We start from the raw sequence: 72,089 nt of genomic DNA on the forward strand, positions 1-72,089 counted from the left end.
AACATATTCGAACACAGCCCCTGACCATGCCGTTCGGTGTGTTCATGGGCCTCGGCCGTCGGCTCAAGGTGACCTAGCTAGCTACGGCCCGGAAGCTTCCAGGACCAGCGCTCATCTGATCACCATCTGTTCATCTCTTTCATCGTGACGGCAAACCCTGCATCTTCTTCTCTTCTGTGTTCATCCGTCCTGTCACGCTCATCGTCATGCCCTGCGTTTCGTCTTCACTGCCGGTCTTTCAGTTCGCGCGATCGGGACGATCGCTCGGCAGCCCCGGGTAGTGTCACGGACTCGAAGACGACAAAGTGGGCAGTGGCGCGGCACGGAGCTCTCGCGCTAGGCCCAACGCCATTAAATCGTTCCATCGCCATCTGTTATGTAGTACTCTTCACCAGCTTGCCGTCACGTAGCAATATGCGTGTCTTTTATAAGACTCGTATGAAATTAAATGGATAACATTTCATCTTGTCTTTCACGCGGTGCCCTTGAGCTCATAATTAAAGAACACAGGTGATCAAATTAGATCCCTCTAACGTGGTGGGATGTTAAATCCCAAGTATAGTACCATTTTACGCTGTATCAGCTTAGCACATGAATGGACAAGCATATGGCATTCCAATACTGTCCTGTTTCAAAGCTACATCTCATCTGAAGCACACATATTTGTAAAAAAAGTTTTAGAACACCCTCAGGAAAAGTAAAATTAAGCCAAGGACACCATCTAAAACATAATAGATAATGAGGCCACAAAACATTGGTCCATGGGATAAATGACTCAAGCAGCTTCCAATAATAAGGAAGTGACTATACAGATGCAAAAATTTCCCATACATATATCCCAAGCTTGAGAGGTGTGTTGAATAATTTGCCTCCTTTTCTATAACTTGCTAATTACTGAAAGTGAAAGATATTATTATAAACAAATCTTCAGACCTCTTTTTTCAGAGGTGTAATTAATTTTTTGATATCGTCCCCCACTTACACTGATGCCCTTGCGTCATCGATGCACTATTGTTGTTTACATGCCCTCAGAGAAGAATGAGGCTGATGGCCCCAACTGGACACTAAAGGTATTCAAATGTTCCTTCAGCTACGGAATAGCCAGTAGCTACAAGGCACTAGGTCCGAACTATTGGTGGGTGATGCAGAACATCCCGAAACTGCAGCTTTTTCAACACGGCGGTATTGCCACCTAACTTGTTGTCATGCCAAGCATTGTAACGTTAAATGATGAATTTTTTTAGGACGAACTTTAAGAAAAAGTGCGCGGTCCTTCAGCATACTCAAGTTCAAGAATGCCCGCAATAACCGTCTGCTTAATGTGACAATCATCCCAAATAAATTCATCCACATGTGCCACGTGCTCAGATGCGAGATGCAGACAATGGGCATCCAGTGCACTCCTTGTCTTTCACACTCAACACAGCTGGATCTTGCATGTATGTACAGTTTGTACCCACCTTCTGACTGGAAACATAACATACCCATTACCATAAATTGGACTCATTCGATGGTGGATAATGATAGGGAGAACACCTTCTGCCATCCAAAATTTGGTTTGGAAAAACTGTTATAAGAGTACACTGATGTATACTATGTATACTAACATTTTCCTTGTGACTACTTCAATATCAGTGGTGCCATGTGCAAAATGAAAATATCATGAAAAGTGGGAACATCAAACTTTCTTTTCATTGTAACGACTTTCCCTTTCATGAGGTAATAAATGTGTTACAACCAGGAGGTAAAAAATATACTGATCACCCCTCGTATAAACAGAATCCACCAATACCATCTGTTTAATGAAACAACCCTACATAATACACAAAAACACTACATATATACTATATCATGAAACAAGAGTAAGAGTTTTGTACACAGCAGCAAGTGACATACAATATTAGTTACATTTCTCCATATTTACTATACTCAAATACAACTGAAGAATGAAGTGGCAGATGCCTCTCAAAGGACCAGGCATTGTAATGAGCATGGAGGAGGAGGACACAACCAGCAGTGCATGCGAGTTTTAATGATGACGATGAGATGTGAGCCCGTTAACAGGCCAATGTGATCCATTAAACGTCTGCGTATACAAGCCGAGCACATCGAGCACTGCCACAATGAGATTAGCAAAAATGAGAATGACAATGTCTCTAATGAGCTATTGTAGACGTCATGGTGGAGGGCTCCAGATTAACTTCAACTGCATATGCGCTGACAAGGCACAGCAAAGAGGCGTGTTTTCCACTTCACCTATATCAACATGTGGCTGCTCTCGCCTGGATTTGACTCAGCTTCCTTGGGCATAGACCACAATGGAGTGAATAAATGTCCATCCAAACAACTGTGAAGTGACAACTAAAGAACTGAATATGGACAGGTAATGACAAAAATAAAAACGGGCCATATATGCCCTCTTCACTGTGTGAACATGTCCACCCATCTGAAAACGAACATAAACATAAAAAGACATCAAGTGTCACCCGCTGAAGAAATAAACAGCCTAAACACCAGTACACCTTCATTCACAGAAATGGAGCTACCTCTCACAAGGCAATGGGTGTGGCAGGCATGCAGCAACCCAATTATATAGCGTGCGCCATCCTGATTGGCTCAAGTTGTCGTACCTTCCATGCAAACAACTTGCGAAGTGAATTATAGAGAAGCATTTGCCACTTCATTCTTGAGTTGTATTTAACTATAGTTTACACAACACACAAAAGAAAATACTGATTCTCAAAGGGACACTAAGGACATGTCCACATAATTTCTGTCCTTAGTAAAAATATGTTGCACTGGCCCTTTCTAACCATTCTGTTATTCTGTTAGCCATTCTATTACTAGGGCCGAATACCCGTGTGCGTTTTTTTTCTTGCAGAAATGAAGGGTTTATTTGAGATATGTCAATAAAAGAATTCCAAAAAGTTCGTATTGTTCGACGAAAGCTATATATTCGAAAAAAAATCAATCCGGTATACACTGCGAACTGCCTTCAAAGATCTTTCCTGACCGAATGCTTCGTCGGATCAAATATCTCTCTGAACACCTCGGATGTTTCAAACTTGTTTACCAATAGACATCGGCTTTGCGACCAATATCAGATATACAATATGCGAGATATACCCACTCCAGCGGGCCGATCAGGTATCTATAGGGCCGCCTACCCATGTGTGTTTTTTTTCTTGCAGAAATAAAGGGTTTATTTGAGATATGTCAATAAAAGAATTCCAAAAAGTTCCTATAGATCGACAAAAGCTATATATTCGGAAAAAAACAATCCGGCATACACTGCGAACTGCCTTCAAAAATCTTGCCTGACCGAATGCTTCGTCGAATCGAACATCTCTCAGCGCACCTCGGACGTTTTAAACTTGTCTACCAATAGACATCGGCTTTGCGACCAATATCAGATATACAATATGCAAGATATACCCACTCCAGCAGGCCGATCACGTATATATAGGGTCGACTACCCGTGTGTGTTTTTTTTCTTGCAGAAATGAAGGTTTTATTTGAGATATGTCAATAAAAGAATTCCAAAAAGTTCCTATAGTTCGACGAAAGGTATATATTCGAAAAAAAAACAATCCGGTATACACTGCGCACGGCCTTCAAAGATCTTTCCTGACCGAATGCTTCGTCGGATCGAACATCTCTCAGGACTCCTCGGACGTTTTAAACTTGTTTACCAATAGACATCGGCTTTGCGACCAATATCAGATATACAATATGCGAGATATACCCACTCCAGTGGGCCGATCACGCATCTGTAGGGCCGTCTACTCGTGTGTGTTTTTTTTCCTTGCAGAAATGAAGGGTTTATTTCAATTATGTCAATAAAAGAATTCCAAAAAGTTCCTATAGTTCGACGAAAGCTGTATATTCGGAAAAAAACAATCTGATATACACTGCGAACTGCCTTCAAAAATCATTCCTGACCGAATGCTTCGTCGGATCAAACATCTCTCAGAACACCTCGGATGTTTCTAACTTGTTTACCAATAGACATCGGCTTTTCGACCAATATCAGATATACAATATGCGAGATATACCCACCCAGCTGGCCGATCAGGTATCTATAGGGCCGCCTACCCATGTGTGTTTTTTTCTTGCAGAAATGAAGGGTTTATTTGAGATATGTCAATAAAAGAATTCCAAAATTTCCTATAGTTCGACAACAGCTATATAATCGGAAGAAACAATCCGGTATACACTGCAAACTGCCTTCAAAGATCTTTCCTGACCGAATGCTTCGTCGGATCAAACATCTCTCAGAACACCTCGGATGTTTCGAACTTGTGTATCAATAGACATCGGCTTTGCGACCAATATCAGATATAAAATATGCGAGATATACCCACTCCAGCGGGCCGATCAGGTATATATAGGGCCGCCTACCCGAGTTCAGGTGGGCTATACTCAAGAACCACGGAACAGGGGGTGGCAATGGGGAAGGGCGCCTCCCCCCCACATCTTTCACGGGAGAAGTTCCCCCCCAATCTCCATTTGCTTCTACTTGGATCAGATTTCTGAAAACTGAAACACATTAGTTCTAGGACTCTTTTAATTCAAAGCACAGTGGGGCTGCATGAGCTGCTTGGCTTAGTAGCCAGTTGTAAAACATTTCGTATATGAGTAACCTAAACCAGTCATGCCCCGACAGAATTCGATCGACTATATATCGACCTGATCGTGTACATGATCATGATTAGCAGAATTTAAACAAGCTATGCACAGGCTTTATTAATGGAATAGATCACTCCTCGAGCGTACAGCTTCCCAGTCCTATGAGCTCCTCATTTCAATTAATTTTATATTACGATAAATCTGTGCACCGTTTGTTCGTTCGCACTCAAAACCTCCGGCACGCGGCTTTAGCATTTTGTTTTGGAATGCGAGGTGCGACCAGACTTATGCCGTTGATCATGGCCACGTGCAAATGATTCCACATTTTTTCCAGATTCTTGCTGCTTTTGGTTCTTTATCTCGAAGGTTCCTTGCCAGCTTTAAATTCAGCACGACCAAGAACTGCATGAAATTGAGGTCGATGGCCGCCGAGCACGCATAATTAAGCCTATTGCAGCCGCCGAGTAATTCAGTTCTTAGTGGGCGTGAGTCAGCCCCGTAAGCAGTTAATTTTGGAAACCTTTTCATTGCCTTCCTGACAGCTGGAATGTCGTCACAGCAACGTGATACTTTGCATCAAGCTTTGAACATTGAATATATATACATTTATAAATTTTTTAATGTAAATGAGCATTAAATAAATAAATAAAATAAGCTCGAAGTCTGCTCTCCCACTAAAAAAAAGAGTTTCGGAGTCCCTGGCTATGCTAATTGTCTCGAGCATAGCCCAAACCTTCACCCGCTGCCATTACGACCCGGACGCGAACGCGGTGTGCCAGAGAACACTGCGAAGCTATAATCATAGAGCTCCTCGATCACCTCGATCGAGGGCGCAGTTGTGCTACCCTGTTCCCTGTTCTAGCGCACACTAGCAATTTATTTCTGAGAGCCTCTTCCTCCTCGTACCTTGCACACTTCTGATTTCTTAACATAAATCCTTTCAGTGCAATAATTTACCTATTCAGCAATCTATATTTCCCCCTCTGCTGGTTCTAAGTCGCTGATTTCAGGTCAGTGGCAATATAGTACTTATGATGTCTACCACGCACCGTGCCAGAAAATACTTTTTTTGCAGCAATTACAGACTTTTCAAGCACTTGTTGCATTTAGGGGAGTTCTAAAAGAAGTGTTTATTTTATCGTAGATAACACAGAAGTTGCTGTTTACAGCGCAGAGAACAGGGAAGGGCCCAACGTTATTTATGATCAAGAGCCACGCAACAGGAGCTTTTATATTTCGAAACCGAAACTGAAAATCTTCTAGCGTCGTCTGACGGCTGGGCCCAGACTTTAAAGGTGCTTCCTGTTTGTAGTAAGCCACAAAACTTTCTGCTTAAAGCACTAAGTAAAAAGCGCAAAGCACAATCAGGCACCGCGCGCCACATTAGCTTCCAGCTTTGAAACCGAAACCGAAGGCGATTTGTTACATAGCGACTAATTTTTGTAATGAAGTGGCGATCAAAAATCGCAGAACACTTCAGACATTTAGGTTACAGCGGTACCATGAAGCTCATAGATGATAGAGCCCATAGAGTTACACTAAGCCACCCTATTCACACTCCATGGGCAGTCACAGGTGCGAGACCGATTTGACGGGCTTGTTGGTTCTGCAGTTGGTTCTGCTTATGTTGGATCAACGCTCTGTGGCTCGGCTTGACACGGACCTTATAACTATTTCCCCTTCAAAGTAGTATTTGTAACTTGTCAACTATACGTATTTCATGGCGTGTAGAGCCCCGCGTCGTCTGCTACTACATGCGGTCAATCAGCAGGCAACTGGATGGCCGGATGCGCTGCACGAGGAGGCTGCGTCATGGAGCGGTATAGAGATCATGGTCGGAGACGCAAGTTCTGCCGCAGGAAATAAAGAGACGAAATTGAACGAATAAAACGTGTATATTATTCTGGTTTGTAACGAAGAGGTCATCATCATCATCGTATGCAGCGCCCTGTGCGGTGCGCGTCGCCAAGCCAGTCCAAGCCTGCGGTCGTTTGCGTCCAACGTTTGCGTCATCACTCGTGTCGGTGTGTGTGGTTGTTGCTGTTATTATATTGTGTGTTTTGCAGCCACATGTGACACTTCCACTATTGGTTCGTCAGCTGCGGCGAGCTATGCGTACGTGAAATACTTCGACCGACGGCGCAAAAGCTATCGTACACGTCTCTATGTCGTCCTTGTTTCCTTTGCGCTACACCTATCCATGATGCCTCACCGACTGGCGTTAGTGACTTGGCGAAAAAAAGGACGTCTACTGGCACGGCGGAAAAGATGAGAAGGCATTCTATTCCGCCCAAGTAATGGAGCTTTGAGGTGAGTTTTGCAGGTACTTCGCTACGTGGTCAGATTTCAGAAGTGCCAGATGTGTGATGCGCGTACAGTCAAGCCTAACACTTCTAGCAAAGCTTGGTGGCGTTTTACATAAAGTCGATGCACATGCTTTTTTACTGTTGCGAGCACTTGCAGAAAGCTTACGATACCACTTCCTCTGTGCTTGCGATCCGAGTACACAGCAGCCCAGCGCACGCTTCCCAAAGACAGGGAAAAACTGCGTGGTCGCGTTGTAGCAGGTCTCGACGTAAGCGTCACTCTGAGCGAAATAATCTTTCGTGATTTTTTCATGAATTCAAGTAATTGCATGAGGCAGAACGAAATCGGCTCTGTTCAGATCTGCTAATTTTTCGCATCATATGATTCTTGGAAAGCAATGAACGCGACACACTAACTGATTCGTTTCCGTAGCTTGCCCTGTGTTTGCTGTCGCTTTCATTATTTTATCTCTCGTTTCTTGTGTTCCAGTAACAAAAGCGGAGCTTATCCAGAGGATGTCGAAGAGAAAAATCACTGCAATGGGCCTTGAAAAGTCTGAGCCAGCAACAACAATTGCACAGATACATGTATGTACTGAGCGAAGTTTTACTGCGGATGCCTCTGCTACTGCCACTCGCACGCTTACCAGTCGCAATATGTACATTACATAGCAGCATACTTCAGAGCCAGACAGGCGTCTCTGTCTGTGTGTGTCTAAAATATTTATATGTTGCGGGACGCAGCCAGGCTCTCTTCAGCAACAGAGAGCTTTGTAGCGGATCTTATGAATTGTAGTATACAGATATTGCTTAAATGCTACCATTGTAAAAGATTGCGTAGGACACTAGAGAACCGCATGTGGAATGGAAGCATCGCTCTGTTTTTTGTTCTCTCATATATTGTGTGCTTCATGTCAAGTCAAAGTTTCATTTTTCGTATTGCCTCCTCGCATTGTTGTCTAAAACATTTATTGTTTCGGGGAGCAGCCAGGCTGTCTTCAGCAACAGAGATCTTTGCAGCGAGCCCACCGATACGGCGTTGCGGGACAGCGCACTTCTCTCATTTCGGCACGTTGTCTTAGCTTCGGCTTGCAACTCGGTGGCCTGTTTTCTCAGTGCCATGATGCTGGTTAAATATATGTATTGCTGGAAATTTATAAGCCCTGCTATTCTTCGGTTATGCGGCTTACCAAAGCGAATCGGGCCACGCGAGACACGGATAGGGCCTCTGATAATTATTATTCACGAGAGGTGATATTTATTATTCACGTGTCTATCGAAAACACCGGTTCCGCGCTGTGGGCTACAACTGCGGTGGGCTCTCTCCGGTCGGGGCGGCTCTTGTCAATACACGATTAATAACTGGAAGGCACCGTTCCTCTCTTCTCGTCATCTGTCCATCGTCGGTCGCTTCTTGCAGGGAACCAGTCAAAGGGGGAAGGTCATTTGCATCGAGCCGAGTGTGGGAAGAACAGGCTCCTTCCCAGCTAGTCATCCTTTCTTTTTGTGCAGTCGTCGGCCACCTGATGACGCTGTCGAAATTGCCGCTGCTGTTGCTGCGCCACCGTGGTCATCCCTGTCGATGGGATCCGCACCTTAATCCTCTTCGGCTGGTGTGCATTCCGTTCATAACAGGCCCAACGCGGACGCCACCGAAAGCTCCCCATTTGACTTTCAAACAAAAGGGGTGCTGTCTACTCTTGTAAACGGAAGAGCAGCCACACAGAACAAGCAGGGATGGAGGACTAAAGCTAGTAGACCAAGCGGAAGGGAGAAAAACCTCTGAGAGGGAATGTAAGGAGAGGAGCTTGGAAAAGTAGCTAGTTTGCCATATATGTAACTCTAATATAATGTCCTTTAATAAAGAATTGTTTGCGGTTGTGTGTTCCGGGGACGGTGCCTCACAACAACCTTGGTAGAGGACATTTTCAGCCAGAGGGCGGTCGGGGCCCTTTAAGTAGTGGCTATCGGCTGGCGTGCATGTGTGCTCTGCCAAATTTGTTGTTCAAAATTTTTATTCTCTACGGAGGTCATTTTCATTTGACAGCTGAAGATGAAGCATAACCTTGCGTGTGCCAATCCGCTCGTTCCCATAAAGCTTGGTGAACGGGTCTTCTGCCACAAGTGCTTAAAATACCTGAGAAATACCGTATGCATACTTCACCTTGCATTTGACTTATCAAAAAGTAAAATTTCCCAGTGTGGGTCATCATGCCTGCACACACAGTGCGGGCCGACATGCAAGGCCAGATTGTATTGCCTTTCATTCAAGTGCTAGCTTTGCAGTAAAAGCGATAGCATACAGACACGACGTGCAGCTAAATTTGTACAGCACACGCACTTCAGAAAATTGTTCAACCAGCTGATATGCACGCTTGTCAAAATTGTGCTGAATTACTTGCTGGCAGCAGTATTAACAGCTGGAGGGCGGCAGACTACAGTTGAGTGGAACATATGTTGATTGTTTTCTGCTTACAGCCCACAGGAATTAGTTCACAAACAGAAATTGCATCTACCACAGGAGAGTCAGTATAGGCAGGGTCGATCATTGGCGCCCAAGTAATTAGTGTGTAGTTAACAAATATGCAATAATGTGAGACTACAGCATGTTGTTTGAGCAGTGCATGCGCAGTTTTTCTCTCCTCCTCATTATCATCAGCCTCACTACACCCACAAGGCAGAAGCCTCTCCCATGTCTTTTCAATTAACGCTGTCCAATTAACCCTCCTATGTGGTGTCAAATGCAAGTCTTTAGAGTGCGACTGCCCGTCACATATGCTTTTGAGGATATCTCCAAGCTTACATGCAGACTTCACGACAGCACACAACGCACTGAAGGACATATACTTGCGTTGTTGCCGCCGATGTATGCATCTGGGTGCAAGAGTCCGCGGCTGCCCTGAATAACTAACGTCCTTTCTTTCGCTCCCAAGGATCAGATTTCTACCGTACGCATGCGAGCAATGAGACGCAACAGCATGCAAAGCAGCAGGGGGCACCCGCCTTCCGTGATCCATGGACGGCCTTGGCGCCATGATTGCCAGCAGGCTGGTTCTGGCGGCGACCAGTTCATGTGAGCATGATGCACCTTCTTGCCAGGAGTGAATTTTCTGGCAGCTAACAGGCTCACCGAGCGCGGCAATTTGAAAAAGCCCAATGATAATTTAAAGATGTATAGACACCTAATTTTGGTGGCATGTTTTATTCTCTACAATGATTCAGAAGACACTACTATGAATGAATTATTATGTGGTGTTTGCCTGGGACCTATAAATAATTTATAATCGAATTTTTCTGTCATGCTGTCTCGGTTTCAACAGCCGAGTGAAGACTGTGAAATCAAAGAGGTTATATGTAACGTGAAGTATAAAAAAATGCAATATATTTGCTGCTTGATCGTTTTAATTCACTACAGTGTTGAAGCCAGCATTCCTCAATAGTAGGAATGACAAATGTAGCAACACCGATTATATTGCAGTTTTTCATGCCTCGCATGACCTATAAGCTCACTTTGACGTCATAGTCACCATTCAGCTCTTGAAACTGAAACAGCGCGGGAAAGAATTTCGATTATAAATTATTTAGTAGTCATGGGAGAATCTTCATCATCATCAGCCTGAATACACCCACTGCAGGTGAAGGCCTCTCCCATGTCTCCAATTAACCATGTCTTGCCAGCTGCGGCCTACCTTATGCCTGCAAATTTCTTAATTTCATACGCCCACCTAACCTTCTGCCGCCCCCTGCTATGCTTTCCTTCTCTTGGAATCCCTTAAGGACCAACAGCTATCTTACCTTCGCATTACACTCCCCGCTCAAGGCAATTCCTTCCTCTTGATTCTGGCTAGGATGTCATTAACCTGCGTGTGTTCCCTCAACCACTCTTCCTACTTCCGGTCTCTTAAAGGAGTATAGACACCTAATTTTGGTGGCATGTTTTCTTTTCTTCAATGATGCAGAAGACGCTACTAGGCATGAATCACCATGTGATGTTTGCCTATGACCGCTAATTAATTTATAATTGTTTTTTCCTGTCATGCTGTTTCAGTTTTGGAACAGCCGAACGTTGGCTCTGACGTCAAAGAGAGCTTTTCCTTCACGTGAACCATAGAAAAATGTCCATAGAATCGCTTCCTCAATTGCTGGAATGACAACAAATGTGCAAGCAGTGATTATATTGCTGTTTTTTTATGTCCCGTAACGTGTAAGCACACATTGACGTCACTGTCCTTGTTCAAGTGTTGAAGCCGAAACTGGAGGAAAAAGAAGTTATAAACTAATAAGCGGTAGTAAGAGATTACTAGCTGCTACTCCATGTATAATAATGCCTTATGCATCATTACAAACAAGAAAACACGCACCCAAACGGTAGGTGTTATACTGCTTTAACGTTACACCTATCATTTTTCTTTCCGTGGCTCAGTGCGTTGTCCTCAACTTAAGCTGAACTCTTTTTGTTAGCCTCCACGTTTCTGCCCCATAGGTGGGTACTGGTAAGGTACAGCTGTTGTACACATTTCTCTTGAGGGATATTGGTAAACTGCCATTCATGACCTGAGAGACCCTGCCATATGCGCTCCATCGCAATCTTATCCTTCTAGTCATTCCCTCATGATCCGGACCAGTTGTCACTATTGATACCTGCCTTAAATAGACGTATTCCTTTACGACTTCCCTTACCTCGCTACCAATTGTGAGCTGCTGTTCTCTTGCTAGACTGTGGAGAAGTTATAAATTATTAAGCGAATTATTAAGAGAATACCACAAGGTAATCCATGTATAATACTGCCTGATGCCTCATTAGAAAGCAAAAACACTCACCCAAAAGATGGGTGTTTATACTCCTTTAAAGCTAGTTGGTGCATTACAGAATCTGACTCACCAGTGTTACCATTCAAACCTTTAACATCATATTTTGATCTCTTGATTGAAATCAAGTTTTTTGTTTTCTAGTTAATGGCATTTCATTATTTCATTGCTCCTTATTTGGAAAAATTATTTCTCGGGACTCTGACCAGGCTCAAGAAGTGTAATGTGATAGTAAACTGAATATGTTTGAAAATCCTCTGAAGTTGCCCTTTAATTTACCTTGTACATTAGACTTTTGTAGCAAATGTGAACACTTTTCATACTTTGCAGTCTTCCACTAGCATGGATCCTGCTGCACCACAGAACCCGGATATCTCGCTGAGGTCAGCAGCCAGGTATGAAGGTGTCGCATATTTAGAATGATAGACAAGTGGGCTTTGATGCCCCATCGGCCAGTGCTGATAAAGGAGCAAAACACAGACGGAAGACGAGGCTGACAAAGTTCAGTTTGGTGCTCAGGAACGCTTGGCTACCGGGGTGCGCTGCGCTAGCAAAGATTGTGGCCATCCACACTTCTTGTTTGATTTGCGTCTTTACACTTGTGGAGGGGCTGGGTGCGCCATGCTAACAAGAAGTGTCGACGGGCACAATCTTTGCTAGTACAGCGCACCTCGGTAGCCAAGCGTGCCAAACTGAACTTTGTCAGCCTCGTCTTCCGCCTCTGTTTTGCTCCTTCTTCAGCACGGGGCGCTGGGGCATCAAAGCCTAATTGTCGATCTTACAAGAATGATTTTGTAAGCTTGACATGCTTTTAGCTCTCATCCTTGATAAATGCAGGCAAACAATCTAGAAACTGGAAACATGGGGATGAGCATCACTGCACACCTCTCGGAAATGGGACATTTTCTGTCCGAATGATATGAAGCAGAAAAAAATTGCCTGCAGAGCAGCCCTAGGCACAATTTTAACCTGTGGCAGCTCAGAACAGCTTTGCTTAGTGATGGCTTTGTGGTCGAAATGCAGATTTTGTTTGTGTTCTAGTTGTTGACATTTCATTATTTTGCAGAATTATTTCTTGCAACTGAGGTTCAAGAAGTGTAATGTGATAGTAAACTCAATGTGCTTTAAAATCCCCTGGAGATGCCAATTAAATGAACACTGAGGAGAAATTGAAGTTGGCTTGTATCGGTAGAATATAAGCTCCTGATCACAAAAACGCCACTCTTACTGAAAAACAAAGCTCTTGTAAAGTAGAAAACAGCAAGAACCAAAATGCAGGTATCGCCGCCACAGGGCAATCTCGCAAGTACAAGCGTGATGACATCATTGGACAAGAGGCGCCACCTTGGAGGAATTTTCCTTCCTACATGAAGCTGCGAATCTCTGACGCTGACAAAGGAAGGTTGCGTCGTTCAATATTGAAGTAAGTTTTGTTTTAAAACCGATAGTGCACTTTTATCACACAAGGAAGACAGACAAAAGACAACCGGAATCTTGGAAGCAAAGAAAGCCGATGCATGGCTGCGCCACAGGCGGCCAGGAGAGTTTCAACTTGTTATGGCGCTTCGCGTCTATGAGCTCTGCGTGCCTCATGGTTTTGTTTTTGACGGGTCTCGATTTACAAGCACCGAACAGCAGAGGAACTCCAAGTGCCGCTTCAAGTGCTAGTTAACCTTTGAAGGAGCCTGTTAAGGCTGGTCAGATGATTGCCGCGGTCGATGAAAAACCATGATGGCACGATGGCCGGTGATCGTACAAGGCAGTGCGCAGTACAAAGAGCACTTGTGTCTTCGCACGCTCGCCCAGCGAAACATTCCTGGCTGTAACAGTCAACTCCAAACTACTTAACGAAAATTTTTTGTTAGAGACGGGAGACAGGGTATAAGGCAGTTAAGAAAAATATGCTGATAGCCTAGCTCTGTTAGGCCAGCATATACGTAGCAAAAGCGCGGAGACTTCTGCATCGGAAGAGTGCATTCACTAGATGCGCCTTTATTCATGGTTAAATCTTGAGCCGTCGTGGCGGAGTGGTAGAGTCCTCCTCAAACTATAATGGCCCTGGTTCAATTCCGAGCCTCGGCACAGCTTTTTTTTTATTCAATGAGTGGGCGGGGGGTTTCAGTGGCGCGCATAGATGCCGCCACCGAATACGTTGGTTAGTAGATAAACGCAGGCTCTGTTAAAGGGGCAGTTAGGAGAACTCTATCAAATTATTTTGGTTAGCAAAATCTAATAGTTCGGCATTTCAAGGCTTTGTTTCCGCCTGTCTGGGAGTGAAAGATGCATTTATTTCGAAGAAATCTGGATTCAAAGTTGAAAAAGGTTTTCTCGCCACTCCGATTCAAACCCGGGAACTTTATGACATCACGGTGCACTCTTATGACGTTAAAGGACGCAGTGACGTGAAACGTGACGTAAGCGGAGTTGTGATTTCTCGCGGCTAGCGGTGTGGTCTAGCAGCTGAAATGAAAGCTACTGCTGCCGCGCGTTAAAGGCATCTATCGGTGGTCGCTACCGTCGCATCGTTTACGTTTGCACCGGCGTCTTGCCTGCGTTATGATCGATCCCGTTCCCGAACCTGACGACGAAGTTCTCGCAAAAACTCCGGCCTGCATTTCAGCGACCTCAGCCCCACAGAGCGTGCGATGCTTTTGAGGGAGCACGGTTAGGTTAAGTGCTGGCGGGTTGTTTCCCCTTTCCGCCATGAGCAGCCGTTGCAAATTAAATATCATAACCATAGTGCGGGGAGTCACAAGGGGCCAGGACAAGGTCGGTGAGTCGCGCCCATTGGAGGCTGGCCGGTGCTTAGGGGCGAACGGATTGCGATTCCTTGAACGGCGCGGTTGCACGGTGCAACAGGCAGCATCGAGGTCTCCCACGGTTGCAAGGGCCAGGTTATTTATTTTATTTTTTTGCCAAAAAAAAACGGATGGGTACTCAAGGGCTCTTGCGTTTAAAGTTGGCGGCTTGAAAGTAAAGCCCACGCTTCAACGGCTTTCGTGCGTTTCCGGCACTACGGGATCTACTGGATCGGGCTCTGTCGCCCACTTGCATGTACCTTCATATGTGTACTGTGAGTGGATTAAGTTAGCCGAGAGCTCGAAAAGAACAGCTGCGTCCAACTGCCGAAGCTATTGAATGACGTCACGACACGTACCTCGCCGCAGAGCTGAATCGGTCTGGCCGGCCGGCGGCAGCTGGCGCACCCTTCGCAAAATAGAGACGTGCTCCAAGACTCCCCGCCAGTGCGGTCAGAGTGCGCCGAAACCGCCGAACGCGTCGGCGGTCAAGCACAGTTGGAGCATAGAGGGTCTCGGTTTGGCCGACGTGACGTCGCCATGCTGCGCGCGCGCGCGCATTGCTCCGGAGTGTAAACGCACCTTAACAAAGCCTGCGCTTAACCGCTAACCAACGTATTCAGTGGCGGCACCTATGGTAGCCTCTGAAACCCTCCGCCCACTCACTGAATAAAAAAAAAACCTGTGCCGATGCTCGGAATTGAACCAGCGGCTTTGTTGTTTGAGGCGGGACTCTACCACTCCGCCACGACGGCTCAAGATTTAACCGTGAATAAAGGGGCATCTAGTGAATGCACTCTTCCGATGCAGAAGTCTCCGCGCTTTCGCTACGTATATCCTGGCCTAACACAGCTAGGCCATCAACAATTTTTTAATTGCCTTGTTCCTTGTCTCCCGTCCCTAATAAACGATTTCCGTTAAGTAGTTTGAAGTTGACTGGCGCAGCCAAGAATGTTTCGCCGGGCGAGCGTGTGAAGACACAAGTGCTCTGTGTAGACTTCTCGAAGGCTTTCGATAAAGTTCCGCATCATAAGCTTCTTTTTAAACTACGCAGATTAGGAATCGCTGAAAATATAGTACTGTAGATTCAGGCCTATCTAAGTAACCGCTGTCAAGTCGTCAAAATAGAAAGTGCAGTATCGGATAGGCGTGAAGTTCTGTCGGGGGTGCCACAGGGCTCCGTTTTAGGTCCGCTTTTGTTTTTATTGTATATAAATGATATTTCTGCTATCGTCGAATCGCCTGTCAGAATGAAACTTTTTGCCGATGATTGTTTGATTTACTCTCCTGTGGCTTCCCCGGCAGATCAGATGAACATAAATAGGTGTCTTCAGTCGTTAAACTCGTGGTGCCTGAAATGGGGTATGGAAATAAACTACCAAAAATCTAATTACATGCAAGTAACAAGGAAGCAGAATGTTATGATGTTTCGATACAATATCGGTGAAAATTCCTTAGATCAAGTAAAGTGTCTCAAGTACTTGGGAGTGACATTAACAAATAATCTTGACTGGCACACCCATATTGAAAATGTCTATTTAAAAGCCTACCAGAAGGTCTGTTTCCTGAGGAGGAAGTTGCCAAATGCGACTAGAGAAATTAAATTGATTGCGTACAAGACGTTCATGCGGCCAATCATAGAGTACGCAAGTGCAGTGTGGAGTCCTCATCAAAAGGGTTTAAAATGGCAACTGGAAAGATTGCAAAGGATGTCAGCACGTTTTATATGCTCTAAATACCGCCGCACTGATTCAGTCACAGCAATGCTAAAAGAGTGTCAGTTAGAATCACTAGAAGTAAGAAGAACAAAGCAGAAATTGAAACTTCTTTTTCTGATAATGAATGATAAAGTCAAAGTTAATAAACATCACTATGTTACTCCTCCCCTGAAGTGTTGCCCTCGGAAAAATCACAGTAAGGTATTACAACCTATTATTACACGTACTGATGTCAATCGCTACTCCTTTTTTCCCGATGCTGTAGAAATTTGGAATCAACTACCAAGTGACGTTGTGGACCAAACAGATGTAGAAAAGTTTGTGATAGGTGTGAACGCGTTCCTGGAAGATTGCTGTGCAAATCTGTAATTCTGTGCATTTGAGTGTTTCTTTTTTTTAGCGAAGAGAATTGCACTTGTGTCTGTATATGTTTCCCTCCCTGTAATGACCCTCATGCAGAGGGTTAACAGTATGAATAAATAAATAAATAAAAAAAATATGGACACTCTTAAAAAAAAGTAGTTTTTCGCACAACAGAACCACGAAAGGAAATGTGTATCAGACCACAACTTTATTTCACTCGTTATTGTTGTGGAGGGATTTACTCGTTTGGTTTTACGGAGTTTAACGTTCCAAAGCAACTCAGGCTATGAGGGAGGTCGTATTGGAGAGCTCCGGATATTTTCGAGCATCTGGTATTCTTTCTCGTGCACTGACGTGGCACAGGACATGGGCCTCTAGAATTTCGAGTCTATCGAAATGCGACCAACGCGGCCGGGATCGAAGCCGCGTTTTTCGGGTCAGCTGCCGAACACCATAACCATTGAGCTAGCGCGGTGGCTCCGGGGTGATTTGAGTAATGGCAGCAATAAACTTTAGTTGGTATGGCAATGCTATGAAAAGAACTCGTTGGACAAATTTTCTCTGTTCAGTTGAAAATTTAGCCCGTCACGTTTAAATAATGCCTACACGACAGAGCTCACGAAATGCTGAGTTGCTATTACGGACTGAACCTTGAGAAAGCATTGTAAGGGGATGAAATAATTTCTTACTGGCGGATCGACGTCAAATGGTGCTATCTGAACAGCACGAAAAAATGCAAAAACATGCCTCTGAAAATAAAGAGAACAAACTTGCGGTTACAACGCGGGCAGAACCACTCCTTCGACACTCCCTCACGACCCCTAACTATAATCGACCACCTCCGCGCTTGCGACAAAAGTGAAGGAACAAACCGCGCAACTGCTATGCCCTATTTCTTTTTCCCTCAACTCCCAACTCCAATATTTATCACTTCCGTCGTTCACTCCCTCTGGCCTCTTATCTATCCACTGATACCTGCGGAATGTGCTGTCTGCTGTCATAGCGTCAGAGGGATGAAACTACATGTTTCCAAAACCTCAAATTTAAGGGTGAAATTTATTTGAAAAGGTACTTGTTGCATAGCTAGAGCTCATTCTGGGAATCCTGGCATTGAAGGAGTGTCGGCCAATTCAGTCAGGCGTGACTGCGCACAGGCATGGCACATCACCATTGTGGCGGAACGTCACATGCGACCTTACACATCACGTGAAATGCGAGCTCGATCGAAAGGAGACCTTTTGTACACCGTTAAGTCTAAGTGGAATTTTCGAGACAGACCACCACGTTAAAGATGTCGTGCATATTGCCAGTCACTTCACCTATCCCAAAGCGATTATTTTAAAGTGACTAAAGTAAACGCCATTTGGCCAGGTTAATTAACAAGCGGTCACGTCTGCCTTGCAGCACGAAGTGCTATGTATATGCTTAGGTTTAGAAAAGGTTAAATTACTGTTTTTGTCTGAGGCAGGTGTGAATTCTTGCAGCTTAGTTAGCTGTGAGAATGGGAATGTAGAACACGGAGTAGAAACACTCGTGCTCGAAAGAGAGAAGAATAAAATAAAGGTGGCTGAGCATTGTACATAAAGTCGGATAAACGAAATTCATCGAACAAAAACACAGGAGGTGAAGAAAGCCGCCAAACGATTTCATTGATATGACAAGAAGATTCTTTCAAAAGTCGTAAAAACATAGCAAACGTTTTGAAACCATTTTATGCGAAGCGATAATTCAAAACGCCTGGTGATTTCCCGGCTGCTGCTGACAAGAAAATTCTGCAGATATTGTTTACATCCCAATCATTTCGAAAGTACGGATTTGTGCTTCGTAGAAGGCGACGATGAGAGGGCAGTGCCGCTGGCCGGAGCAGATGGAAGTTGACGAAGACGACGCTGTGCAATGTACAGAGCAAGAGCGCAGTGGAGTTTAATACGAGGCTGTTCGGCTGTGGCGATAGCCTCAGTTGTAGCATCACAGGCTACAACTTAGTACGTTTATGAAAGAAAAGACTTTCTACCAGGCTGGTTTCAGCTCTTGAGGCGGTGTCTATCTTTGCCGCCCTTTCAGTTGTGTTGCCTTTTATCTAACCGGTGCTTTGCAGCCACTAGCTGAGTGTTTAGTAAATAATCTGTGTATAGCCCCTTTATATACATACATAACCTTGTGTAGTAATTATCATATTTAAAAAAATGCGCCGATTGATATTCAAGTAGTCTTGCGCAGCTGCATTTGTTCACGCCTCCGTGGTGAAAAGGAAGATAAGAAGTGGCTGGTTTGAGCGGCCATATCCCCTCGCGCTCTCCTAACAATGTACAGTCATGGACAGAAGTTTGCAGGATGCAGATTCACAGAAAAGAATTTATTTCCGGGTTGACCTGCTAGCCATTCAGACGGTATTCTTCTACCAGAGGGAGCGCGCATGCCTCCTCACGCTTCTATGCTTTTCGTTGACCTGTTGTGCTTAACCGCTCCGCAATAATGTTTTTTCCACGAATACGCATCCCGCAAACTTTTGTCTATGACTGTACCTCAATTCCCTGCTCCTTACAGGCGATAGAGTTATATATGCTGCACTCTTTGTTCATAACGTCTCCGTGTAACGAAACGAGGCAGCTGTGTTTGACTGCAAGCGAAGTTAATTAGTTTTTTTTCGAGTTAAGATTTTTGCGGATGAGTTGTCGTCACGTACGATGTTATCGATACAAACTGTTGATGTAGATATAACATATCGTTTTATCTTAAAGTACTATAATTAAGCTACTAATGAGCGTAGTTCATTAGGACGTGGTTGCGTCTGAGCCCTGACAACATGAATGTGTTTAGCGGAAAAACGGAAGACAAATTATTACAGCTTTCAGTATATTTCACTTGCTTGCAGTATATTGACTCAGAGAGTCAAAGAAAACTGTTACCATGACGTGACTTCCATTTTATCAAGACCCGACTAAAATAATAATTGCAGATGAAATGAGGTCATCTGCAAGAGTGAAGACTCGAAGCATGTGGTAGGCACTTGGGGAAGAACTACATCTCGAGTTAGCAGGTGCAAGCAAACCATTAAAAAAAATATTGAAATAATTCATAGCAACAGTTTTGATGACTGGTGGGTACTCGAAAGGAAACCAGTAAAAACAAACCGGTTTTCGCTTCTTTCAGATTAAGTAGGAACGTAAGCGCATGCTAAACCGTAAGCACTGACCTGAAATTAAGACAAGTAACCATTAACGTTTTACTCTTCTGACGTTTTCCTATCGGTTCTATTTTATATATTATATGGGCGTGTTAATGATTTTCTGTTTTGTCAGCGTTACTGCGCTTTTTTCTTAGTTTTCTTGCATGGCTCTGCCTTGAGGCTCCTACTTTGTCATCACCCTTTTTCTTGACGCGCCGGGCGTCCCCCCGGGCGTTTGCTAGGAGCATGACTCGGTTGCGTCGTTTATCGTTTGTAGCAAGTTCTTTTTGCCTTCTTTATGTTGTATTTTCACCTGTTAAGTGCACTTGGCTGTGGCGGTTAGGGGCCTTCTCATGTGTGCCTAATTTTAACCAAGAGTTCGTATTTATGTTGATTCGTATCTGCTGAGCTGTTGTTTTTCTGTTAATTGTCCCTGACTCCTATATCTTTTATGGAAACGCCTGAGGTCTATACGGCAGTTTTGTTATAAAGGAAGTTGGCGCTGCATGTGAGTTGTCTAGAATTCGCTGAAGCATGTCTCTACGATGGCGAAGCTATGGGATGGGAAGATAAAAATCTAGCATGTGTTCCAGAGCTCTTTGAGGACAGGTGGTAATTCAGGAAGAGTTCGGTTGGGATTCAAGCCACAGATTTAAAACTTGGACCTAAGTCTTACTTGCTTGTCTGGGTTAGTTTCACTGATCTCACGAAGACAATTATTTGGTCATCCTAAAAATTTTCCGGGAATCAGCGTTGAAGGCGCAGCTGTGATGTCTCTATCGGTAGAAGGGAGGCAATTTTCCATTCCATTTTCCAATCTTAGAAAATAAAAATGGTTGGCTGGGGCGCACAAACATGTGCATGGAACACTTCTGAGAGAAGTGTTAACAACTTTTAAAACCACGCTATCGTGACCGAGAGGTGAGACCCCATTGCTTTGTTCACTTGCGCTGACTGCGTCCCTGAGCTGACTTCTCGTGGAGGCAGGAAGCGTTTGTGCTGGTTAAAAAAAAGCTCCCTCACTCCCGTGGATGGTTGAGGCGTCCTCGCAGGTCCCAGCTGCAACAATAATGACTCTTTGACGCGTGAACAACGTACCCTCGAGATTGCTGGAATTATTGCTCTGTGAATTCCGCACAGCGAAAGAACAAAGGCTGCAACGCATAACGAGGAGCCTTTAAACGGGAGAACAGAGGTGGCGGAGGAGTGTTTCCGAACCGGCTCCGTGGGGAAAGCAACTCTGCACATTGAGTTGCAATCCCTTGACGTGAAGCTGTTTAGAGCAGGAAAGATCTTCCGGAAAGCACATGTGCGCTCGGAACCACGCTGAGCAATGTGCGAACAAGGATACAGACTTGTTATCTTGTTAGGTGAGAATTTATGCTAGAAAATGCAGTGGTTTCAAAAAATAAAAGGAAGGGATTGGCAGGGTCACGTGTGCGTACACGGGTTGACGCATTGTCAGGTACAGGTGTGTAACAGAGCGCCTTCCTGGCTAACAAAACTAGGAAGTGTGTTGCCGTGCACGGAAGCGTGACTTTCTTGAAGACAAACAATTCATCAAGCATAAACTGTGTTTTTTTTATGAGGGCATGGTCTAATGCAGGATAGAAATGGTCGTGTTTCCTCAAGGATTCGGTGTCGGAGGAACACCGCGCCCCTGGTGGTGTTTGCGGCTGAGCGGGCAACCCATGTTAGGCTGGCTTCGTTCATTCGAACACGCTAATTCTTTTAGATAACTTTGCCAGCATCCTACAGTTAGTGCAGCGGCACCGAAATCAAATTTTGCCACTTTAACAGAAGGATCAGCATCGCTGCTTTGGCAGGACTCCTCGCTTAGCAATGTTTTCCTCTCATTGATGACATTTAGCTTGAGCATTGAGCGAAACCGCACGCCGCTTTTTTAGTCCATGTATCTCCAGCTGAGCGTCAAAGCGCCGCAGCGCTTTCTGCCACGCAAATTTGGTCGAAAAAAAAACATCCCAGTCGTTCACGTCCCGATATTTTATTATTTATTTAAAATAATGATCTTAAAGAGCTTCCGAATACAGTTTATCGCTGAAATTCTTCTAGTTCCCAAATTCAGCAGACTGAAGCGAAAACTTCCGAAATTCATTTGACGGTACTCAACAAAAAAGAAACATTGCAACCAAGACCGCAGAGAGGGATTGCAAACGACGTCGCCACAAATTGGCATTCTTTGTTTCAGTACGCTTCATACCACTGAGCCACAGCCGTGACATCCCGCGCTATGATAAGTACTTGCTGATAGGAGTTACCTATATCATCGTCGTCGTCATCATCGTCATCTTTCATCGGTTCGTTCTCCGGTTCGCAGGAGTCATGCAGTGAAAGCGTACGAGTGATTAACGGTAAAGTAAGACTCCTCTTTGTCACCCACAGCAGCTTTTATGTCGCCGTAAAAAAAGGCCAGAAGCTAACCATTTCTTGTGTGATGTGCATACTTGCAGTAGTTTCAATAACGTTAGGTCTTACTCATCCCGTTTCTCGATTAATTCCCTTCGGTGTGCAATTTTTTATGTCCGAGGAATTCAAGTTGGCAGCCTCCATATTAAATCGATATTGCAACACATTTGGTGATTGACTGGTAACGTCATGAGTATATTGAGTTGGTGATTGATTGGTGACATCAAATATAAATTGAAGATGTCAAATTTGTATTTTTATTGGTGTACGTCACTTTAATCTCATTCATATCAATTCTAGTAAAGTACACAGCTAACGCTCGTTACTTCAACGTCTTCCAGACGGTGGCGGCATCTTTTTGGCAGATGACCGCTCAACGTCAGACGAAGACTTCGCGTGTACGCCGCGTTAGCCGCGACCCGATTTATTTCCTTTTCTTGCACCGCAGCCAAGTATGTGAGTAGGGGAGCCACACAGTCTGTCCCCCTTGAACACACTGGGTGAGAAAAGAAAAAAAGAAAAGAAACCTACGGGTTTCGTATCTTAGGATTTTCTTCTCTACGCCGAATTGTACGCAGCGGTGGACAAGCGAGATGCGCGCTCGGTTCCCATTCTAGAGGTCGTGAGTACGAATACTGTTGCATTAATGCTTGGCAATTCCTGTTTCGTTTGCAGTAAGAGCGATGCACGGAGCTACCTAGGCAAATCCAATACCAGGACACGAGTGACGGGCAGTCCAGAACGACTGTTAAAAGAAAGCCCATACTTGAATATCCCGCTTCTTCAGTGATCGCGCTTCCACGACGACTGTACTTGGCCTCGAGAACGAAATGACATGCATGGAAAGCCTTACGCATCGTTCTTTTTGCAGCAAACGAAGGGGAATCGATTGTGAAGCGGACGCCTCCGCTTCGCCGAGCGCCGCTATTTTCCACGCCGCGAGAGGGGCCCATGCCCCCTAGATAGAGAATCTAGGGGGCATTGGAGGGGCAGGTTGGGAACAGATAGGCAGCAAGGGAGAAGTCGCACTAAGCTAGTGAAATTCTGCCACTTTTTCTTCATTTTACCCCAAGAGTGAATTTACCCGCGTTCAGGAGAAAGATTTGTCGGCCCCATCGACAGCGGAAGGCTTTTCGTTTATTTGAAAACGCGCCGTCGGCCTCACTTGGCAGCGACCAGCGCCGATCGCGCGTGCGCTGAACTGGCGAACTAGTTGAGGCGGCGACAACCGGCACTCAGCCAACACTGAGTAACGACGAGGCTACTTGCAGGCTGGAAGGCGGCGAATCCTCGTTCCTGTGATTGCTGTCGCTGCCTGTGCCGAAAGCCGCGCGCTGCGACGTTTGCCTTTCATTCCGGCTCGGCGGTGCACTACGCTTTGCAACTGAGTGAAGAGGTGAGCAGAAATATTTGCATGTTTAGACGAGTCCATGTAAACTACGCAGTTTTTTCGGAGTAGGCGCCTTGAAATGGTTCGAATTTTGTATCAACACCTTCTTTTTAGACAACTGTGTATAGCGCCAGCTTTGTATCACAAATTATGCAGTAGTTATACCTGCTGTCAGTATGGGATACAAACTTGGAGGGTAATGAAAAGACGAAATTGCGTTGAAGGCAGCACAGCGAATTATGGAAGGAAAAATGTTAGGTGTAATGTTAGACAGGAAAAGATCACAGTGGGTCAGGGAACAAAAAGCGAGTTAGTGATATCCTAGTCGACATAAAAAAAGAAGAAACTGGTATGGGCAGGGCATGTGTTGCGAAGGCAAGGTGGACAATGTCCCTTCGGGTGACGGAGTGGAATCCAAGAGAAGGCAAGCGTGGCAGGGGGCTGCGGAGTGTGAGGGGGGATGAGATAAGGAAGTCTGCGGGGTAGGGTGACATCAGGATATGGTTGATGGAAGGCCAGCCATGGGAGAGGCCCTGCAGTGGACGTAGCTAAGGTGATGATGATGATGGATAGAAGAATTTATGAACTTCTCATTTTTTTTCAGCGCAAAAAGTTTCTGCCTTCGCGTTTACCCCGGTACTTAATTCCTTCGCGAACGAGTTCAATCCTATAGCAGTACAAACGTATTCAATTCACGCTTGAAGCAAGAACATTTAAAGAGTCGTTTCTAAAATCATTCTTATTATAGCTTTCAAACCATATTGGTCACTCCTGAACAAACTTCTTACCTGTTTTGTTTTTGACAAGTGTGACAATTTCATCAAAATGTGTTTTTGAAAGTTCACTGCTCGCTGCGGTAGGCATTGCTGCCAGGTTGAAAGGCTAGCGACCAATAAAGAAAAAAAAATGCTTTGGGGGCGTGACGCGATGGGGGTCGTTTGCGCACGTGTGCTGGTTAGGTGCTGGTAAACTGCTGTATGTGGGGAGGAAACAATGTTTTCTTTTTTTGACTCATTGGCAGTTATTTGCTGCATTTTCATGACTACCTGATTATGAGTCATCACCCCTCAGAGGGAGAAGGTATGTTAATGTAAGTCTGTTTGTTGTGCTTTCAGTCTCTTGGCTGAAATATCAGAATCAAATTTTTCGACGTGAATAGATGTTCTCACGATGTGGCTACGGTCGGATACACATTAAGTCTGCACTGACCGCTGCACAGAATTTCTCCGTGACAAAACGTAGTTCGCTGTTAAAGCCTTTCCTTTCTTGTTAACTAAAGAGAAGGCTAAACACAAGATGAGATTATAAGCTCAAGGATTTTGATGTCCGTGGTTTGTCTGGTAGAGTAACGCATTAAAAAACTGTTTGCCTTTACTGTTGTCAGCGGACTAATACAGGACGCCGTGGACCGTGGCCCAATATTGCCAGCGCTGCTGTTTTTTAAGCTTATATCCTGCTATAGAAGAGATACCTCATGCGAAGGTGCGCAAAGAGGCGATGGACTGCTTTCAGTAAAATTCGGTTTGATTCGCTGAAATCACGGCGTTTCTAAGTTCAGAATAAATTGTGTGCTTCTAGTACTATTTGAGGTAACGGTGGAAAAAAATCGGTAGCGTTGAAGTGTGTGTTGCGCATGGTTTTTTTTAAGGAGTGCTGTTCTAGAATAAATTGTCCTGTGCCCGGAAGAGCCACCGAAGCGAACACGGGTGACCCATAATCATCATAATCTTATCTGATCGCTTACAAGGCTGAATATTGCCTGCCTGCTGACATTCCACGTTGCCGTTTTGCGCGCTACCGTTGTGCCGTGGTTTGAGTTGTCTGCCATGACTGTTCCCACTGCGGCCGCGAGCAACCCATTTACTTCTGTTCACTGTAACGGTAGCCGCCCTGCAAGCAAGACCTTCCTACCTGCACATCAAGTACAACTGCTCATCCGTGCAGTGGCGTAACCAGAAATTTTGTTCGGGGGAGTGGGGGGGGGGGGGGGGGGGGGGTCATGTTGCAGCGCGGCCTCCTCATAGAATGTGGTGAAGTATCAAACGCAACAATAATAACTGCATTGCCATTGCCATTTACAATGCCATTGTGCATTAGATAACGCTACGCACTCTCTAGACAAGTGAAATTTGTATTTTTTAAAATGAAAGAATGTATTCGTATGTCTTAAAAATTGCGGCAGACATGATTACAAGACATAAAACTGAGCAGGGGACAAGACACAGGAGAGAAACAAACAGGACTCGCCCTGTTTGCTTCTCTTCTGTGTCTTGTCCCCTGCTCGGTTTTATGTCTTCTAAACGAGTCCTGTTTGCTTCTCTCCTGTGTCTTGTCCCCTGCTCAGTTTTATGTCTTGTAATCATGTCATACCAACTATCCTTTTATCGTTCACTCGTGGCAGACATAACTTACAGCAATCCTTCCATGTTTTTGCGTATTAATTTAGTAAAGAAAATATCACACGAAGTCTAGAACTATATCGGTCCGGAACCAGCAAAACAGGGATGCCGCTGATATGAAAAATGTAAAGGCCAGTGAAATTAGATAGTAGAGGACAAATAATTTAATCAATGTTTGTCGTTCAAGAAAGTTTACTATTTTGTACATATGCAAGACGCTGCGCTTCGTTCCAGTGTACTGTGCAGCAGCAGCAGTCACCGGCCATGTATTGAGAGTAATTGCACCGAAATATTAGTCGCAACAGCGAGCCATCGATAGGTCCTTGAAAGTTTGTGCTAGGATGGGGCCCGTTGCGTTACATGACTCCAAATGCTTGGGAGTTGCCACGAAATCCAACCCGAGTTAGCAATGTTCGCGCCAAAATGTCTTTTTAAGTCTGAAAAAGACACTGTATAGGTGGCAAAATCCAGAATGACTTCCCGGTGCCGGCGGTTGTTTGGTTCAGCGGTGCGTGACAGATCGAAAAAAATTCGGGGGGGGGGGGGGCTGAAGCCCCATAAGCCCCCCCCCCCCCCCCTCCCCCGGGCTGCGCCCCTGCATCCGTGTAATCCTGACTGAAGTGCCGGCGTTTAAGGTCGGCGCTAGGGAGAGTAGGAACTTTCTTGTGGTTTACCTTCCCGCTTTCATTCCTCCTCTCTCTCGTCTTATTAGGACCATGAACGCTTCCTCTGCTCAAGACCACTCGAGTTTGGAGAGGCAGGGCGATGTCCGCGAGGTGGGAGCCGAGGCTGTGTGGTCGCTTTCTTCCTGCAAGCCCGGTAAGTTATGAGGCACCTCCCGACCGTCACGAACGGCGAATCCTGGCTGGGCGTTGTCAGGTATCTTGTCAAAGCACGTTTTTGCAGGATTTGGCGTCAATCAGCTGCGAGACAACTGCCTGAATACGTTCTGGCAATCGGATGGGCTTCAACCGCACGAAGTCAATATTCAGTTTCACCGCAAAACGGCAATACAGGCGATCTGTATCTACGTCGACCACAAACGCGACGAGAGCTACACACCTAAAAGGTACTTGGTTTTTCTCACTCTCATCGACATTTCGTGCAGTTGCACATAGCGCAGAAAAGGCCTTCGCGGTGGCTCAGTGGATATATGGCACACGGCTGCTGACCCGAAAAGCCCGGGTTCGATCCCTGCAGCGGCGGTCGCATTTCGATGCAGGCAAAATGCTAGAGACCCGTGTACTGTGCAATGTTAGTGAACGTTAAAGAACCCCAGGCGGTCGAATTTCCCGAAGCCTTTCACTACGGAGTTCCTCATAGTCTCAGTCACTTAGCGACGTTAAACCCCAATAAACCATAACTACGACATTGGCGGAACGACGTAGTTTTCCTCACCTCGCACATCGTAGTCTAAGTGGGTCGCTCATCTTTGCTCGCTGCGGAGCGCTCTGGAAGTTGATGTTAAATACAGTTGATTTTGTAGAATTCGCGTGCACATGCGTTTCCTTGTGTTTACATAATTACTTCATCTGAGCATGAAGCCTGCTACGTCCACGAAAGTTTGGTGACCATAGTCATTCGAACATTGGCAACCATCGATTGACTGCGGCGCAAATGGAACCCACCGGCGACTCCCGGCAAGCCACATCCGACTCCGGAGCATCCCAAGCGGTCTCCGCTGTCTCGTTTCGCTTGCCGAAATTCTGGCCGGCTGACCCCTCCCTCTGGGTGGCGCAAGTCAACAGCCAGTTTGTGGCATCCCGGATCACATTGCAGACTTCCAAGTTTCACCACGTTGTGTCTGCGCTTCCTCCAGAGATCGCCGGAGAAATGCGAGACCACATTCTTCCTCCGCCCCGGACAAACACTTGCGACACTTTGACCGCCGAGCTCCTCAGGCGTACTTCGTCGTCGGAAAGACGACTGCAGAAGTTGCTCTTAGCTGAAGAACTCCCCGACCGGAAGAGTTCGCAACTTTTGCGCCGTCTTCAGCAGCCCCTTGGTGACAAGGCGGCCTCTTTCAGTCAAAGCCTATTCCGAGAGCTGTTCTTGCACTGCCTGCTTTCCACCGTCCGCATGGTGCTCGCCGCTGCAGATACACGGTCCCTGGAGAAGCTCGCGCTGCTTGCCGACTCCGTCATGGACGTCGCCCCCCCCCCCCCCCAATCCATTTCTTCGATTGCCACTAGAGAGACAGAAATACACGGAAAGGCAAGGAGATTGCCACTACATCAGCGACAAATGAAGCATCTCGTCCGTCTACATCTGAGCTACGGTCCCTTCGTGACGACTTTCGCAACCAGATAGACGAGCTATCCGCGCAAATCCCTGCCCTGTCTGCACGCTCTCGATCCTTCTCACGTCGCCACTCCTCTTCCCGTCGACGTTCTTCATCTCGATCGTCGCCTCCCGACGAGTGCTGGTACCACCACACCTTCAGTGCAGCCGCCCGGAAGTGCGCATCGCCCTGCACTTTCTCGGCAAACGCCCAGGCTCACCACTAGAAGCGGCGAGTGGTGGCGGTCCAGCAAGCAGCCGCTTATTCTTCGTTTTGGACAAGTCGTCTGGGCTCCGTTTCCTCGTAGACACGAGAGCCGAAGTGAGTGTTTTCCTAACCTCGTCGACACTTCCGAAGAATCGTCAATCTGCATTTACGCTGCAAGCCGCCAACAAGACTACCATCGCAACGTATGGTGATCGTGCCCTCACTCTGAACATTGGACTCCGGCGTGTATTCTGATTGGTTTTTCTCGTAGCCGACGTGGCTTACTCTGTTCTTGGGGCAGATTTTCTTTGTCTATTTGACCTACTCGTGGACATTTCTCGCAAGCGTCTTATTGTTGTTACAACTCATGCCGTGGTACAAGGTGCAGGGTCAGCAGCCGTCCTGAGCGCAGTTATCGACAGCCCGCCTTCATCGGTCTATGAGAAATTACTGAACGGATTTCCAAGCTTGCTTCGACCGTCCATCTCCTTGCTACCCGTCACGCACGACGTTACCCACCACCCAATCGCCACAGGACCCCCTGTCCATATTTGTTCACGTCCCCCGATCGACTCAAGATTACCCGAGCCGAGTTTGATCACATGCTCAAGCTTTGCATTGTGCTACCATCATCAAGTCCTCGGGCAGCCACTTCACATGGTGCCAAAGAAATCCCCAGGCGACTGGCGACCCTGCGGTGACTGCCGCGCTTTGAACAACGCCACCGTTCCCGATCGCTATCCCCTGCCTAACATCGCAGACTTTACGGCACCACTGCACGGAGCAACCGTTTTTCGAAGATCGACCTCGTCAAAGCTTATCATCAGATACCTGTCGAGCCTTCGGACATTCCCAAGACTGCTGTCATAACGCATTTGGCCTTTTTGAATACCTGCGGATGCCCTTTGGTCTCCGTAACGCTGCTCAAACTTTCCAGCGTTTTGTTGACACAGTCACCCGTGGTCTTCCGTTCTGCTTCGCCTCTATAGATGACCTTCTCACCTTTAGCCGCAACGAAGACGAGCGCCTTTCACATCTCGGACAGCTTTTTGAGCGCCTTGCTGAGTACGGCCTGATCACAAGGCCGAGTGTACTTTCGTCGTGCCAAACGTTGACTTTCTTGGACACCAAATGGATCGGCATGGCATTCGGCCACTCCTTACTGAAATGCAAGTCAGTCGTCACTTCCCACAGCCTTCCATACTTCCATACGAAAGCTTCTAGACTTCCTGGGACTGAACAATTTTTATCGCCGTTACATTCCCCGCTGTGCTCAAGTGATTCGACCCCTTACTGATCTGCTCCAGGGTTACAAGAAAAATTCTTCTCCCATTACAGGGTCTGATGAGGCATCCGGCTCTTTCGAAGCTGGTAAGACACGGCTCACTGACGTCACCTTTATTGTTCACCCAACATCTGATGCTCCACTCTGACTTATGACAGACGCGTCTGATGTGGCAGTTGGAGCCACCTTACAGCGCTGCATTGAAGGATAGTGGCAGCCGCTAGCCTTCTTTTTGCGCAAGCTCTCCCCCACCGAAAGCCGCTGCAGCACTTTCGGCCGCGAGCTACTCGCTGCTTACATGGCTGTGCGCCATTTCAGGCATTTCCTTGAAGGTCGATGTTTTTTTATCGCCACTGACCACAAGCCGTTGACATTTGCCATCAAATCAGCCAGCAGCAAGTTATCACGCCGTGAAAGTCTTCTCCTTATGTACATCGCGGAATTCACTACTGAGTGATATCCCACACGTGCAAGGATCTGCGAACGCTGCCGCTGATGCGGCCTGTCGGTTAACATTGTCCGTTTCGTGCGCCGCAACACCAACGTCTGTCGATTTTAGTGCCCTAGCTTACGCGCTAGAACGGGACGCAGAAATTGCCAAGTTTCTTCTGTCCGCTGGAGCTCTCGACCTTCGTGAAGTTGCGCTTCCATCCTGCACAATTCCCGTGCTATGCGAGCTTTCTACTGGGAACCCCCGACCTTTTGTCCCAGTTGGTTTTCGTCGTGCTGTTTTCAACTCTCTGCATGGACTCTCCCACCCTGGCATCCGCGCCACGCAGCACGTTGTCACCCGGCGTTTCGTATGGCCGGGCATCATCAAGGATATTCGTGCGTGGACCCGCAGTTGTTTGGGTTGCCAGCAGTCCAAAATTGATCGCCATACCTTGCCACCTTATGGTTCCTTCGCACTACCTTCGGAGCGTTTCGACAAGGTTAATATTGACATTTTGGGACCATGGCCTTCATCAGACGGAAGCTCCTACATGCTGACATGCATTGACCGTTTTATAAACTCGGTGGCCTGAGGCGTTTCCCATTCCCGACATCAGGAGCGAAACCATCGCTAAAATTCTTGTTTCGGGATGGGTGTCACGTTTCGGTGTTCCTTCTACAATAGCCACCGATCGCGGTCGACAGCTCGAGTTTTTCCTTTTCAAGAACCTCATGACCTTGCTAGGAAGTTAACAGATTCGCACCACAGCCTATCACCTCATCGCAAATGGCATCGTCGAGCGTTTTCACCTGACCCTGAAAGAGTCATTGATAGCGCAACCCGACACAGTCAGCTGGACGCTTTCCCTGCCGCTTATTTTGCTTAGCCGTAGGGCTACATTAAAGGAGATCAAGTGTACTCCTACCGACCTAGTCTACGGCTCACCGCTCCGCCTTCCAGGAGAACGGTTCGACGCTTCACCCACCTCACCTTGCCCTGACCCCTCCGAGTACGTGGTGCAACTGCGCTCCGCTCTGACCAATCTTTGTGCCCCGAAACCTGGACTACAACACCGTGTTTCCCCCTACATCCCTGCTGATTTGGAGACAACGCATGTGTTGGTCCGTCGCGACGCAGTGCGAAAGCACTTGCAGCGCCCTTACGATGGCCCGTTTCGCATCATCAAGCGCAGCGACAAGTTCTACACTATATGTGCACGGTCGCCATGATTCCGTGTCTATTGACCGCCTAAAACCTGCCATCGTTGAATACCGGCTCCCCGGTAAAATTCCCGACTACGCCACGCCTCCCGTCTCCGTCGCCTCACCGCATTCTCCAACCAGCAGCAAGAAAGAGATCCTCCATATCGTTCAGGCTCCCGCCTTTCAACGTACTCCTTCACTTGCAGGGGCCCTATATAGGAGCACATTCGGGAAGGAGCGATCGAGCCACAGCCGGCGCCGTCCGTGGTCTCCTGTTCGCGCCGAGCGCGCACAAACCGTGACTCAGCGACTCAGCCGACGCCTCTTACCGCGTGGCTGGGCGAACAATGACCTTGCGGAACGACGTAGTTTTCCTCGCCTCGCAGCCTTCATGGTCAAAGTTGGTCGCTGTTCTCCGCTCGTTGCGGAGCGCTCTGCAAGTTGATGCTCAATACAGTTCATTTTGTAAATTTTGCGTGTACATTTGTTTTCTTGTTTACGTAAATATTTCACGTGAACACGAAGCCGGCCACGTTTACAGTACTGTGTCTGGAAAAGAAAAAAAATGTTTACTGCTGTGGGTGGTGTAAGATGTAAACATGTAGCTTACGCTAATGTCTGCTGCCCCCCCCCCTTTTTTTGTCCCACCGCGGAGGCTCAGTCGCTTTGACGTTCGGCTACTTGTATAAAGGTCGCAATGTGAAATATGAAAATCCGGCCGTATGGTCTTCATGTCACTCCATGTTGAAGAAGCCAGGGAGTAGGAATTATTCGGGAGCCCTCCACTATGGCGTCTCGCGGAGGCCAAATGCAGCTGCGGGACGTGAGACACCACATATTGTGCCATTCTTGAGGCATTTCAGTCGCGCAGTCGTATCTGTCTCCTCGTGACCTCATGGTCACGAAACATGCTCAGCTAGGCTCGTGTTTTTCTCTTCCCTGACTCGGTCAATCCATCTCATCATCTGCTTTCCCCGTCTTCCCTTGGCTTCCACCTTTCCCATGATCAATGCCTTTTTCTTATGAGTCTTACCCTCTCATTATGAGGCGAATGTGTTGGGGCTTTATCTTCAGGATTTCAAGTGGCAAGGAACTCTTAGGGGTAGAAAGATGGATAAGGGACCTGCTATGATATACATATGAAAGGAACCAGCACTCAGTGAAAGCAAGGAGAGCACAGGGGAATTTTGTTTTTAAAGTGAAAGTTTTACTGGCCTAGTGAAGCCAAGACCATAGGTGCCGTAATTTGACCTTCAATTGGAGGACGAGTGGAGGTGTGGCAGCCACGTGACATACGCGACACTAGAGCAATAAGCCGGCGGCGTTCATCTGATTCATTGGCGTCGGCTGCTTTGTAGGCCATTGATTTTAAGGAAAGCAAAGGCGTTCTCTGGTTTCCTGGGCCAGTGGACACCTCAGTCGCGTTTTCAGGTACGTGGTGGCAGTATCAACCTGCAAAAAAAACCGTGTTTCGCACATTTTCTACTTAGCAATGCTAAACCACCAGCCATTTTAACTTTCAGGTAGAGGTACACGAACACACTCAGAAACGAAATGTTGAACAGCTGCCGTCGTAGCACAATTGTTTGTTGGGTAAATTACGAACATGGTTCCTCTTCCACTGCTTTACCCCCAAATTACTGTATGTCCACTTCCCCGCTGCAGTAGCAAGGAAATAACTCTTGAGCAGCACACTTTGTTAATCATATTAACCAGTATTATTAGACGCGACGTGCGGAGGCCGTTTGTTCGTATCCCTCCGCGAATATAGGCTATTTTATACTCTCTACTAAGTTATCGTTCTTGGAAATGATGATCACGTTCAGTAGGCAGAGCGACTGTTCCGCTGAAGCCGTGGTCTCGGGTTTGAACCCCGGACCAGGAAGGATTTTTCTTTTACTACGAATTTTCTGAGAAAGTTGTAAGCTTTCCTTTGTAGCCGTACGGGTGCGCTTCGGTGTATGCCAATGAGTAAGTACTCCCTAATTACAAATCTACTTCACCTTGAGGGATTCCCCTAAAAATTTCACCAATATTGTTCCCACTTCGAGTTATTGATCAATTCGCGCCCGGATTACCATAAGCTTGCCGTCCCGGTTAGCTCAGTTGGTACAGCGACTGCTCGGGTGAAGCGGTGCTGCCGGGTTTGAAACCCGGACCAGGCCGAATTTTTCTTATACTACGAAGTTTCTGAGAAAGCTGTACAGCTTTCCTTTGTAGCCGCACAGCTGCGCCTGGGTGGATGGCTGACTAATTATGCCCTTATTAGAAGGTCTATGGGGACAACGTACTTAAAAACGAAAATTGGGGGCTTGAGGCACGCAGCAGTGGAAGGCTCTAGGTTAGTTCAGACCACCTGATGTCCCTTAAAGGGCGCCGACATCGCAAAACTGACGGGCGTTTTTGTATCGAAATTCGGCCGTCGTGGTCAAGATTTCATTCTGCGATCTTTGGACCAGTAGCCGAGCGTCAAAGCCATTGGTCCACTGCGTTGTGTGCAACGTAATTAATGAAGAAGGGAGTTGCAGGAAGGATGGAACGAAGCCAAAAGTGCGCTATGACACTTTTACGGCGACAGCGCCCACCCAGAGCCGAGCCTCAGTGTAACCCGCACGGCGGGCGCGACGCCCAAGCTATAGCGCGAGATAGGCTCGAACTGTGGAGAAGCAGACTGCTGAGATGAGACAGAACTGAGGAGAACGCGATAGGTGTCAGCCAGACTTCGCGCGACGCAAAAGACTTTCACCCGGCCTGGCGCCAAAGCCACGGCACAGCTTAAGATAAGAAAAAGGAGATAGCGGGAGCCAGAGCGCATGATACCAGAGGCATTGCACGGCCGATGTTAGAGGTACGGTATGGTGCCATGATGAGTCTGCGATGTCTCAGATAAGGGGAGCAAGAGGTTTAGTGTTTTGTTAGTGGAATGGCTGACTAAGACGCTTCAACCGCCGCCACGCACAGGAGCGTGGAAGTCGTCGCCGCCGCGGCTGTCGTGCGCGCTGATGAGCGGGAAGCCGATCGGCACCGGAACCACCAGACTGAGCGTCGGCGTCCCGTGCCCGTGAAGCATCGGAGAAATGTGTGCTCTGCGCTCGCCTGAATGCGCAACGTCGCTGACCTGTCGGCGCTTCAACTGGGGCTATCTGCAGCCCTACGTGAACAACGCGCTGGTACTTGTGGGCGCCTTCAACATAGAATCGACGCATGAACACTGCGTTGAATATATGCCCAACTTTGGCTTCCAGGAACCAGAAAAGCCTTTGATAACTGTTGTATATGTGGTTTCGGTTCCGGTTTGGGGATCACCTGCCGCCAGAGGCACCAGTGTCGCTATGTGTATATATATGACTGTATGTGGCAATAAACGGGGATGTTTGGTTGCTAGCTGTTCGTGTACTTGGGCGGCACCCGCCGCTACAACATTGGCGACGAGGATGGGATCATTTCGGGGGGCGTGACTTTCGCCGCTTGGTTTCCGGCGCCATGAGCATTTCTGGACTCGCGCCGCCGCCCCCGTTCCTGCCTGTGCCTGGTCGACATGCTGTTGCGTTGCCGCAATGGTTCCGCATCTTCGAGAACTACCTGCTTGCTTCGGGGGCCTCTGACTGCACGCCGGATCGTCGCAAAGCACAACTTCTTAACAGCCTCGGCATAGAAGGTCAGCGCATATTTTACACATTACCACTTCCATCGTTGGACAACGTCAAGCTCGGTGAGCAAACTGCTACTGAGAAAACGTCGGAAGATAGCAAGGGCACAGGCGACACAAGGCCTGAAGTATCGTCGTACGATATCGCAGTCGCCGCTCTGCACGCTCATTTTTCGGCAACAAGCAATGTTGTTGCCGAACGGCATCGTTTCAGTAGGCGAGTTCAGCAAGCTGGTGAATCAGTGAATGAGTACATCACTGCATTGCGGGAGCTTTCTGCTACATGCTCTTTTCCTGTCGAAGAAGATTTGCTGCGTGACCAGTTCGTTGCTGGTATTTCGTCCCGGAGCTTGCGCGAGCGTCTTCTGCTTGAAGGATCGTCTCTCTCGTTCGCTAGAGCAGTACTACTGGCAAGGCAGTTTGAGCAGGCGTACAATGATCTGCAAGAATTTCCTTCTGTAGATGTTGGACAAATAAATACTCGTGGAAATACGCCTACGCGTACACCAGAATCCGACGAGAGCTCGAAGCGGTCGCACAACCGCCAGTCTCATTGTTACCGCTGCGGTTCATCGCAGCACAATGCAGCATCAGTTCGCTGTCCAGCCAAAAGCAAACGTTGTCACCATTGTGGTGTCATGGGTCACTTCCGCTCTGTTTGCCAGAAACGAGGCTCCGCTCCGGTGCGTGAGGTAGACAGCCAAGACTCTCCTAGCGAGGAAGTTTTGAGCATTCTGGCTGTGACGACGGCCGCTCGCTCCGCTGTTCACGTCACAGTTTCGATTGACCGTGCGGACATAACTTTCCTTGTAGATTCTGGGTCGTCAGTTTCCATTGTTGCACACGATCTTTTTAAGCAGTATTTTGAAGGCCAAGTAGTTTTGCCCCGAATGTTCGGTTACTGGACTATTTAAAACAGCCAATTCCGGTTCGTGGCTGTTTCTTCGCTGACGTTACGTACAAAGCTAGCACAACAAGCCTTCTTTTTTACGTCGTAGAACAAGGCACCACACTCTTGGGTATCGATGCCATCAAGGCCCTCGGCCTACAGATTGGTGGGTCATCTCTGCAATGCCTTGAAACAACGCTAACTTCTAATTCTCGAAGGGAACAGCGCCCTGACCCGACGAAATCTGTGCAGGATATTAATCTCCCAAAGGAATTAGTTGGCGAGTTTGGATCTCTTTTCGATCCAGGCCTTGGCCTCGCGAAAGGTTTTGTGCATCACGTCAAAACGCGATCCACGGTCCAGCCAGTGCAATCCAAACTTCTGCGCCTTGCGCTCTCGCTACGACAATTGGTCTCGGAAGAGCTCCATCGGTTGGAAAATCTGGACGTGATAGAGAGGGTGGAGGCATCTGAATGGGTGTCACCCATTGTGGTCGTTAAGAAGAAAGAGGGAGGTATTCGCCTCTGTGTAGACCTTCGACAAGCAAACAAAGCTGCCGTAATAGACAGCTTTCCCCTTCCTCATACAGAAGAGCTATTGCATAGTTTAGTGGGGACTCCAAATTTTTCTAAGCTAGACCTCGCATCAGCTTACCACCAGGTCATGCTTCACCCTGCGAGTCGCGATTTGACCGCATTTATAACTCACGAAGGCCTCTTTCGTTTTAAACGAGTGTACTTCGGACTGGCTTCCCCGCCTTTTGCATTTCAGAGTATGATGTCCAAAGTCCTGCAAGGATGTAAGGGCGTGCTCTTCTATATAGATGACATTATAGTCTTCGGGCGGGACCGGCAGGAGCACATAGATAACCTTGCAGCAGTACTTCAACGCATTAAAGAGGCAGGACTCAAACTGAACAGCAAATGTATCTTCGATACGCAGGAACTTTCATTTTTGGGTCACAGGATCACAGCAAGTGGTATTGTTCCGCTGGAGGAAAAGGTTGCTTCCATCAAGGATACACCGGCACCCACCAATACAGCCAGCCTTCGATCGTTCCTGGGACTGGTCGAATACTACTCTAGGTTCGTTCCCAACTTTGCCGATATGTTTGAACCGATGCGCGTTCTGCTTCGAAAGGGGCAACCATTTGTTTGATCTGGCGAGGTAGACTCCAGTTTTCGAAAGATAAAAGAGGCACTTGCGTCCAACATAGTCCTGCGGATGTTCGATGCATCTCTTCCAGTTGTTGTTTCCACTGACGCTTCAGACTGTGGGCTTGGAGCGGTTCTCCAACAGGTGGAGGGAGAGAAACTACACACTGTCGCCTTTGCTCCTCGAGCGCTTTCATCTGCAGAGAGGAGATATTCAGTAGGAGAACGCGAAGCGCTTGTATAAAATGTCGTGAATACGTTGACGGTCGTTGAAGAGTAAGCAACCGATGAACGAAGAACAACTGAATTTAATACTGGGTAAAAGAGACAGCTTACAAAAAGGTTCGATGCGTACAAGGTTCGTTTTGCGACTGACGCTTTCGCCGTTGTCTCGTCGCTCCCACGGTCTGAGCCGCCAGACACCTCCCCTCTCGCCACTCGGGGACTCCGGCGTTGAGAGATGCTCTCCAGGGAGAGCGGCCTTGCGTGGCGCAGGGGGACGCGGGGCGCCCTCCTCGAAGGGCACAGACGGTAATAAATAAGTCCGAATGTTTCCGCAAAGCGGGGAATCGGTCTCAGAGGTCGACGCATGGAAAACCGTCTTTCCACGAAACATAACGTTCACAACACATTCCCGCCCGAAATGGCACTGACATTTCACAGCCACACTCACATCACAAGCTCTAACGGATAGAGCAGTTGAACTGGACGACGCAGGGTTGCTCCTCCGGGAAGTCGCACGATGCATGACCGCACTCGCCCGTCACGCCCGGGAAAGGTCGCGTCAATTAGTGCCATCTTCCAGAGCTGTCTTGGCTGAAGAGATTCTTTAAGCAGCACAAGATCGCCTGCCTGTAGACTCCGGGTGGGGTTCTTTCGGTGAAACTGTGATGCTTGCAATTCCTTCAAGTACTCATTCATCCACTGTCGCCAGAATCCGCGCAGGAGTCGAGACCTGTTCGTGAACATTTGCCGTAGGGTCGCACCAGTAATGGCATTCAATTCGACATGCGGCACATCTGGCAGTGAGGTCAGCCTCTTGCCGGTGAGAAACGATGCCGGGCATAGCGGCTGAGGTTCGTTTGCTTCGGTGTGTACGTGCGTGAGTGGACGAGAGTTGAGGATGGCTTCCACTTCAATTAGCGTTGTGGTGAGCTGTTCAAAATTGAGACAACTTGTTCCTAGCGTTTTCTTTAAGGCTTTCTTTGTCAGGCCGACAAGTCGTTCGTAGAAGCCGCCCCACCAAGGCGCGCGTTCCACTATGAACTTCCACTCAACTCGGCTGTTCGCGAAGTAGTTTTTCACTTCGTCGCTTCTGATAATGCTCCAAAGAGTAGCTAGGTCCTTGCTTGCCTTCTTAAAGGTAAGTGCATTATCACTGTAGACAGTATGAGGTACACCTCGTCGGGCGATAAATCGGCGGAAAGCCAAAACAAAGGAGAGTGTAGACATGTCACTCACCAATTCAAGGTGGAGCGCTCGAGTGACGCCACAAGTGAACAGAGCGATGTAACACTTTGACGCACCATTCCCCTTGACAAGTAAAGGACCGGCGAAGTCAACTCCAGTCACTTGAAACGGGTGAGCCTCTGTTATTCTGCCCCTTGGAAGTGGCGCGCAGACCTCGTTGGCTGGTTGTGCGTGGTATCGCTGACAGATAACGCACTCCTTGACTATTTTCTTTACCAGCTATCTTGCGCCAATCACCCAGAATTTTTCTCTGAGTTGAGTCAGAGCATCGCGGATGCCTCCATGCAGCACTTGTCGGTGGCATTGTTTGGCTATAAGCATGGACAAGTCACTGTGTTTAGGCAGAATGATAGGGTGCTTGCTGTCATAAGTCAGTTGGCTCTGTTGAAGCCTTCCGTGCACTCTAAGAACACCGTGACTGTCGAGCTGCAAGGACACATTTTTCAGCGGTGAGTCTGAAGGGATTCTCTGGCTCTTTCGTACGCACTCTACTTCGTTGGCAAATCTAGTCCGTTTTTCATGAAGAATCCAGTATTCCTCTGACCTCTTTAGCTCCTCCGTTGTCAGTGGTCCGGATTCGCTTTTTTGACGTCGTATTTTCGCGACAAATCGCAGCACCCAGGTGGTCACTCGAGCCAAGCGTGAGAAGGAACTGAAATGTCGCATTTCCGTCAAGGCGTCCGCTGCCAGTGTGGTTGCGGCGGCGGGTAGTGCCTTCGTTTCCCTTCTTCGCTCCAGCTCCGCCTCGGTGTATGTAGGCGCGATTCCGCGCTGAGGCCAGTAGCATTCCTCCATGCAGATCCATCGTGGACCCGTCCACCAAAGCTCGTTATTCGACAGCTTCTGTGCGGGTAGACCGCTGGTAAGGAGATCTGCAGGATTCTCCTTTCCTGGGCAATGCTTCCAGGTAAATTCTCCAGTCAGCCTCCGAATATCGACCGCGCGATTGCGTACAAACTGCTGCCAGCGATCGGCGTTCCCCTGAATCCAATGTAATGCGATGGTTGAGTCTGTCCACAAATGGACATTTTGGGGAGGTTCCTCTAACTGGCCGAGAATGTAGCGACCTAATCGTGCAGCCAGCAGGCATGCCGTTAGCTCCAGCCTAGCTAGGGTAAGTCCCTTAATTGGAGCGACCTTAGATTTGCTTATTAGTATTGTCGCACTACCTTCCTCGCCATCTGTCGTCAGGTAGGCGACCGCTCCATAGGCGACTGGGCTCGCATCTGCAAAAATGTGCAGACTGGTTGCTGCGTCTCCACCTGCTTTTGCCTTGTAGTATCGCGGCACCTTGACCTCGGGGAGGTAAGACAGTTCGTCAAGCCACTTTGACCACTCCGCTGCAATTCCTCCGGGCAGGGCATCATCCCATTCGATATTCAGGCGACAAAGTTGTTGAAATAGTACCTTCGCTCGTACAATGAAAGGGGATAGCCACCCTAGGGGATCGTAAATCCGTGCTGTGGTTTGTAGGACGGATCGTTTGGTGGGTGGTTCTGTCGTGGAGATTCTATCGGTGCAGGGGCAGAATGTTGGCAAGTCGGTACTTGGTTCCCACGTGAGGCCCAACACCTTCAACACTCCTGATAGATAACCCAGCGGCTTGGCTCCCTTCGAGTCTTGCTGAAATCTCTGACAAAGCTTTTCACTGTTAGATGCCCATTTGTGCAGCTGCATCGAAGCCGCTCCGAAAATGGCGTTTGCCTCGTTGTAGAGATTCAATGCGGCCTGTTCGTTTTCGGCTCCCATCAGTATGTCATCGACATAAAGGCTGCGTTGCAGTCGACTAGCAGTGATCGGGAACTGTTCTTCCGTGTTCTTTAAGTGATGTTGGAGAGTGGCAGAGAGCAAAAACGGACTGGCAGTCGTCCCGAATGGAACTCGTTTCATGCGCCACGTCAGAATTGGTGGAAGTGGACCACCTGGCTCAGGCTTCGTTTCGTACCACAAAAAACGCAGGGCATCTCTGTCCTCAGGTCTCACTGAGATCTGTAAAAACGCCTGCTCGATATCAGCTACGAGAGCTATCTTATGCCTGCGGAAGTTGAGCAGCATGCCCACAAGGTTGGCCGTTAAATTTGAACCACGTTCAAGGTTGTCATTCAGAGATTTTGCTGACCTGTTGTGAGACGAGGCGTCAAAAACAACACGCAGCTTGTGAGCGCCGCGGATTACAGCCTGATGCGGCATGTGATATACAGTGTTTGCGCCACTGTCGTTCGTTTCGACGATCTCTGCCATATTCAGTGCGCTGTACTGTCTTATAGCCGCATCATAATCATTCAATAGCTCTGGACAGTTCTGCAGGCGTCTCGTCAGCTGGTGTAGGCGTCTGAGAGCAACCTCTCTGTTATCCTCTAAAGCCGTAACAGGTTTCCAGGGGAGGGCTACCTCATAACGACCCCCCCTTCAGCTGTACCGTGTCCTCAAAAAACTCCACAGCAGCATTTTTTCCGGTCTTTGCCTCATTGTCATTTATCCCAATCGATTCCAATGTCCAGAATTTCGTCAATATGTCAGTTGTGCTTATTTCCGTGACCGAGGTTCGCAGGGTGATCGTTTGCATGCAGTGGGGCCCTTCGTCTATGCCTTGAACTGGTCCTTGAATGGTACAACCAACAGCTGTTTCAACGGCTCTCAGTTTTCCGTCGATCTTTGTGGATCGGCCGGTCGTTAGCTCCCAAACGTGATCGGAACCTATTAAAAGCCCAATGTTTCTAGGCCCTCCGTCGTTGGTAAAATCGGCGGGTTCGTAGCCGAGTATTCTCAGCCTGTCCGTCAGTGTCACGGGTGGTGTTGTGATATACTGATCGCAAATTACGTCTGTCTCCAGAACCTCCAGTTCGCAACTTTTCCCCTTTTTAGTTTTCACCTTCACCATAACTCGCCTGAATAATTTTTCTTCTTGGTGACCGCCAAAGACCCGCACGGTCAGCATTTCTTCTCCGAGAAGTCTGCATCCTATTCTTTTCGACACTTCCGATGTGATGTACGAGCGTTGGCTTCCGCCATCGAAAAGGACTCGCAGTTGCGTCCAGGTTTTTTGGCCACCACAGTTAACTGCCGCCGTTTGCAATAAGACGGTCCTCATGGGAGCGGATTCGGATCCTGTTGTCGACGTTTCAAGGCTAACCTGTGCGTTTGTGACTCCATTAGCTGCTTCTCTTTTGCGAGCTACCAAGTAGGAAGGGTCACATGTTGAGGTACCGTGTCTCTTCCCGCACTTCATGCATTTCATGTACACATTACAATTTCTTGAACGATGCCCTTTTCGTGTACATTTAAAGCATCTTCCTGTCGCTTGTAGAAGTTGTTTATTTTCGTCTATGCTTTTCTGTGCATCGCATTCATGCGTCTGATGCTCCTCAGCCTTGCAGAAGAAACAGCCTTCTTTCGTTATATTTTGGTGCAGGGCTGCAGCGGTCGAAAAAGGCTTATTCATCTTTTTGGAAGGCGGCTTCGTTTTCTCCTTTCGACTGTCATTAGCGCTTTTAGTTATATCCATGTTCCTTAATGCAGCCAGATTTTCTCGACTTTCCACTTCGACCCTCATGAAAGCAATAAGGCGTGAAATGACGTCACAGTACCTTTTTTAGTTTCGTTAGAGCTTTCCGAAGCGTCGTCGGTCGTTGATTCCTCGTCCGAGGAGCTAGTTGTCGCGATGAGGCATTGACGGCTGTAGTCGAGAAGGATGTCCGTTGGTAAAGCTCGTTGCACAATCGGCATGAGCAGTGAGCTGTAGGAGTCATGCTTTTGGCCCAGTGTCTCCAAGCCCTTGATGTGCGCAGCCAGAGTATCGTACAGGCGACGAAGTCCGCGTACGTCGTCCGAAGAGCGAACTGGCCGTATATCAATCAGCTTCTTCATATGCTCTTGGATTAGGAGCTCTTCGTTGCCGAAGCGCGTCTTGAGGAGCTCTACGGCGTCGCTGTAGCACCGTGCGGTTGGTGGAAGTCCGGCGAGTGCAGCAGCGGCGTCACCTGTGACCGATGCCCTCAGGTAGTGGAACTTGTCGACAGATGACAGTTCTTCGTTCTTGTCGACTACTTGTTCGAACACTTCCCAGAAGGGCTGCCAGTCGTGTCGCCGTCCGCTGAATCTCGTGAGCTCCAGCCTTGGCAGTTTGAGCCTAATCTTGGAGGTCGTTGTGGCCTGAGCGGCGTTATTCTCGTGCTGAGTCGTTGGTGGGTTTCCAGTCGAGTTGGAGATACACTGTTGCAGCTTTGCCAAGAGGGTTACGATGCGATCGTTGTATTCGAAAATCTGCTCGTACTCCGTCTCGGCCTGATCATCATCCAGTATCTCCTCGAAACGACTGTTCACAGCGTTGAGCTCAGCATGGAGAGACATTAGTCGAGCGTGCAAGACACTAGCATCGCTCTGAGTTAGCCGATCTAAACGCTCGAGGCATTCCTTGATAAGCTTCGTTACTTGAGTGCGCAATACCTTTCGCTTCTTGCAGATGTGCTCCATCGTTGTACCAGTACCGTTGTGGATCACCGGAATTGCTTCAAATAACCAAAGGATGGGACGACTTCATGTAGGAGCGTTGGATCTGTTGAGATGACAGGCCACAATAAGGCGAATATCCACGGTTCGTTGTTCGCAATTTCGTCTCTTCACTTCCCGTCCCGGGTTTCGGCACCAAACTTATGTATAAAATGTCGTGAATACGTTGACGGTCGTTGAAGAGTATGCAACCGATGAACGAAGAACAACTGAATTTAATACTGGGTAAAAGAGACAGCTTACAAAAAGGTTCGATGCGTACAAGGTTCGTTTTGCGACTGACGCTTTCGCCGTTGTCTCGTCGCTCCCACGGCCTGAGCCGCCAGACACCTCCCCTCTCGCCACTCGGGGACTCCGGCGTTGAGAGATGCTCTCCAGGGAGAGCGGCCTTGCGTGGCGCAGGGGGACGCGGGGCGCCCTCCTCGAAGGGCACAGACGGTAATAAATAAGTCCGAATGTTTCCGCAAAGCGGGGAATCGGTCTCAGAGGTCGACGCACGGAAAACCGTCTTTCCACGAAACATAACGTTCACAACAGCGCTTGCGTGTGTTTGGCCGTGCGAGAAGTGGCATGTTTACTTGTGGGGACGCCATTTCACGTTGCTTACTGACCATCAAGCCTTGGTCGCATTGCTGTCTACTCAAGGGCCAGGAAGGCGTCCTTTGCGGATAGCACGGTGGGCGGAACGCCTACTGCAGTACAACTATACAGTAAAGTACCGGAAGGGTTCGCGAAATCGAGTAGCAGATGCGCTCTCTCGCCTCCCTGCGTCACCTCCTCAGGAAGAAGAGACTTTACCAGATGAAACTGTATCAGTTGCCCTTATATCTTCTTGCATTACCAGGGAAGAGTTTGAACAGGCCCAGTCGGAAGACAGCACACTGCAACGAACCAAAGCCTACATTGAATCGTCCTGGCCTGCGCAAAAATCTCTGCCGGGTGAGCTTCAACCTTTCCTCAAACTTCGCAATGAACTGTCAGTGGTGGACAATTTGATTTTGCGTGGCGAACGCCTTGTGGTTCCCGCATCACTTACAGCGCGGATAATTACCGCTGCTCATGAGGCTCACCCTGGAATTGTACGAACGAAAGCACGTCTGCGAGAAAAATTTTGGTGGCCAGCCATGGACAGGCAAGTCGAGCTAGCTATTCAAACGTGTAGTATATGCCAGGCAGCGGACAAGAGCACGAAGGTTATTGCTGCACCATTGAACCCGGTCCCCTTACCAAAGGAACCATGGCTAAAGCTTGACATGGACATTGTTGGCCCATTTGAGAGAGCACCACACGATTGTCGATATGCGATCACGCTGGTCGACTACTTTTCTAAGTGGCCCGAAGTATACTTTTGCAACCAAGCCACAACACGCACAGTAACAGGCTTCTTGGTGTCAGTGTTCGCACATGAAGGTTAGCCAGAGGAAATTGTTTGCGATAACGGGCCACAGTTTTCATCTCGAGAGTTTCAAGCTTTTCTGCAGGATCGCGGCATCCGCTTGCGGCATTCGTCCGTATACTACCCGCAAGCAAACGGACAGGTAGAACGGTTCAACAGAGTTTTTAAAAGCTTTGTTCAAGTGGCTACACTCGAGCAGCGTCCCTTACGCCAAACGGTAACGGAATACTTGGGCATTTACCGTTGTACGCGGCATGCCACAACTGCAGTTGCTTCAGCACTTCTCCTGCATGGACGTCTGCCAAGGACTCGGCTCGATGTCGTTGGGTATCCGTCAGCAATATTTGCAACCGACCCTACTTCAGAGCTCCACCGCCTACGCGAGCGGGTGAAGCAAAAGCAGCAATCCAGTAAACTATACACAGACGCTCGCAGGGCCGCAAGGGAAACCAAAGTGAATGTTGGTGACCTTGTACGAGTACGCAGACAAACAACTGCTTTTAAAGGTGACCTGGCTTTTAGCCGCCCGAGAAAAGTGATAAGAAAAAAGGGGCAATCGTCCTTCCAACTTGATGATAGAAAAACGTGGAACGCTTCAAAGTTGTCAAGGATGCCACGAGCTTCTGCATCTATCTGTGGGTGGGGGGGAAAGGAGTGATACAAATGACACCGCTAGGGAAAGCAGCTCACAGCCTACCTTGTAGAGACCCGTTTCAGAAGCGCCAACCGGAACTTCAGCTGTGGCTGCTGCGAAGCGGCCGCCTATGTCACCAGTGACCGGCTGTGAGCCGGAAGAGACTTCGCCTGCCGCCAGTGGTTTCTCAGAAGCATCGGGACCTCAGCGTAGGGTACAGCCATCAAGGAATAGACGACCTCCAGACCGCTATGGACACTAAGTACAGAAAGGCACGTTTTGCAGTGAACATGAACCTGTCACAATCTGCACGAGTGTTGAGTTTGCTGACGTTGTGAAATATGGACATAAATGGAGTTGTATCCTGTTTTCCTCTTTTTGTTTTATATTTTTGTATGAAGTGCATAAGACAAGCACATTGTTGTTACTGTAAATATAATTCTGTAAAAGAACACTAACGTACTAGCACTACTAAATCACTAACCCATGTAGCTGTCTTTTTTATAAGGAAGGGAATATGTGTTATATGTGGTTTCGGTTCCGGTTTGGGGATCACCTGCCGCCAGAGGCACCAGTGTCGCTATGTGTGTATATATATGACTGTATGTGGCAATAAACGGGGATGTTTGGTTGCTAGCAGTTCGTGTACTTGGGCGGCACCCGCCGCTGCAACAATAACGACGTAACTGACTTGAGCTTTAGCGTACATGGAGCTGATTAGCACGCATTTTGCGACCACAAGGCCGTACTTATGCGCTGTGAAAAGCACTCAATAAAAGAACGCGTTACAGAATATCGCCCTTAATTTTCACACCTCGGCAGCATGAGAGGCGGCTCAATCACGCTCACATTCCCGGCCACTCGCACTCACATCCACTCACTCAAGCTCACAGCCACTAACTCACACTCGCACTCATGTCCATTCACAGCCACTCACTCAAACTCACACTCATTACCACTAGCACTCACTCACACTTATGGCCACAAACTAAAAACCACACACTCACGTCCGCTCACACTCACAACCATTCAGTTACGCTCATATCCACTCACTACATTAACGCTCACTCACCCCTAGCGTAACCTGGGTCGCAGTGATGTGGTGGTGAGCCGCCCTGGGTTGTGGCGGTCTTTTTGACCAATTTTCAGTTTCGATACTCGAAGGAAGTGGCCACTTATCATGCAGCTTTCATGGCCCAAAGCTATGTTACGCACGTGTGCTTCCGCGCTTGCTGCTGAGACGATGAGTACCTAATTAGCGTCAGTTAAGATGCTTAGACACGTCTTTAACGGTGTCTAAGCAAGAGTAATGAGTTCGCCTTGACAGTGAAGTGTCCGTGAGCTTAGACACGTCTTTAACGGTGTCTAAGCAAGAGTAATGAGTTCGCCTTGACAGTGAAGTGTCCGTGAGCACGCGCGAACACATTGGAGGCAAATTGCGACTACGAGTGCTTTTTTTTTGCTTGGGAAATCGAGAGTGTTTTTGAAGAGCTCGAGCGACTTTCTCACGAAAAGAGAAATGGCTGGAATGGGCCCCAAATACACATTTGCCCTGCGGAAAAAGGATCCAAAGGGAAGTGGCCGTGCCAACCCCTTCAATAACAGCTTCTTTGGCTTACTTTTGGGCATAGTTAAGAGCAGAGCTGGCTTCTTCTAGCTGCAGCAGGTTCCGGACCGATCTGTGGACACGCCTTGCGTGCAGTATGTTGCCTGCGCCGCGCATAATCCCTGTCTGTAGGAGGCTTGAGAAACCAGCGCGGTGGTTCTCGCTTGAGGCCGATGCGTGCGGAGACCACGAGCGCATCTGCGCAGGCATAAGAAGTGCGATGAAAAGAAAAATGATTTGTATAACGTTAACAGACAGAAGACAGAGTGGGTCAGGAATCAAACAGAGGTTAATGAGATCCTAGTCGAAATGAAGAGGAAGAAAGCTTCCTAGGGAAGGGAAGCGTAGCAGGGGGCTGCAGAAAGTTAGACGGGTAGATGTTAAGAAGTTTGCGGGGATAGGATGGCCGCAGCTGGCACAGGAAAGGGTTAAACAGAACGTTACGGGAGAAACATTTGTCCGCCAGTGGGCGTATTCAGGCTGATGATGAGTTCGCTGCGTTCCCGGTCGAAGAAACATCGTTCGCGGAAGAATGCGTATGCAACTTACTTGTGAGCCATTCCGCAGTGCATGCCCTTAGAAACGGTAGGATCCTTATGGGAAAAAAAACTATAATCTGAAGTTCTTAGAGGAGACTGTAGCATCCGGTTCAAAAGATTCCTCGTGCTGTCCAGATATGACTGGGGGTAGAATTGCTTAAATCGGAGAGCGCAAACAGAAGTTATTTAACTTACGGTATTTAAAACACCAAGATAAAACAAACAAATTTCATGCCATCATTTCTTTCGCCCAGTGCCAAATATTAGGAGCCACAAATCACAAACATGCCTTGTACGCATGCAGGGGAAGCTGGTATGCAGTTGTTGACTTTGCAGGGTGGCCTGCGTTCCGCGTACATTATGAATACAGATCCTTTTCATGAGCCTAAAAAACGGTATTTTTTCTCGGAGGTGGGGGGGGGGGGGGCGGAGGGTGGAGGAGCTAAATCCTCAACTCTTCCCTGTTCTAAGAGCAGTCCAGTGTGCAACATGCCGGCACCCTTTGACCTATCTATGAAAAGTTCCCCCCTCCCGCCGCCACCCTCTGGATTTCTTTTCGTCACATTTTTCTTCGGACGGTTTTTCTTCGCTCCCTTCTCGGTGTTGGCAGTTTCAACAGCAGCACTCACATGCAGGATAGTCTTAGGCGATATGAAAACTGCCGCTCAAGCTTGATTCTTGTTAGCTCTCATTCACTTGTACTGTTTTCTTTTTGTTGTCTTTTCTCGAGCGAAAGTATGAGCAATACTGAGAGACATATTTTAGATCCCTTTAACGGGTATAGGAGAATGCAGTTTGAAATGTACGTACAACCACTCAAAAAGAATGCAGCTAATTTGGTTGCCACCTTGTATATGCACTACTGAAAATCACCGCAATGATTCGTCACCATCGGCACAGAAACAAGCATTTTTAGAGCACATTGGAACATCAAATATTACCACTTCGGCTATCTCCTAGGCGTCAACGCGTCACCATGTCTGATGCTATGCATACAAGAAATAAAAACCACATGCTTGATTTGCGACGCGGGGCTCCTTTAAGTACATGATAGAAACTAGAACCTCTTGCGGTACCTCAAAGCGCGCTTCGTTTTCGCGTTGTTTCCGCCCTTCAGTCAAGCTTTTGCAGTTCAAGATCCGTGCCAAGTAGGGCACGTTCTTCGTGTCGGCAATGAAAGCCTCTGCCGGTTCCGGGCCCGGTCCAATAAAAAAATTACGACCAGTGCAGGGCTCTACAAAGCACACATCCGGGCACAGAAAAAAAACCTACGTGTTCACTGCAGTGCTCAAGATCCAACCTTACGCTAGTTATTGCCGAGAAGCGGGCAGTCACTGTTTCAGCAGCAAGCATTGGAACTCTGCGTATATGAGCTCCAGCCGTGCAGGAGGCGTGACAAGAGAAATCTACGTTTCTAGAAGTGGCAATACAAAATTCGATCTAAGGATCTGACACAACCCGTAGCGGTTCATTGCACAAGCGGAGAGCCTGCGCTCATGCCAACGGTGAACTATATTCCGTTCTTTACATCAGGTGCAATGCTGTAAAAGCTAGCGTTCATGTTGGCGCTGCCTGCATCCGTGACCAAAAGGTATTAACACTTCTTTTTGGGCGAGTTGGTGCAAAAGGTAGTGCGCTCCTTGTTGTGAGCAAAGCATAGTAAATGCTTTGCCTGCAGGCTTGCAACATGACACATTTGTCATGAGCTTGATTAAAAGCACTCTTATTGGTGACGACACCCTGTTGCTTTCTCATGCCTTAGACCACAAGGCCACAGAATAAGCGTGGAGTTACACGCCTCCCTTTATTTTTCTGTGCGGAATTTTTCCGTACCTTTCACAGCGTTGCACTTGATCTTTGATACGGAGTTATAGTAAGACAAACAGCAACGAAAGATCGCCGTTCCTGTGCCAGCGGAATCCTCTGCTTCGGGCTTCCAAAAATTCCGGCATCACGAAACACACAGCGGCCACCGTCATCGCGAAACACAAGTTGCGAACTTCGCTGTTGCGTCCAATCACCACTCGCAATCACTCCGCCACTCAAGTTTATTCAGAACCACTTACATCAACTCGCATACACTCATGTCCACTCACCGCTCATCTCCCCTCACACTCACTTAAACTCATGGCCAGTCACATTAGCATCCACTCAATTGCACTCAGACTAATCTCCATTGACACTTAGTCACGTCCACTCGCTCACACTCACACGCACGACCACTCACTCTCACCCACAGACGTTTGTGTGAGTGAGGCGATATGAGTGCACTCATTAATGAGTGTGCCGACCTAAGATTATCACAGCAGAGCGCCCCTGTTTTTTACTGTAGCCGAAATGGCGGCCGCCGCGGTGGCCGAGTGGTTATGGCGCTCGGCTGCTGGCGCGAAGAACGTGGGTTCGATCCCGACCGCGGCGGTCGAATTTCGATGAGGGCGAAATTCTAGAGGCTCGTGCACTGTGCGATGTCAGTGCACGTTGAAGAACCCCAGATGGTCGACATTTCCGGAGCCCTTCACCACGGCATCTCTCATAGCCTGAGTCGCTCTGGGACGTTAAACCCCCATAAACCAAACCAAACTGTAGCCGAACTGCGCTGTGTAAGCAAAGCACCAAAGTAGCACAGCGCACAGTAATACGACTCTGACAGGAAATTAACGCGTTAAACAACGAAGTTTGTCATGCCTGTCTTTTATTGCAAAATGCGACTGTATTACGCGAACGTGAAAAGCAGTGACTGACATCCGTCTTCAACAGCGTGAAAGAAGGTGCCAGAATTATCACCATCCCTCGTGGCGAAGTAACAATTGTTGTATTCATTGCCGTGCGCAGGTCTCTCTATACAGGGGGGACGAAGTTCATGGTAGCGCCTTTTCTTGACTTCTGGGTGGAAGAGAACAACATGGGGCAAAATTGCCCCCACCATAATAGGGCGCTCACTGCCTCTCTTTCTCCGCTCATTTGTGCACGCCTAGTTTTTGTTGTGCCTCTCTCTCACCCATAAGTGTTCTCACGTGCTTTGATACACGACCCAAACTGTGTGACGACTAACGGCCCTGATTGGCGTGAGCCTGCATCCACGACCAAAAAGTAGTGCACTCCTTGTTGTGAGCGAAGCATAGTAAATGCCTTGCCTGCAGGCTTGCTACATGACACATTTGTCACAAGCTTGACTAAAAGCACTATTATTGGTGACGACACGCTGTCGCGAACAGAAAGAAAGAGAATTGGGCAAAAACGCTACGCCACTCCCAAGTTTATTGTCACCGCTCATTTACAACCTCGCGACCCAGCTACATCCCATAATGTGCGCAAGCCAATGGCAAAAGTAAAAAATGCGCTTTCAACGTGCAACTTGGATTTCGCAACAAGCTCTGTCTTACCTGTGCTTTTGTAGGTTTCCTATTTCACATTCCTCGCATGAAGAACAAATGAATCGTAACATATGCCTCACATACTTAAAGTAAATTTTCTCTGCAACCTGTTGCCTCTATCGCCACTTAGCAGACGAGGGCGCCAACAACGACAGGGGTTGTGCGTGCATTTGAGAAAAGCTTAGCAGACGACGTTCGTGCTGGCGTGAGCTCTCGGCGCACGCGCCTATTCTGGTTGCTTCTGCCTGCCCGAGCCGTGATAAGGCGTTGATATATCGCCCGGTCTACCGTCCCACTCTACTCCAAGAGGATGCACGTGACTGTCACAATGTCACACTTGAACCGTATTTTCTGTCGGACACGTCGCACACATGATTAAATTCATTGGCTACAAATAGCCCGCATTCGCAGCGTCTTTGACGTTCCGCCGCCTCGCTATTACATTCATGACGACACCTGTTCTCGCCGCCGGATGAACCTTCGGTATCACCTCGGGACGCGGCCTGTGCAGGTTGCCAGTCTTGGTGGTGCTCTTTTTCGGACTGCGTCGCTCATTGAACACACTATGCGGCTCATAATTTCCCTCATGGGCTGCAGGGTTATAATGGTTAAGTTATGGCGTTAAACATGATAATCGCGTGCTGTTTAAGCTTGTCATTATGTTACGTTCGGGTAACACAACCACGAGCGCTGAGCGCACTTTATCTTGGGTGCACGCAACCCGCGGCACACGCTGCCCCTCGGCGCGTTTGTTTCTTACAGCCGTTGATGTTCTTCAGGCAGGACGCCCTCAGGTGGAATTGTTACTTTTTTTTATTCACACTACTCTACGCACTTACTTCTCGGTTTTCTTGCTAGGCAGAACACGCACAAAAATATGAACACAACACAAAGAGCAGCGCACTGCACCTCGTGGCTGGAATTTTTCTTAAACGCCGCAGAATCTGCACTGGTCTGCTTACGCCTCCGTTGTCTCCGCTGCTCACGTCACAGGGCCGTCATTCTTCAGTGTGCGCTCTCGCACTCCTGCGTAGGTGTTATGCCCAAGAGTGCAGTGCGGTTCTGGCGGTCGCTGCGTGATCTCCACACACAGGACACTCCTTTCATCTCTCCTTCAACCTCACGACACTCCATCGCAACTGCGCAGAATGCTTCACATTCGAACTACGAACGTAGGATTTAGGCTAAAGAGGCGGCCCTAATCAGCTAACGGCGGTCAAGTTCAGTTTGCTTCCCACATTGCTGATTGCTGTAGCCCGATGAACGAAAGTGTCCGCATGGTACAGTGTTAACATATGGTCTGACCTGTGCTTTCAGAATTGCCGTGAAAGTGGGAAGCACTTTCCACGACCTGCGGGTGGTCAATACTGTTGACCTGAACGAGCCAACTGGATGGGTGCACATTGCAACGCAAGACTCGGCTGGCCGCCCTGTCCGTGCCTTCCATGTGCAGATTGCAGTGTTGGCCAACCACAAGAATGGCCAGGACACCCACCTGCGGCAGATCAAGTTGTACTCTCCGGTTAAGCGAGCCAGCTTCAGCGTCTTGCCCGGTGTGAACTTCACGAGTGCGGAATGCATTGCCTTCAGCAGCATCCGCTGAGAGATCAGCCTTTAAGCACTCTCTGCCCCATGCACGATAGAGAATGATGTCCTTTTTGTACTGATTTAAGCTACTTAAAGCGATTCGTTTCTGCACCCGTGTCGTGTTTTATTTATTTATTTGTCAATACTGCCAAGCCCTGTTTCTGGGTATTTTACAGGAGTGGGTTCTGGTCGTAGGCAAACTGTCGACCAGTCGTAAACACTATTTTCCAGCATGCAAAAAGTACAGTGAAGATTATGGGGACAATAAGAATATGCATTGGAAAAAGCAAAAACAAAGATAACCCATAAGTAATCATCACCTTTTCCTTACTTACATGATCACGAGAAGTACAAGTAAATTAATGAAATATACAAATACATGGGAATACAAATGCATGGAAAAGCAAATACACGGAAAACACCAAAAATGTTAGAAAAAGAGAAAAAAATCATTTTCTTTCCTGACAATACACTTTTGCTAGCTAGCGCCAAAAATTTCTCAGTACTTAGTTGTATAATCCCTAATTCATCAAGGCAGTTCCACTCGCGCACAGCTTGCGGAAAAAAGGAGAACATAAAGGTATTATTTGCTCAGGAATATTCTTGTATGGTAAGTTCATTTTTTGACGCGTTTCTCTGGAAGTGTTCAGAGTAATGTATTTAGCAGAATAAACTAAGTTTGTTATGTAAAATCATGTACAGAAACTTCAGCCGGTGAAGCGTCGCACGACAAGCTAGCGTGTCAAGCCCAGTCTCAAATAGCATCAGCGTCGGAGAATCGGTGGACCTATATCTGTTGCAGATAAAGCGCGCACTTTTTCGCTGGACAGCCTCAATAGTAGTTATGTTAGCTTGCGTGTACGGGAACGAAGCGACATTTGCGTATTCTAGTATTGGGCGAATGATAGTAGTATACGCCAGAAGCTTCGCTTCTTTCGTAGAATACCACAGGGCTTTTTTTAAAAACATGAGCTTACGCATCGCTTTGCTTGCTACATGATCTACGTGAGCTGTCCACCCCAGAATGGCTGATATAATGATGCCTAAGTATTTGTGCTCGGTGACTGTCTTCAGTGCAGTGCTGCTATAGCCATAAGGGAAGCTAAGTTTGGATTTCTTTTTCGTTATAGTCATTGACACTGTTTTGTCTACGTTAAGAGCCATTTGCCACTTCGAACACCATTCTTCTATCTTGCCAAAATCATTGTTTAAGATTATTTGATCTTCTCTGCTTTTTATTTCTCTATATAGTACGCAATCATATGCGAACAACCTCATTTCCGCTTCTACCTGGTCAGCAATGTCGTTTATGAAGAGAAGGAAGAGAATTGGGGCTAAAACAGAGCCATGTGGAACACCGGAAAGGACCAGAACAGTATCTGAAGTGTGGTCGCCGAGTTGCACGAACTGGCGACGGTCGGTTAAATAATTGGCGATCCATTGGACTACTGACCCATCCCCTAATATATAACTTAGCTTCTGTAGTAGTTTGGGGTGGCAGACTCGGTCGAAGGCCTTTGAGTGGTCTAGGAAGATGACATCTGTTTGCATTCTGTCGTTAATTGTTCTAGCGAAGTCATGTAAAGTCTCGACAAGTTGTGTAACAGTGGAAACACCACGCCTGAAACCATGTTGTTGGGTATGAAGGATGTTATTTGATTCAACGAACTCTGTTATTGATTTTAGGAAAATGTGTTCTAAAACTTTACAGGAAGTGCACGTTTTAGGATAATGTGTTCTAAAACTTTACAGGAAGTGCACGTAAGAGAAATAGGCCTGTAATTTGACGGGCAAGTCTTATCACCTGATTTATGAACTGGTATTATTTTTGAAACTTTCCATTCCGGCTGGGAGGCAGTGCTCGCATATGGACTTATTGAACTCAAGGCATAGGTACTTGCTCATGGGTTCGGCCTAACGTTTCAAGAAGACATTTGGAATTTCGTCCGGACCGCTGCACTTTTTATCATCTAGGTTTAACAACAGTGATAGTATTCCTTCTTCAGTTACGACTGGGGCATCAAGTACGCCATATTGCTCTATGTTTTCTTGCCTAAAAGAATGCGTAATACCATTGTTTGGTGTAAATACGGATTTGAAAATGCATTTAACGCAACTGCCTGCTTCTTTTCTTCGTACGATGGCAAAGGGTTTGGAGGGTTTTCTTTCTCACTTATATGGCGCCAGAATTTGTGGGGCGATTCTTTGATAAATTTGCTAAGAGTTGTTTTACAGAAGTGCTGCTTTGCTTCTTTTGTCTTTTCCTTCAGTTCTTTGTTCATTGTATTAATCCTTTGGCAGTAGTCTGAGACCGGGCATGATTTGTTGGAATTTCTCAGCCTTTTAATTCTACGTTTTAAGTGAATTAATTCGCGCGTTATCTATGGATTGTGCTTTCTTATGGTCTGTGCATAGGTTGCGGAAATCGAGGTATTCGTGTGCAAGGTATGTCATGATAGCTGCATCATCAGCTTTGTTAAAGGCGTATACACGTTTTGTAGGACCACTCTGACGAAACCGTCCTGGATACGATAGTGTGCACACAACGATATTATGGAGAGATAAACCATCAAAAATATTCACGCTAACCTTTTCCTTCATAAAATGATCGCTTAAGAAAATAAGGTCCAGAATAGAGCTTGAAGTACCCTGCACCCGAGTAGCCTTGGAAACAACCTGAGTTAGATTCAGAGTGAATAAAAAGTTTACCAGAAGATTGTTTATTGCTGTGGACGGGCTTAACAAGTTCCAATTTACGTCTAGAAGGTTGAGGTCACCGGCCATTATTACAGCGCTTCCCAGCATATACCTCTGCATATACTCAAGAAGCGGCTCAAGATAGGAAGCCTCTGCGTTAGGAGGTCTGTACACAGCGCCAACGCAGGCAGAGCTCTGACTTAGCTGTACCTTACACCAGACTGCTTCAACGCCTGGAACGTCTGGCATTAGTGAATAGCGTATGCCTTGCCTCAGAAGCACAGCCACTCCCCCACCTCTAGTTTTTCTATCTTTTCGAACCATGGTGTTGCCAGGAGGAGCAACTTCATGGCTCTCGATATCTGCGTGCAGCCACGTTTCCGTGATGCAAACATTATCAGGGTTTAGAGCAATCAAGATTGCCTCTAGCTGTTCAGCTTTGTTTATGAGGCTACGCGCATTAACATTGATAATAGGGGCGTCGGCGGGTTCGAGTTGCTCGGGCTGCAGCGTCGTCCTGGCTTACGTTTTTTGAAATTTCAATAATGTCTCGTTTTTCTTCGTCCCATGTGTACAAACGCTTGTTTATTTTTATTTTATCGTATTTAAGGTACACCTTATCTTTTTGATGATGATTAACTTTTGTTCACTCAGAGTTTCTAACTTCTCGCACAGCTCGGGAAAAGTCATCCCCAATTGAATACCCACTTTGTTTCAGCTTAGTGCAGTTACCCAGTATGTTAGTTTTGTCTCGGTAGTCAAATAATTTCAAGATAACAGGCCTATGGATAGAATCGTCAGATGCTTCCTATCGTCCGAGACGATGAATCCTTTCAAAGCCTGCTGTTTTTATTTCTAACTTTTCTTCAAAACTTTTCTCCACAGTGTCCTGCAAGCTTTGGGGGTCTCATTGTTTTGTTCTTGAATACCATATATAATGAGCTTAGACCTGCGGCTTCTGTTATCAAGGTCATTAACAGTTTTCGTCAAGGATACAACTATTTTTTCGAGTTTATCAACTCGTTCCACGCATTCTATGACCTGTTTTTCAATCTTACCGTTTTTTTCGTTTTTTATCTACTGAACCTAGTTTTTGGTTGGTCACCGTTTTCTCTTGTTTTATCTCCTGAATGTATTTCGCGATCGCTTTCAGCTGCTGTTCAATTGTTTCGCCTGTGGGCCCGGGATTACTCTCTACGTCCCCCGCCAGTAACAACAGAGATCGTAAAGACACCAACATGTTACATAACCATTCAAACAGCGGCAGTGGGCATGGCAGCAAAATCAAACAAAGGTTGTTGCCACGGAAAGTTTTGCCGAAGCGTTTTTTCACCTGAATCCCAAAACGGAACGGGTTTCTTTCCTGCATCTTGGTAGTGCTGCCGCACCCACTGAAGCTCTGGCTCTGCTGAAGCTCTGGCCTATATACCTGTCCACTGACGTCACGGTCGTCGTCCCTGATGTTGCCGTTGCTGATAGTGCGGCGCTGTTCGGTATGTAGTTGACGCAGTCGCCGTCTGGACCTCGGTGAAGACACAAGTCCTGTTCTCAGATACCGTATCTTCAAAATTCGCCTATGCTTATCTCTACTCTTGCTCAAGGTTAAGCGTAATTGACTGCACTGAAGAACCTAAAGCAGCCGATACGTCGTTACTAATCGCAGAAAGGGAACATTAACTCCTAGACGTCAGCATTAGTTTTACACAAAGGCTACCTAATGTCATACGAGATGTTGGGTTGCTCCAAGTATTGTTCGTCAACCTGTGTGCGCACCGCGCAGATTTAACGAAGATTATAAGGGAAAGTGAGCCGCGATTTTCGTTGTGCTGAAGACAGCGTTATAGTACCGCGTGTGTGTGTAGTAGTCAGACCAAAACAGTGAAACAAGACTTCGCAACAGAGCATCATCTTCAATGATATCTTGCATTGCACATAAGAACGTGAGGGTCGGTCCAGCCAGCGCTGCTGCTCTGCCTCCATAGTCCAAAGTATTGCTCGCGAGTACGTCGACTGGAGGGCGAGTTGGTCAGACATGGTTCTTGTAACACAGCGCAACGTCTCGAAGCCAAACCAGGAATGGGCAAAGCACAGCGCTGACTAAGAACGGTTTTATTCAGGACACGAGTGTTATGTACCAACTGGTATCGCAGACAAAACATTAGAAAAAAAAGAAAACATCAAGTTCCACAGGGAAAATCATTCTGAGCGTGCAGAAGTTTGTCGATGCAGGTAATGAATAATAGCAGGTATTCGTGCTTTTTCTTCCCATATAGCAACAGAAAGGTCCTTATGCATTGCGCACCTAGCCTCATAATCTCTGACGCCTCAGTGATTTCTCTGGTGAGCTGGTCCTTTTTTTACTAGAATTTGGCACTTCTCGAAAATCGGTCGGTATGGACAATCACGACAGTGGATCCCGACATGGCGGACATGGTAGAATGGTGTCCTGAGTGAAACCATTCTGTTATTAGTCAGCGCTGTGTTTTGTCACTTTCCCGTTTGGCTTCAAGCCGTTGCGCAGCGTTACGAGAACCATGGCTCGCAAGGCAGCCGCGTAGCAGCGCACCAACATTCGCTGGCGTTGATGCATCGGTTTCTTTCAAGATTCTTCCGCGGCTACATCTGCGAACATAAAGAAAGGGAATTGGACAAAAACGCCACACCTTAACCACGCTTATATGGTATACTGTCTCGGCAACTGGCAGGCGCTAACGTTGCGCGAAGAAGCCGGGGGTGGTCGCCATTCTTGCCGTGCATACGGATACTTACATTACTCAATCTGAAATTGCAGTCAATGCCCTGTGTTCGGTAAAGAGGAGAGAGATTACTTTTACGTCGCGAGGTTTCGACGTTTATTCCTTCCGGACGTTTCATTTGCACATTCCTTCCTACCTTGTCAAATAAGCCGCTTGTGCTCTGACTCCTCACGGGGACCGTACCTGGTTCATGCATGCAATATGAAACCAACAGCCTACGAGACCTTGCCCTCCTCCTTATTTTGTTGCCAGCATCAGTTTACCTCTAACGGGACGCCAACTATATCGTAGGCGACGCATGCTATGCGAGACCAGCAGTGTACCAGCTCTGGTAACTGGCTCGACAACGATTGCGCGAGGCAGAACGTCGGAAACCGCCACATGCTAGTTTATCATAACAACTGTGAGTCGGGAAACAGCTAGCCGCCGTGTTTGGTCAGTGGTTATGGTGCTCGGCTGCTAACTAGAAAGACATGGGTTCGATGCCGGTCGCGGCGGTTGCATTTCGATGTAGGCGAAATGATAGAAACCCGTGTACTGTGTGATGTCAGTGCACCTTACAGAGCCCCAGGTGGTCGAAATTATAGGGAACTCCTCACTACGGCCTCTCTCATAGCCTGAGCCGCTTTGGGACGTTAAACGTGGTAAAACAAGCAACCATCAGGAGAAAGCTATTGTTGGTTTCAATGAGAACAGCGGTCGCCACTACACCCGAAGCTTATTTTGCAGATTGCATTCGTCGACTACATATAGTCACCCGAGGGACCACGAATGCGCATGAATCATATACATCGGTACTATAAGCCAGCACACTGAGCTCAAATCCAGGAGTGTGTTTCCCCCCAAGGCTCCTTGATTCTGAAGGTGATGGGGCCTGGCACCTCCACGGACCCTTAGCTCATATATCGAAGCTGTCATCCGCACCATGGCGAAAGATTGTAAGGTGAAGGGTAGAAGCCATGAACGGTGGCTGCTTCTGCACCTTCCTGTGCATGACAGAGAAACACAGGTGAAATACTAGTAACTGTCAACATACAAATATCACATGGATAAACGTGCATAAAATAAACCTAGTCGGTACCTGAAAAGGTCCCACACCGATGTACCTCTCCATAAGACTTGCAGTGACTCTGAACATTTTCTGCACTTCTTTATTGTACACTCCCTGTATGACACTGCTCCAGTAGCCTCAATATCTGCCTTCCTGATTGCGAGAACTATAAAAAATTCGTCGGGAAAAGCTACAATGCGAAAAAATTCTCCCCTGGTGACCTAGTTGTTGAAGTTGCAAAGAAAGAGCAAACTGGGAGCCTCCTGAAGCAGGAGCAGTTTGTCGACCTACATGTGACCATAACTCCACACCATAGCCTAAACACCATCCAAGGTGGGATATCTGAGTGTAACCTCATCCGCGAAACCGAGTCCGACCTCCTCAAAGGCTTCCGTGACCAAAGTGTCATCGCCCTTCGCCGCATCACATTAGGGCGGAACGGCAAAGAGCTGACAACACCCTACATTGTCCTCGCGTTTAACCGGACATGACTTCTAGAATTCATTCATTGTAAAGTCAGACCGTATGTCCCGAACCCACGCAGTTTTAAGTGCAAAACGTACAGGCACGGCTCAGCTACCTGTCGCAGGAAGCTCACTTGTGCAAAGTGCGGTGCATACGAGCACCCCATCGAAAACTGCAGTGCTGCACAGATAGGATGCCCCAGCTGTCACAGGCCATACGCTGCTTACTCAAGGAGAAAGAAATTCAAGTATATATAACCCCAGGAAGTTCAAAGTACAGGCAGATGATTGAAGAATGTTCAGAGAACTCTCAGAGTTGCCGCCATTGAGAGTTTCACGCTTAGACGTTGACGAATTGCACGTTTACTTACACTGCACATTGTCGGTGCTTCAGAGAAATGCATTCCAGAGACATCTGGCAAACTACAAAACGAGCGTAGACCATGGTAGAATCCAAAATGCAAGCAAGCTTGTGAGAATCAAAATAATGCATGGTCGAAATTTCGCAGGTGTCCAACAGTCGACAACTTAATAAACGTTAAGCCTGCGAAAGCCAACGGCAGACGCATCCGTCATGAGTCGAAACGGGAAAGTTGGAAATCCTTGCTGTCGTCGGTAGTTCTTATACAGACTCCCATAAATTGCACCACAGAACAAGAGCGCTTAAAGGCCATAGTATACACCCAACATATCCTGTCAGCACTGCTGGTGGTTAACTTGGGCACCAGGAAGATGCATTAGGGCAGCATTTTGAATATGTATTTAGCTCAACACACTACACAGATTCCTTCCTCCAGTATAAAATAGCTCATGAACGAAAACCTATATGCCATAAAAGGCCATCCAAAAGGGGGTACAATTCCCCCTTTGCCTTGCAGGAATTTAAGGTAGCACTAGGAACATGTGGTAGTTCAGCAGCCGTACCAGACAAAATCACATATAGCATGCTTAAACACTTGTAGGAAGACACGCTTGAAGCTGTTCTATTTCTTTTAGCAAGATACGGTCCTCTGGACAGCTGCATAAAGCATGGAAAGAGGAAATTATTGTACCGACATTGAAACAAAAGAAAGGCCCCACTCTTGTAGGAATCGACAGGCCAATTTCACTAACTGGTTGCTTGGGCACACGCCTTGAAAAAGTGATGAATCGCATTCCTATGTATTACGCTGAGTTCAAGGGCCTTTTTGACCAATGGCAAGCCGGACCCAGGTCTGGCTGGCCAACTGCTGACCAGCTTGTTTCATTTGAATCATATGTCCGAGATGCTTTTTTTTTCAGACACCATTGTCTCTCTGTGTTTTTGACCTGGATAAGGCATATGATACAACATTGAGTAAAGCTGAAACTTGGGCGAGTTGAGCATTCTTGGTGGGTGAACAGCGCAACAAAGGCGGGAAAAACGCAAGACAGCCTTGCCTTTGTCCCGCCTCTGTTGCGCTGTTCACCCACCATGAAGAGATGCCTTTATGGAATCCTCCGTGGTCTTCGCTCACTCGGAGTCTGGGGGAAAATGCTGAAAACCATACAACGCTACCTCTCCAAACGCCCCTTCAAGGTTCATGTTAGAAACACCTTGACAAAGCAGTTCACACAATATAATGGTTTTCCGCAAGGAGGTGTACTTAGTTCCACACTCTTCATTGTTAAAATGAATTTTATAAAGAGCGCGCTGCCTAAAACTATTTCTTACTCTGTATATGTTGACGACGTCCAAATAAGCTTAAAGTCCCGTAATCCGGCAACTTGTCCGCGGCAGATTCAGCTTGGGGTTAAGAAAATCTCTAGCTGTGCTGATCCCAATGGGTTTAAACTGAACTAAAAATACTTTCTGCGTGCTGTTTTCTAAGTAGTGTGGCATCAGGCCTGACCACAATTTCATGCTGAACGTTCCTTCCTTGCACTCATCAAATAGCTGCGACTAAAATGTTGTATGAAATCAATGATCCTGCAATAAATCTCACATCAGTAATGCGATACGGACCGCGACTGCCTCTTGAGCGTTGTCCTGTGACGCATTGACTATGGCGTTGACTTTGGCTCGGTAGTCTACGAGCCAGCATCAAAGTGGCCCCTAAAGATGCTTGACCAAGTTTGCCACCTTGGAATCTATCTCGACACCAGTGCTTTTCGAACTAGCCAGTTTGTAAGCCTTTCTGTTTAGGCGGACCTGTGGTCACTGGAGCGACGAAGAGAGTTTACGGGTATAATTTACGCTACAAGAGTACTATCCCAACTGGAGCACACTTGACTCAACTGCACACAACAAGCACACAACTGGTCTAGATAAAAACATCGATAACACCCCCGTATCACAGCAGAGTAGCCACGCATTTTGAAAACCTGAATATTCCGGCTTCCAGTATTTAAACGACCTCCACGAAAAACGCAATAACTGCTTGGGAAATGCAGGCTGTTAATTGCGATATGTCATTCCCACGGTAAGAAAGCACGGACTACCGATTGCTATACAGCAACACTTCATGTCATTACAGGCCAATTACAGGTGCAATGAGTTTTACACTGATGCCTCCATGTCTTCACTAGTCTAATGCTCAGCACATGGACCCCAGTTCTCCAAATCAAAAGCGATGAACAAACACATGAGCATATTTACTGACGAATGTTATGATATCCTACTAGCCATAAGACATATAGAAAAGAAATATCCACATCCGTCATTTACACAGACTCTCTAAGCGTGGTAACTGCGTTATCCTCTGGGAAACGGCATATGAACCCAGCGATGAATTCCCTCTTAAACAACCTCTTGTCTGCTCACAAATCAAAGGTTAAAATTGCAGCGTACAGGGTGCCAGAACACCGTAGCATACCTGGAAATGAGGCACCTTATCGACTCGCAGTGTCAGCAGCTCTCTGGAATGCAACATACATTGAAAAAATACCATACCAGGACCTCAAACCACACAAAAGAGACACGATTCGAGGTCAATGGCAAGATGAATGGAACGCAGCAACGAAAGTAAACTACACGCAATGAAGCCGAGTTTAGGAAGGTATACTTTGGAAAAACAAAACAGATTAAAAAAAAGTAACTTTGTTCGGGATGAGGATAGGTCACACATATGCAACGCATTGCTAACGTCTAACGAACGCCCCGGCTCCGCATTGCCCTAGATGCGGTGACCGGGTTACTGTTATCCATGTTTTAATCATGTGTCGGAGGCTACAGCCGGAAAGGAGATGCCACTTTCCAGAGCTATATACCTATACATCAAATACATACACACCCGTCCTTCCTTATCGGTGACCATCAGATGTTTCCTTTCAAAGAAACATTTAAAGAAGTTTTTAAGTTTTTGTCGAAAGTAGGCTTTCTACAAGAAGTTTCTTACCAACATGGACCATAGCCTCTTATTTTTGAGAAGATGGCTGTGTTTATTTTTTATTCAGACGTGTCAGGAGCCTTGCCGCCCTTGCCAGGTAAGGACTTCATCTAAGGCATTTTGACCTCTTAAACCTATACACGTAGCCTTTTGATAATTTTTACTCATCTCATAATACACCGCTAATCAATATTTTAGGCCCTATGCACCGCCTTTCAAATTTCAAGTTTATTGAGTAACGTACGCAGTAATAGTGCCGCTCTTTAAAAAACTTCACACCCAGCGCATTCTATTAACTTGAGTCGACCAGTTACCTTGCGTTTTGGTGCTCTTCGGCCTCAGATGCCCTTGAGCAATAAACATCAATGGGTATCCCAGACGGGCAATCAACATTTCTGCTAGAATTCATCGTCATTTTTGCTTGAATTAAGTAGCCTACGTATTTAGCGCTCTTCACAAGCAAAGCTTCGAAATTAAGCTGACAAAGGCAAGAATTGAGGTAAGCTACAAAAAGAGCGACTGGCTTTTCCCAAATGGTTCGGTTTCGTTAGCCTGACACGACACCCCACTTTAATAATGCCATCGCTGGCTGTTTAACGACCATAATGAGCTATTTATTAAACATGTAATAGTGTACCGTAATTCCATGTGGGTTAAACGCGTTCCTGTTTCCGGCGGCCTTTATTTACCCCTTTAAAGTTCTCTGCACATAACCCGATGCTTTTTCTAAGAGTGCTGCGCCTAGCACTGATTTATTTGTTTCAGGCAAATTTAGAGTCTTTTGCGTAAAAATAAATAAGGGGCCACTTAAGACACCTTAAGAAGGAAATGCGAAAGCAGTGTGTACCCACTGCGCACGGATGGAAATTTAAGAAGACGACGACATCCTAAGCAAAGTGCGAGAGACGGGCAAAAGTGTAACGGTGTAATGGCGATTGCGTTGAAGTGATGTGAAGCGGCCGGTGAAGGTGATCTTTTCGCGCCGCCGCGAATTCGAAATCCAGTCGCGGCCATGAAGTTTTCATTTATTAGTGCGAAAGAGTCGTACGCTCAACAACCTCGACCATGAATCTTGTCGACCGATCTTACGGTTTTGAGCCGTCGCCAGCAACAGCGACACCACTTTCTGCTTTCTTGTGTCTGTAATAAATAAATAATAAATATAGCCGCGACTGGGATTTGAACCCTCCGCGGAGCGAAGAGATCAGCTTTGCTGGCCAGTGCAGCAGAGCACTATGCTATTGCTGCAATTTTTTTCTTTATTGCATGGAAATAGTGGCGAAAAAAAAATGTGAGTATGATTATGCCACATTACGCCAGCCTGTGTAATACGAGCCCACCATACCCTTGCTCATCCTCACCTTCCCAAACATCAAAAGCCTAGGAGGCACACACATGCATCCAGGTAGGGGAGCCAGCTAGGCGGCTTTTCCAGGGCAGCATATACTGCCCGCACAAAGCGCACTGCCCACGAAACAACGATTTCGACGACAGTGGTGACTCGGCGTAACGGTCCATCAAACGGCTCTTCCAGAGACTAAATACTCCCATAAACATGATTAGATCACATGGCGCAACACAGTTTTTCTCCACAGGCAAAAACACATACTGTAGGGTGTGATTTCAATGCCCCTCTTAAATATTTGCTGTAATATGTCCTAGAAGAACATAGCATCATTGCACAGAGTAGAGAAATGATCAATGGTCTCTGGCGCATTGCACAGGCGGCATTTCACTGTCCATGGCACAAACATCTTAGCATGAAGCCATGTCTTCCAAGGCAACGTCCGTGTGTCCAGTTTAACGAAGAACGTTTTTGCAGCAGCAGAAATGCACATTCACCTAACACGGTTTAAAACACTGGTGTCAAGGAACTCTAGAAAAGGTTGCCGATACAACGGTACAGGAAACAAACACTCTGTAAGTGCCTGAGTTATCTGCCTTCTGGAGAGCATATACGGGTAGTCAAGAAAAGCGCACAGTGAGGAAAATGAAGGTGCCAGCAACTTTCTTAAGGAATCCCCATAAAGGGTCCTCACAAGTGTGTCCAGTCGGTGCGAAAGGCAAATGAGCACTAATACGCCTAATGAGCACAGCTACTAAAAAGGATAGTTTGCCGGTTTGAAAAAGAAAAACTCGAAACAAACTGATGCACCAGTGAGCGAACAAGGCCTATTCCACTAGACTATAGAAAAAGGAGTGCGGTCACTGACCATGTCATGAAATTCAAAGACGTTTCGGAACCTCGTACGGGTTCCTTGATCACTGAGCGGTACAAGAAATTGTCGCGACTTATATACGTAACACGTGGCGCAAGGAGCGTGCGTAGATGGGTGGCATGGTTCCTTGCACCCGGTTCATGGTAGCTGGTGTCGATTGTATGATTAGAGATTCCATCAGCCGCCGACCTGACACGTTCCTTTCCTTCGCGATGACAGTGGCGTGGTCCCAGTCAATCGTATGAGTATGCTCTTGCACATGCTCGGCAATGGCGTTCGTCGTGTGATTATTAAGGAACCCGTACGAGGTTCCGAAACGTCTTTGAATTTCATGACATGGTCAGTGACCGCATTCCTTTTTCTTTAACACAATGCCTGACCAGACGAACTTTCGTCGAACCATTGATTATGTTAACCACTAGACAATAGAGGAAGAAAAACGTTGTCACGACACATGAGTTCCCATTGGAAGCTCCATAAGAAGATAACAAATATTGTGTGCATTACCTGCACTTTCTTCCTCGCACAGTAGAGCACCTGCAGCCCATAGGAAAGTTTTGGAAATAAAAAATGCTGGAGACTTGAGCCCAAGCAAACACTGACAGTTCCCTACCCATCCAAGCCTGGGTTTGTCGCCTCATGGCGATCATCTTTGAGTCCCAGTAGGCTCCACTATTACAAATTTGGTGCAGAGGAACTAGGTGCGGAAGTGTCCCGCAGTCCCAGCTTATGACACCAAAATGATTTGGCTTTGCAAACCAGTGACCCAACGAAAATCCCTTTGATTTATCTAAATTAAGAGCCGCACCTGATACCTCAAAAATTGTTTCGTTTTTAAATATAATGCCACAAGTACGCTCTTTTTGTCAGAACAAAAGGGGGCAACATCATCTGCTCAGGTTTAAATCTTCAGTTCACATTGCGCCAGGGAAAAATCACGGATAGTTGCGATGTTAATTATACTAAGCCAAAGGGGGAACTCCTAAGCTATCGCCGCAGCCGATCACGTCTCGTGTTGTTGTTGTTGCTGCCTAAGAAGCGATGGCACACACCCATGGTTGGGGATCGGGCAGGGTTTGGTGCAGATCCAAACAGGAGCAAAAGTCATCCAGGCTTACCTCAAGCTGCTCTTAAATAAAAATGGAAGAATCTGGGCAAACAAATAACAATTTTTGAGCGATTTTAAGGAGATTTCAATGGAAATCGAGGAAACAAAGAGGAGAGGGCTAACTGCGACACACTCTCGCGCTGCGCATTGCCGTTCAGTTCGCAGTTTTCATCAACTTCTATCAGCGGCGCGAACCGATCAGATGAGCTTAACCTCGATCAGGGCTTCACCTGAGCCTAATATCGTCGCCAGACGTGCTGATGACCCAGTAAAGCAAAACCATGAGCCAACCAGGGTAAACACGTGATTTCACAAATCTGCAAGGTGTACCTGCGCTAAAACCTTACCATTATTTATTTATTACATCCTTAGCCAACACGACATTCTGACGCCCCTTGCGGCGCTTGCCTTCTCCGGTAGCGATGTTAATACTGCTGGAGCTTCCCAGCTCCACTGGTGGGGGCGGATATTGAAATTTGGCATCATCATGTGATTGGGTCCTTGATGTCACGTTACCTTGAAGACATTACTCTTTCGACCAATCACAGAAATTCGTGTCAAAGAACAACATGGTTCTCCCTCGACGACAGCTTAAATGCTATCTCATTAATATTTGTTATTGCATGCAGTGAACGCTGCAAATAATTGTCACAAAAACAATGAGCATGCAGGTTAGCACGTCCTCTGAAATATTTACGCAGCCATATTTTGCCACCCGTAATAACAATTTTTTATTGTAAAGCGTGATGTCCATCGTCTAACTGTATTCCGCCATCCTTCAGGTGTTTACTCGACAAGTCCTAGAGTCTGAAAGCTGCTATTCTTATCCATTATCATGTTGTACGAAATTTTTCACATCCCTGTAAGAACTGACTGCTTGTATTTTGTGTTTGAAAGCTGGCACATTTTCTTGAGCCCTGAATATACTATTTAGACGGACAAATATGTTTGCGATTGGAACAACGAATTGCGCTTGCGCCTGAAAGGGCCAAGAGAGAACACGCGAAGAGGGGAACAGCCACAGCCGCCAAGCTGAATTTGAAAGACTGCCGCTTTGACTGAGAAGACCCGGTGATATGTGAAATGAAAGCATCTTAACAACTCATTACCCAATGGGTAAAAAAGAAGAAACTTATAAAATCAGAGCTGCAGAATCGAATCTGTGTGACCTGCGTGTCAGGATGCGAGCTAAATCTGTACGATTTTATACCAACCACGCACGTCCACATCTGTCTCTTTCTCTTAGGTGTGCTGCCCAGTGCTTGTTGTCACGACTAGAACTGACTCATATTTCGAGGAGTTTAACGTACCGCAGGACAGCGAGCACTCCTGTCGACGTGCTCGCTCCTTAACCCTTTAGTTGCGCACAGTTGACCGTCCACTTAAAGTGCGTTCGCTCGCCCTTAACCCTTTAGTTGCGCACAGTTGACCGCCGACTTAAAGTGCGTTTGCTCGTTGGGTATCACCGAGCTATTCTTTCGGCTTTAAATGTTAAACGCGTACTTGTTCTGCCCAGCTCTTATAAGCCAATAAAAAAACTATTTGTTCGCACTCTCATACGAAACACGAGGGATATGGTTGAAAACCGATTAGTGCTAACTACGTGACTGCGGCTAACATTCTAGTATTGATAACATGGCGCCGTACTTTCGCTCTGCAAACAAGTGACGGCATCGCGTCGACTTCTAGCAGTGCTCTGCCTCTGCAGAGCGTCACACAGTGCCGACTTCGCTGTCATAAATCTCATGGCCTTTCACAGAAGGAGGCAATGCTATCAAGTGTACACAGAGCTGGACCACTTCGTTTCCTTGTGGCACAGCGGACAGTTGAGACCTCGCTTCGCCCGCTACTCTCCTGCCCGCATAGCTGCTCGTCTGAAAGCGGAATAGTGACGACTGTCGGAGGCAGCGTTTGGTGAGCACGGTCCTTCCCTCCGGCAGCATAAGAAAATAACGACAGGTGCAATGAATCTGGTGCCTCGCTTGAAAGGCTAGGGGAGAGGTAGTGCATGTCCCGAGTCGCAAAATCTTCAGTGCACAACGGAGGATCTGGCCTTTTTTATTTTTAAAACGCATGAAAAATTTAATAAAGGCGATAAACGCGGACTGTCGGAGCAGCGGGCACAAACAAGGTCTCGATGTCACATTGACAGGCGTCTACGCAGCATATCAACGCCCCACTGGCATGTAGCCAGGATTTCTTTTTCGGGGGGGTGGGGGGGTGGGGGGGGGGGGCAACCGAAGAAAATTTTCTTTTTTTATACGAACAGAGAGGAGGATTTCTGCTACTGCAAGCGTGAATAAAATAAAGATTGTCTGGCTCGCATGTGAGGTACGCCCCTCGCTATGACTCACACAGGCGAATGTTCATACTCAGCAACAGTTTAATACAATGTGGTATACACATGCACTGTGATAAAAAAGAACTCAAGTAAATATGAAAAAGTCAACTACTAAATAGGGACCTTCCTATTCTATTTAACACATAATCGTAACTAAATTGTTTAATCTGGCTTCATTAAACTTATAATAGTACAGGAAACAAACAAGAAACAGAGCTTCATTTCAGAGAGGCATTGTATGCACCTTCTTTACTACCAATGCTAGTTACACAGAAGCAGCTAGTATGAAGCATATACGCACCGTGAAAACTAAACACACAGCTTATAATCTAAACGACGAAAAAATACACAGCTTTGCACATATAACAGTAAATATTCGCCATGCAGAAGGGACACCATAGCGATGTATGCACGGCTGCACGGCAACAAGTAAGCATTAGCATCAGCACTACTACATCTGTATGTGAGTGGCATAATTATAAAAAAAACGCTGTATACGACGGTGTTTACTTTTTTTTCTTCAGCCAATTCTACTGTTGGTTTGGATTGCAATATCGTTTTTGTCATGCATTATTCCCAAGTCGCTTTGGTTTCGCCACAAATGCCGAAATATTTTCAACGCTAAGGGGCGCCCGATGAACTGACGTCAGGGCTCACTCGTTAAGGTGCTCTTCACCTGTTCCGTTCCAAAGATATCTTTTATACCTCTTCAATGCAGAGGAACGGCATTCTGCAGCGGCTGCAGTCACGGGCATCATTGCTAAAATCTTGAGTGTGTGAACTTTCGGCAATAGGACCTTGTCGCCGTTCATTAACGGGTCAGTGGCGTATCGCGGCGTCTGCTCTACTCCTGTTGCTTGCCATTTTGCTTTCCACATCTTCCACTCTCTCCTTAGCGCTGGGATGTGCATTGTCTGCATGTCCTGTAAGTAAAATTTAAAAACCGGCTGCACGGTCTCAAATTTACTTTTAGAGACTTGTGTTGGCAGAATCAAATAAAAACTACTTAAAGTTGCCCTGTGGTTTCCAAAGCGGCGCTCAAGAGAAGCTCTGGTATTGTCAATGTGACAAATAAACGTCGCTCGCCTATAGTATTCCTCAGTTGAAGTCGAAGAGTAATTAGTCCGATGCTTCTGAGTGCCCACCATTCGCGGCATTTTTGGGCTCACGCCAAAATCAGCCGCTGTCTTTTGACATCGAGAGAATATTTTCTGAAACTCCTCCTCAGAATTGGCAGCCATTCTTTCCGGCCTGCACAAAACGTCGTCTACGTAGTCTAACGCGACGTTCATGTCAACCGACGCGTTCTACAAATATTCGGACAAGTGATGCGTTAGGCTTAAGAAAGTGTCACAAACAGACAACGAGGAAGTTAAATGAGCGTACTCGATGGTGGAGCGAGGACGCGGTAGAAGCGCTTGTTGCTTTGTGGGAGGCTTTCATGAGCTCTTCTATACTGCAGCCACTATTTGAGACCGCTTCGTGGCGTTCCGGCCACGTCCACCCAGAGCGGGTGGAACCCGGAGCTTCACACTTCAACCAGGAGCGGCCAGTGCGCAAGGAAAAGACGTCGAAAGAAGTCGTGTGTAATCTTTTCTGTTGAATATACCCACTGTTTTTGTTGCCGTTCTTCAGTCCTGTCCACATGTGATTTATCCGTTGTTTCCCAGACGAAAATTTCGAAGTGAGCTAATTTAGTATTATCATTAACACTACTGTTTTCTGAGAGCTAGCGGTCCGATTAGCGATCGCTTCCAAATCTTGGCGAACAATTGCAAATAGCTGTAAAGTGTGTGGATTGATATGGCGGTGCTTTAGAAATCCGTGCGAGGTTAGCGGGGGTCTGAAAAAAATGACAGACGGTTTGACTCCGGCAAAAACGCAGTATTGTGCAAACGCTGTGAAATCTTGACTGTACATTCACATTTAAGGACTTTCCGGCCTTATTTGGGGGGTAGGCCACCGAAATTTTGAGTGTCGCCCAAGTAGGCTTTCACTCATCCCATGGCCCGCCCGGCCATGTTACCAGCCAACTACCACCTGCCAGAGGCATGCTCATGAGGAGGACCGTGATGTATGCTGTCCAAGTCGGCAGGAGCGACACAGATATCAAGCCCCGCTTTATAACAAAGCCGAATGGACGTTCCTGCATGGCGTATAGGAGCAGCGCCTCTGACTCGGGTCCTGGTGCTTTCGATTCCCATCTCAGTGTTGGTGGCCCGAATTTCCAGCCCCGCTAATGCGTGCAAGGAGGCTTCTGACACACCTCCGCCAAATCCGGTTCCCGGTGAGTTCGATTTCTATTTCAAAGTTGGTAGCCCCAGTATGCAGCTACCGGCACTCGGTTAAGTTATGGCGACGAAACATTTTATAGACCTAGCGACAGAGTGCTTTCGCACCTAAATTTTGGGAGGAAGAGGGGTGCCGGGGCTTCTTCGCTACGTTCCTGATGCCCCATTACCAGCAAGTGTCACAGCCTTTTCTTGGGCTTCCTCCAGTAACACAGCTCGCTCTTTTTCGCAAGCCTAGAAAAAAAAGCACTTCATGGATGAACAGCTTGCAAAATCTTTCTGCAACGCTCAATTACTTTGTTGACTGCTGGCCACAAATAAGATCTCTGAATATTAAAAAAAAACGCCCGATTGGTGACCACTTACACACTAAATGAAGCCAGCATCTTTAAAGTGGTAGCTGCATTCCTCCATGAATAAAGGATGGCTGCGCACAGCTGGAGGTCGAGAACAGGTTGCTGACACACTATTTTTGGTTTGTCCATGAAAAATAGTGACCATCTCTACATTGACTCTGCACTTGCAGCAGAGTCCCCTCATAATTCATTACTTCACAAGGTGGAAGGCAGACATTGCAGATTGCGAAAAGGCTTCAGAAATACTCTTTTTACTCAACAAATGCGGCTCTTCGTCTGTTGTTCGAGACATGGCTCCTAGGAAACACGACCAGCTTCTAGCCTGCACAAAACCACAATATAGAATTGAGAGGTAACAGCGAACGTCCATGGAACATGAATGCAAATTTTGAATCTTGACTTGCAGTCAGCACTTACAGAAGCTGGCTAGTTTATGCATTTCCACAGATCTAAGTTGTTTTGCTTCTCCTGAGATATTTTAGCAGGAATCAAAGCTATGAACTTTACGTACGTTGATTCCAGCTCGTCCAAAGGGCTGTAATCATCGGAGCTGTCCTCATCGAGCAGAGGCTCTTCAATGAAATCATGAGCTTCAGCTTCAGTAGGGGGTGTCAAGTTTACTTGTGTTTCCACATCAGCAGTGCCGCTGCCAACCTGGATACCTGAAAGAAAGTGTACCAGAGATACAAGTGTATAATAGTGTACATAAACACAGTTCGCACAGTATTTAGCTGTTTGTAACGGGCACAAAAGTATATACTTTTCAGCACATTGTAATCTTTGGTAGGCAACCTTTCTGAAGAACTGTGGAATGAGTATGCAGCATTCACAAATTACCAACTGAAACACCACGAGACGTTGCCTGAATTTTCTTTTACGACGTATTTTTTTTTCTAAAATGAGTCTGTGAAGACTGGCATCATGCTTCTGCAGGTAACGTGGTTTGTGTGGCTGTTTCAGTAGTCTTGCAGTTCGCCTCTGCAGCTTGTGCAACAACAATCTCGTCGTCCGGTATGTCTGGTTCTACTTCATCTGCCAGAGTACTGCCTTCGAATGCCGCTGGCGGTGGCGAGTTGCGATAGAGGAAAGGCCCTGGACAAGTGCATCGCTGTGCTCTTCTAGTGCTGCTTCAGTTGGCATTTCAGCACTGCTATTGAGCAGCTGGGCCAGAGTCTGCAAGCACATGACGAAGAGTTTCATTGCTTTAATTATAGCGCAAGAGATGAAACAGGTCGA

The 72,089-nt window shown here is 47.1% G+C and overlaps 1 protein-coding gene across 1 annotated transcript; it reads left to right on the top strand.

Moving 5' to 3' along the window:
* Positions 1–23,427: 23,427 nt before the first annotated feature.
* On the top strand, positions 23,428–52,292 carry LOC144103791 (anaphase-promoting complex subunit 10-like). Its single transcript, XM_077636446.1, has 4 exons — positions 23,428–23,615; positions 26,721–26,827; positions 26,915–27,077; positions 51,954–52,292. The coding sequence occupies exons 2-4, from the start codon at positions 26,725–26,727 to the stop codon at positions 52,237–52,239; spliced, it is 552 nt and encodes a 183-aa protein (XP_077492572.1). The 5' UTR covers positions 23,428–23,615; positions 26,721–26,724; the 3' UTR covers positions 52,240–52,292.
* Positions 52,293–72,089: the final 19,797 nt, after the last annotated feature.

Source organism: Amblyomma americanum, chromosome 1 (assembly GCF_052857255.1).
Source record: "Amblyomma americanum isolate KBUSLIRL-KWMA chromosome 1, ASM5285725v1, whole genome shotgun sequence".
In the NCBI taxonomy this organism is placed as follows: Eukaryota; Metazoa; Arthropoda; class Arachnida; order Ixodida; family Ixodidae; genus Amblyomma; species Amblyomma americanum.

Bases quoted from the DNA above. Each gene is read 5' to 3' on its own strand.
- LOC144103791 (XM_077636446.1), top strand. From the start codon at position 26,725: ATGAACGCTTCCTCTGCTCAAGACCACTCGAGTTTGGAGAGGCAGGGC. The intron at 26,828-26,914 runs GTAAGTTATGAG...ACGTTTTTGCAG, and splicing joins GCTTTCTTCCTGCAAGCCCG to GATTTGGCGTCAATCAGCTG. The intron at 27,078-51,953 runs GTACTTGGTTTT...CTGTGCTTTCAG, and splicing joins GAGAGCTACACACCTAAAAG to AATTGCCGTGAAAGTGGGAA.